The sequence below is a fragment of the Pinus tabuliformis genome, chromosome 7, assembly GCF_031772625.1.
Source record: "Pinus tabuliformis cultivar Carrire ecotype Pingquan chromosome 7, CPIR1, whole genome shotgun sequence".
NCBI lineage: Eukaryota > Viridiplantae > Streptophyta > Pinopsida > Pinales > Pinaceae > Pinus > Pinus tabuliformis.
Genome location: NC_142293.1, coordinates 1174391557 through 1174463645, shown reverse-complemented (window position 1 = coordinate 1174463645; position 72089 = coordinate 1174391557).

The window sequence follows — 72089 nt, the reverse complement described above, 5'->3', positions numbered from 1 at the left end:
TTACATTTGTAATAGTTACTTATACCCCCTTCAATGCACCTTGTTTGGAAGTCAGGTTTAATTCATTAAGTATTCTTATATTACCTTCCTTGAAATTGCTGCAACAACATTTATTTGATTTTCCTTATACTATTATGACATTTAGAACAAAGAATGAAATTATGTCTTATATTATTTTACTTTAGTCACCTTAGCTGCAAGATCAAGATGGTCGAGAGACGTTGTCTCTCTTCTATAGAAAGTTTGTATATGGATTAACATTATTGTTACGTTATTGAGTTTGTAGTACTTGACACTAAAGATAAAACATCTGTCTATAATATTTTGACAAGATTACTATACTAATGCATCTCCCATCTACTATATAATGGCATTATATTATTTTTAGATATGAACAAGCATATATAATAGTGCTTTTATTTCCTATTTTCTTCATATAATTCAAGATTAAAACTAGATATGTTGACCCTTTTGGTATATCTATCACCAGCACATGCCTTATCTAGTAATCTCATCCCATTTATTTAAATCTACTCAATTAAACAATATATTTATCGTTTAATATTTTATCAATTTACTTTCCTTATTTCATCTCATCCTATTAAGTGTATTTTAGAATATATACAATTGAACTCTTAATACAATTTGTTTTGAAGGGTGAGACCTAAAATTTCCTAATAATACAACTCTCACCTCCTAGTTCTAGAGATAACAGGTATCTAAATATTGATATCTCTCTTCCTCAATTTATTCAATAATTGTCTTACTACTCATTAATTCTAGTTTTTGAGTCTTTTACACACTCCAACAATTACATTGTAGAAGATGGCACTTCATCTTCTATGCACACATATGTTTTATCTACTTGATTCGCATTCATATCTTACAAATTTGGCTTGGAACATAGGCTCAATATTTAACCTACAACTTTGATACCATTTTTAACATAACTAATTTCCATAGTTAGTATTTTTTTCCTCATTTTATATTTAACACAATAGGAACATTTCTAATATTAATCATGTTTTTGTAAGTTTGCATATACCTTCAATAGTTGAATCAAGCTTGTATCTAGATTGGTATCCATATGTATATAGATATATATATATATATATATATATATATATATATATATATATATATATATATATATATATATATATATATATATATATATATATACATATACATATACATATACATATACATATACATATACATATACATATACATATACATATACATATATATATATATAAAATCAAAATATCCATATATAAGTTAATTAAGTTACCCCTATCGACATTGGATAACCCATATTATGCATATGAAAAAACACTCTACCATAGTCTCGACGTGCATACCGTATAATCATTATGGTCTCACTCTCCTATTCTTTTGAAATTTTATCCCTTTGATTATTCATGGTTCCTTTATAATTTGAACTCTTTAATTATGGCGTGCATGTGGGATACTTTGACCCACCATTGGTGTTGGCATGCGATGAACACTTAGAAACTCTAGCTTGGTCCACACAGTCCCTGGCTATGTGATTATCAAATGACATTTGTACTTGTTGGTTTCATCAATGGAGATCAAGCTAAGGTCATCAAAGGGCTAAGATTTTGTTGGAAGCAAACCCAAACCTATACCATAACCCTCCCTTGTTCATTCAACTTTCCTTTGTTTTTCACATTTGAAAAAGTGTCGTTGTGAGGGTTTTCGCAATATCAATACTTTTGGTAGATTTTGATGGTCATTTTGGCCCTCCTTCAACATATGAATTACTTACCAAGATTATCGTCATCACTATGAGGAACTTCATAGGATCGCACATCTATAATATCTAGTGGTGTTCGTAAATATTATATAATGCATGTCCTTTATTGGTTATCATTTTCCACCACTCTTAACTAATTTGTGTTACTTGGAAGTTTGAGAAACGCTAATATTTCCATGATGTATTTGGCATAAGATTTGTCAGATTTGGGAGAGGAAGGGCTTGAATTCATGTTTTATTTTCTTTCTTTACATAATTCGATAGAGGTGATTTTCTAAAACCTTTGTGACAATACTAGTTAAACATTTTGATTTTGTATCATCAGTTGAAACTTTAACTGGGTTCTCACAAACCCTTGTCTCAATTTCAGATTTTTGAGATCTCTATTTTGAATTATGGTTTCCATAAGAGCACAGCTAGATTCCCATTTGATAACTCATTTTTTTCATCAAACCACTTAAGTTGTTGTACATAAAGAGACAATTTTGTGAAATTTCCATTTTATCTATCCACAAATTTTGTTTGTTCCAATGTTCTATGATGGAGAACTTGGGTATTTATTGATTATGAATTTCTATTGAGGGTTTATTCACATTTGGCTATGACTGCTATACTAAGATCATTTTTATTTTTCTCTTACGTTTGGACTTTGAGTTGGCACTTTGGTTTCTAACGAAACCCAGGCTAAATATATTTAACTAGATTCTAGATTTTCTTCCAGTTTATTTGTCTATATTGACTACAATAACCCTCATGTGTTCCGTTGTCAAGAGTGTTGGAGTGATGACTATGCTTGGCTTGTGGTAAGTATCATATAGTTCTTTTCCATTATTTTCATACCATAAATTTCCCTTTCCTTCATGCATAATTGAGAATTTCTAACTCCATTGAATCACTTTTAGTTGCAGGTATGGTTATGGGTGCAAAGGATAAAATTTCTCATTGGATTTTAACTTCTTTTTCAAAACCTTCACTTTCACGTCATTGGGTTATAATTTGACTTCTTACTAGTTCTCATCCTCTAGATGCATAAGCTACAATATAGGGATTTTGAATAGTATTTTTGAAACCCTAACTATTGTTTCATAAGTTTTAGATAGTTTTATCATTCTTACCCTAAGAGGGTTCTAATTCCAGTTACGATGCTGCTATTTTTTAATTATTATTCAGTTTGTTTCTCGGGCCTCATTTATACTGTAATAAACTCTAATTTGTATTTTAATTGATATATACATAATCTGTAATTCATTTCATTGTCTCTACATATGCTTCTTGTTAGGTCCCTATACTACTAGTATAACATCTTATTGTTATTAGTGAAACCCCTTATTATAATTTTGTGCCCATGTAGTGCCCATATTGTTATTATTGTGCCCCATAGAAGCCCACTATTGTTATTGTTGTTCCCTTACATTATTATTGTTATGTTAGCTCTGATTACATTATGACCCCTTAGACTCCTATATATAGAAAGGAGGTCTTGTCATTTGTATCATCCAAGAATTTTTCATTTGTGTAATGTAAAGGAGGTCTCCCCCTAGAAGAGGCTGATTTCTAAGGTGTTGATCTATCTTTTCTATCTTTTTATGAGTTGGTTTCATAACATTTGGTATGAGAGATTTGGATTCTAGGGTTTCGCTGCTCCGAACAAGTCATCATGGAATTCTCCCTATAACGTTTTCACTATGAAGTTTCAGAAGCTAAAGAAAAAGAACCCATTTGAGAAGAAATCGGCTTGCACATCTGATTTGAATTTTAGATCTTTTCTCGATATAATTTCGGAGATATGATCTAAGGAAATTAGGGTTTTTGCAAGCTCCATAATTTCATCTCAAATAGTTCATCATGGAATTTTCACTATAATTGTTTTTCTAGGAAGGTTTAGACTCTGAAATTATAATCCATTTGAGCCAAAATCTTGGAGAAGCTTAGGTCTGAATTTCAGATCTTTTATCACTATATTTTGGATATCTAAACTGAGGAATTTAGGGTTTCTGTAGGCCCCTGAATTACATCCCAAATAGGTGACCTTGGGAAAATCGTCATAATTCCCTCTCTGAGCATTTGATTTAAATTTTGTAAATGCGGAAGAAAGGAGAGATACTGTATTTTATCAGATATTAGTTTCAGAACTTAAGGTGGAAACAATGACATGTGGCACGTCTTACAAGTTTACTCTACTGAGCCCATCTATAATTAGGTCAACGTGAGATATTGGGAATAACTCTTTCTTAAGGAATCCAATTGTGATCATACCTGTGGGGTTAATAGGACAACTCAGAGGCATATCACAGGTTGAAATTTTAGAACTTAAAGATCCTAAATTACAAAGTTACAGTCATTCCATGATCGAACTCCTAAAATCAAGAAAAAGCAATATGAGGAAGCTTGATGGCAAAGATCCCATAAATTGGATACTATTGATGGAGCCATATTTTGATCTACATGAGGTGAAATTGTTACAAAAGGTACGTATTTTATCTTCATATTTAGAACCAAATCAATTTTTATGGTATAAATGGATTTTTTCTCGTAATCCACTTGTCATGTGGTCAATTTTCATGGAGGAAATGATAGCACATTATGAGGATACAAAGAGAAACACCTTCTTTAGCCAATTGATAAATCTCAAACAAAAGGGTTCAATGGTAGAGCACGTTGAGGAGTTTCAAAAATTGAATATAAGGGAAAATGATATTCTAGATAAGTAGATGGTTGATGTCTTCATAGGGACTTTAAAAGATAACAACCAACATGAGGTTCGCCTTTGGGAACCTAATCCATTGGAGAATGCATACATGTCAACAAGGAAAGTTGAAAACAAAATTATGGCAACAAGGAAGTCTACCCCTCACAACTATAAATATGGAAGTGTTGTTTCTCCTATCCTTCCACGACCTACAAGGTTGGCAGCACAACAATTGGAAGAAAAAGGAGAAAAAGGTCTTCATTATAATTGTGATAGAAAATACATTAGAGGTCATAAATGTGATGAGAAGAAATTATTTTACATAGATTTTGAAGACGAAGAAGAAAAGGATCAATTAACATCAAAAGAAGAGGATATACATCGGGAACCAACCCTAGAGAAAGAAAAATTTAATCCGAACATATCTTGTACTACATTGGCAGGAACTACCACTCATAAAACTGTCAATATAGAAGGACATATAAAGAAGACAAAGGTTCAAGTGGTGAAATATGAGGAAGAAAAGGATCAAGAAATGTCAAAAGAAAATGATACTCACATGGAACCAAACCCATAGAATGAAGAAATAAATTCGACCATATCTTGTAATACCTTGGCCAGAATTACCACTCCTCAAATTATAAAGATGGAAGGAAATATCAGGAAGAAAAAGGTAATAGTCTTGATTGATTTGGGTAGTACCTAATTTTATTCATTGTAAGATAGCCAAGGAATTGAATTTCTTCCTCTATCCAACACCATAGTGTCAAGTGATGGTTGCAAGTGGTCAAATCATAAATTTCTTCGGAAGGTGCCATAATATCAAGCTATCCATTGGAGAATATGTTTTGAATAGTCCACTGCTTTCCATTCTAATGGGTGGTGCTAATGTTGTACTAGCAGTCCAATGGATACAATCTTTTGGAAAATTGGAAAAGATAATAAGCTCTAACAACATGACAGAGCTTCTAAAGGAATAACAACATGTTGTAATTGCACAATTATGTTCGCTAGAGGTTCCCATGTCGAAATAATCTATTTCTCCATATCTCCAAAAAGTCTTGGGAAATCATTCAAAGGTATTTGAGACTCCCAGAGGCCTCCCACCTATTTGTGATCATGATCATGCTATTCATTTTCAAGGAAATGTTCCTCCAAACATAAAGGCTTATAGATATCCCTTTGCACAAAAGAGTGAAATTGAACATATGGTTGCAGAAATGCTAGAGGTTGGTATAATTCAAAATACTCAAATTTCTTTCTCTACTCCAGTAGTATTGGCACACAATAAGGATGGATCATGGTGCATGTGTCTAGATTATTGAGAGATCAACAAGCTCACTATTAAAGAAAAATTTCCCATTCCTCTCATTATTGAATTATTGGATGAATTGCATAGAGAAATTTACTTCACCAAGTTGGACCTTCATGAAGGATATCATCAAATTAGAATGAAGACTGAATACATTCCAAAAACAACATTTAGAGCTCATTAGGGTCATTATGAATTTTTCATCGTGCATTTTTTCCTTACCAATGCACCTTCTACATTCCAATGTTTCATGAATTCAATTTTCAAAGCCTTCGCTAAAAAATTTGTGTTATATTTTTTGATGATATAATAATCTACAACAAGTCCTAGAAGGATCATGTTCAACATGTTGATAGAGTGCTTAGGTTGTTGGACGAGAAACAATTATATGCAAATACCTCCAAATGTTTCTTTGGCATACAAGAGGTGGAATACTTGGCTCATATTGTATGCCATGAAGGTGCTAATTTAGACCCTCAACAAAAACAAGTTCTCCAATTGTTAAAGGATAAACTCACGTTGGCATAGAATCGAATGAAATAATAAGCATATCAACATCGCAGCGAAAGATTTTTTGATATAGATGACTAGGTATTTTCACGAATACAGCCATACAAAGAAAATATCCCTCAAGCAAGCTAAGAAGGATAATAGATTATCACCAAAGTACTATGGTCCTTACAAGGTGTTGTAAAATATGGGTACTATGGCATACAAATTGGAGATTCCTGCATCTTCCTGAGTGCCCCCAGTTATCCATGTTTCACACTTAAATAAGTTTATAAGCTACAAGCTCCCAGTTCAAACAATATTGTTGCAACTTGAAGAGGAAGGAAAAATCATATTGGAACCCGAAGTAGTCATAGAAACAAGAACCCGAAAGCTACGAAATCGACGAATTTCAGTGTATCTCATCAAGTGAAAGAACTTACTCTTTGAAGATTGCACATGAGAGGATGAGAATTTTATACATAAGCATTAAGAACTACTCAAGCATTGAGGACAACACTTTTTGAAGGAGAGGGGCATGATACATCCCTATACGACTAGTGTAACCCCTTATTTTTATTAGTGATGCCCCCTAATTATATTGTTGTTCCCATGTAGTCCCCATATTGTTATTATTGTGCCCCATAGAAGCCGACTATTTATTGTGCACTTACATTATTATTGTTATGTCAGCTCTGATTACATTATGACACCTTAGACTCATATATATATATATATATATATATATATATATATATATATATATATATATATATAGATATATATATATATATATATATATATATATATATATATATATATATATATATATATATATATATATAAAGAAGGTATTGTGATTTGTATCATCCAAGAATTGCTCATTTGTGTAATATAAAGGAGGTTTCCCCCTCGAAGAGGTTGATTTCTAAGGCACTCATCTATCTTTTCTATCTTTTTCTGAGTTGGTTTCATAACACTTCCAGTGTATATACTCTTTTGGATCATCTCATAAAGAGGATCATTATTATCATTTGATATACTTCTTGTTAGCATTAAAGGATAGTTATAGAGAATTATTGTAGATGCCTCCTATACCTTCTTATTTCAACATAATTTATTTATAAATTTGTTGTGAACTAGTTTCCTATCTTACAAGGTATTTGTCGTTGGAGTTGCATTTTGTTCTATAGAGATTAGGAATGTCGATGATTGATAATCCTTACTAAAATGTTCATTAGTTTATCTCCTTGGTTTGGTGTTTGTCTATATATATGTATTATCCCTAGCATATGTTTATGGATTCAAGTAATAATATTATTGTTGTTTGTTATTCATACAATACATAGTTCCTCTAGAACTATGAGCTCCACCTTTATTATTTTAGTAATAATTGATTACCCTTTTCTTTATATTCACTAAAGAATGTCTTACTTTCACTAAGAGTTCATTTCTCTCTTATTCTTGATATCACTCTTCCCTTATTACTAACTTACAATTTGTTTTCAATATATTATTCTTGCACAATAACGTTTGTCACTCTTTTTCACCTTGCATACATATTATAAGTTCAATGGATAATATTAAATATTACATGGAGATTAGACATCAATTTGATTCTTCAAGGTATCTTCATAACTAGAACAACATATTTTGGTTCTACAATTTCATGCATGTAAAAATTTATCATGGTTAATCAAACCCTTAGTTAGAATTACAAACAAAAGATTATAATTCTTTTATGGATATAAATCATTTAACATCTCTCATATTTTTTCTAAAAGGTATTAGTTGCTATATGTATCTACATCTTTTACTCATAAATATTGAATATACTTCTAGTATTGTTAAATCACACTTAGTTTTTACCTAAGTTGGAATAACATAATCTGGAGCTGCATTCTCATACAGATAATGTATTTATTTCTTTAGTTATGGATTATTTCATTGAAACGTAATAAATGTATCAAATTTCATAAGTAAAAACACTTTTCCTCTAAATATCATCTTCCATTTAATGCATACAATTATTTATACCATAAAAGCATCATTTTTCTTTTCTTTTGGATCAAACTATATAAACATATAACCTTTACTATCTCAATTGGTTTATATCTAAGAGTATTCATTAGGATATGAGGCCAACAAGCATGCAATAAGAATAAATAGTCAAACATGAAATTGGAACAAATGATAAATATATATGCTATATATTAGTGCCACAACCAAATTTTTTATAAGCTCCAATTAGTATATTCAGAGACTGAGACTTTCATGCATATATTGATTTTACAAATCATTAAATTTACACAACATATACTTATTGTTCCTTGGTTAATAAATTCATATTTTATTTGTACGAATGTTACCTTATTAAAAACCAATACTTATAGAGGAACAACTAAATATATCTGCAAAACTTATTAGAAAACTAGGATGCATGCAGACAACCATTTTAATATTATCAAAAATTTGCATATATGTTCGCAATATGTTCTACATGCAAGATTCAACAATGTTTTCATTCAGTCAATTGATAAAGATAAATAACTTAGTCTTAGCCAGAGTGTAGGAGCATAACTTCGTCTAACCATAAGCCAAATGTTTGGGAAATATTCTAGAACAAATCACATTCCACCCAACCATCAACTATCACCAATAGTTTCCCTCAAGCTAAGAGTTTCCTACGTTCAGAATCAACTACTTCTTGGATTCCTAAGTGGTTTATTTTATATTTTTCTTCCCAAGATATTTTTAGTGGCATCTCACTTTAAGGTTAGCTAACGTTTTTCCTAAGCCCTTTTGTTTTATTTTCTTATTTTCAAGAATATTCTTTTAGTTTTGTTTACAACACACCATTCTCTCCCTCTATGCTGTATTCAACTTCTTACCCCACTTAGTATTTTTTTCCAACTGAGTGATAAACATAATCATTCTCTCGCATTACTTTAATATTTCTAATTATTTTCTCCTATGGATTTTAGGTGACTTTTAGGGAAGCTCCAAGATGTGGACATTAACCAATTTTCAAAGTTTTCCTAAGTTGGCAAGATGTGTTTAATACACTAGTTCTAATTATTTAATACTCACAAGAAATATCATTTATTAATTTATTAAAATAAAATATAATTACATCATCAACTTGTTGCCAACTTGACTTCCATAGTGATTAAGTCCACAATAATTTAAAAATCTAAGAACAATCATGCCTAAACGAATTAAGGCATAGGGTGTTACATTAAGAAATAAGTGATTTCTATAATAAATAATATATGATGATGGATTAATCATCAAGAAGGAAAATGAAATTTCTGTTCTCCAAAGAATGGGAAGTGTATGGTTTATGGCATGAATAAAAAACCTCTTAGAGGAGACATGCTCAGGAACACGAAATATCCATTGGTTATAAAAAGACATACATTAAACCCTATTCTCACCATGTATATAGTAAATATTGGTTAGATTGTTATGAAAAAATCATTTTTTAGAGCGTAAATTGAGGTATGTCACAAGAAGTTAGTATCGAAACTGGGTATATGATCATAGATAAATTAAATAGGAATATGATAAAGTATATAATAGAACACACTATTAAGAATAATAATTGGAAAAATTACAAATTTTATTTTTATTTGTTGGGTTGTGTTATATCCTTTCCATGACTAGCCCACGTAATTAACTGAGGGGTTAGAGGGGGGGGTGGGGGGGGGGGGGGCCTTCTTTGCGCCAATTGCGTAGTGGGAGGATCACAGGGGGTTTGAGGGGTGCAGGTAACCCCCCTCTCTGGGGTCCAGAAAATTTGTTTTTGGACACTATATTAGGTTGGGTGGACCTACCTATGTTTTTGTGCATGATTTTTCACACGTGATTTTGGACGTGATGGCTTTCGGTCAATGGTTCTCTATGTGATGGCTTTTGGTCCATGGTATTGGATGCTTCAACATGTATGAATATGTATTGTAACCTTGAAAGGAACATAATAAAAAATCAAGCTGGTAGTCCCAGTTTTGGGATCCAGGGGAAAATATCTATGTATATGTGTTTTATTTGTTATGTTTATTTTATGTGTTTTAGAATTGGTATGCACACAATTTCTATACAGGGTGAAAGCCTACATTTGGCATCAGAGTTGTTTTGGCTTCAACGGGACACCCTTTTTGCTGAGGGGTTTCGCTCGAGCCTATGGTAGACCCTGTTCAGTGGGAGATATGTGGGATTGATTCTAGTGGTGAAAGAGGATCGCGAGTAGTGGAAAGATAGAGAACAAGAAATTTAATGGTCAGATTTTTTTGTTGTGGAAAATCAAGATGGAGGATCTTCTAGTGGATAGAGATCAGTGGATCGCGGTAGATCCAGGTACTAAACCAACAGGAGTGTCAGATGAAGAATGGAATAAGTTGGATCGGAAAGCAAAGAGCACAATACGATTGTGTGTCTTAGATTCAGTATTGTTGAATGTATCACGGGAAGCTACGACAAAGGCTTTGTGGGAGAAATTAGGGACTTTGTACCAATCTAAGTCTCTGGTGAATAAACTGTTCCTACGGAAAAAGTTGTATAACCTGAGGATGAAAGATGGAGACTCGATGATAGGGCATCTGAATGCATTTAATAATGTGGTAAGTCAGTTATTATATGTTGATATTAAAATTTTAGATGAATATAAGTGCATCATTTTGTTGTGTTCTCTACGAGATTTCTGGGATAGTATAGTTATTGCAATAGGTAGCAATACAAATGCCTTGCAGTTTGATGAAATATTCTCATCTTTGCTGACGGAGGAGATGAGACAAAAAAATATGGAGAGCGAGAATGGTGATGCGTTGTCTATACATAGATGGTCTTAAAACATAAACAAAAATAAGTCATCGAGTGGGAGCTCTAAATCTAGAGGGAGATCTAAATCTCCAGGAAAACCTATAAAGGTAGTGTGCTGGAAATGCATAAAGGAAGGGCACTACAAAAGGGACTGTAAATCTAAAGCTCTTGATAAAGGAAAGAGATATGATGATGCTCCTTTTTCACAGGCGAAAACCACCTCAGATAAAGGTGGGGATGTGTACTTGGCTTCTCCAAGTACACATGTAGATCATGAGGCATGGTTGATTGACTCAGGTGCATCCTTTCACTTCACTACACATAGAGAGTGGTTCTCTGAGTATGAGAAATATGATGGTGGTGATGTCTTCTTGGGGGATGACAGGAAGGATAGAATCCTTGGTCGCAAAAAAGTAAACTTGAGGTTGCAAGGTGGAAGGGTTAGAACACTTCCAAGTGTTCTACATATTCCTGCATTGGCCAAAAATATGATTTGTGTAAGAAAGCTGGATGATGGAGGTGTAAAAACAATGTTCAAGAAGGATAGCTGCCAGATGGTTTGGGGGGCACTGGTATTGATGGGAGGAGTTCGAATGTGAACTTTTTACAACATGCAAGGTAGCACTGTTATTGGTGGGTGCAACAGTTCTGTGGTTCCTGAAAGTGGAGTAGAAAATCTAGTGGTCTTTGGAGAGAAGACCATCTTATGGCATCAAAGGCTTGGACATATTGGAGAGAAGGGCCTTCAAATACTTCATGGTAAAGGTATGGTAGAAGGTATGAGTAATAGCTCTCTGGATTTTCATTTCTGTGAAAATGGTGTACATGGGAAGCAGAATCAGGTGAGTTTCTCCTCTGGTAGTAAGAGGGCGAAACAAATATTAGAGCTTATGCACAGTGATGTGTTTGTACTTGTGAAGGTTCTATCACTGGGTAGGTGTGTGTACTATGTATCATTTATAGACGACTTCTCAAGGAATACATGGATATATTTCCTTAAGAAGAAATCTAAATTCTTTGATAGGTTTGAAGAATTTAAGGCTCTAGTGGAAAAGCAGACAACGAAGAAGATAAAGGTGTCGAGGGCAGATAACAGTGGAGACTTTTTCAGTAAGGAATTTGAATAATTCTACAAGAAGTGTGGTATAGCATGGAAGAAGACTACTCCATACACACCTGAGCAATATGGAGTTGTAGAAAGAATGAACAAGACATTGATGGAAAGGGCAAGAAGCATGCTCAGTGGTGTCAAGTTAGGATAGGAATTCTGGGCAGAGGCGGTGGAGACATCATGTTACCTGGTCAACAGATCAGCTTCATCAAGTTTGGAAAATAAGACTCTACAAGAGGTATGGACTGGTAAGAAACCCTCTCTTTCACATCTGAAGGTATTTGTATGTGATGCATATGTACATGTTCCAAAGGATAAAAGAACCAAGCTGGATAGTAAGTCTGAAAAGTGCATTTTTATTGGGTATAAGGATGGCTTAAAGGGTTATAAGGTTTGGAACCTAGTAACAAGGATGGTTGTGTACAGCCGAGATCTGGTGTTCAGATAGGTGAAAGATGTTATTAAACATGAAGTCCAACCAAAGGAACCTGAGAAGATAGAGTTTGAGCTTAAGGAGGAAGAATCAGACTCTACATGAAAGGAGGAATCAGAATATGAAGAGTAACAAACTCCAGGTGTGAGAAGATCAGTTCGAGAAAGAAGGCACCCGGAAAGGTATAGTCCATCTACTTTTTGTTCAAATTTCTCTTTATTTGTTACTGATGATGATCCCAGAACTATGAAGGAAGCAATAGATTCAAAGGATGGAAAACTCTAGAAAGAAGCCATGGTTGATGAAATGACATATTTGCACATAAATTAGGCTTGGGATCTGGTGGAGTTGATAGATGGAAGGAAACCCATTGGCAGCAAATGGGTATTCAAAAATTAGACAAATGCAAAAGGAAAGGTGGAGAAATACAAAGCTCGGTTGGTAGCAAAAGGTTATTCCCAAGTGTGGGGAATTGGTTTTGGTGATATTTTTTCTCCTGTAGCCAAGGTAGCTTCTATTAGATTACTCTTATCTGTTGCAGTTGTTTTTGATTTTGAGGTAGAACAGATGGATGTGAAGACAAGGTTTCTTCATGGGGATATCGAAGAGGAGATCTACATGAAGCAACCTGAAGGTTTTGTGGTGAAGGGTAAGAAAGAAATAATATGCAAGTTAAAGAAGTCTTTGTATGGGTTAAAACAGTCACCAAGGATGTGGTATTAGAAATTTGATACATTTACATGGGGACTTGGCTTCACTAGAAGCAAAGAAGATCATTGTGTGTATTTTAAATTAATTGGTGACTGTGTTATTTATCTGTTCTTTTATATGGATGATATGTTTCTAGTTGGAAATGGGAAAGAAATTATCCAGGATTTGAAGACCCAATTATCCTACAAATTCAACATGAAAGATCCTGGTACTGCAACCCATATTTTGGGCATGGAATTTAAAAGAGACCCGCAAAAGAGGAAGCTCTGGTTAAACTAGAGGAAGTATGTCGAGACAATACTTCAGAGGTTTAATATTCAAGACAGTAAATCGGTGAAGGTTCCTATTCCTATACGTGTGAGGTTATCTATTGAACAGTGTCCCAAGAAATATGAAGAGGAAGAGGACATGTCTCATGTTCCATATGCAAGTGCAATCGGTAGCCTGATGTATGCAATGGTTTGTACTAGACCAAACATTGCACATGTAGTGGGAGTATTGAGCAAGTTTATATCAAAACCAGCGAAGGAGCACTGGACAACAGTGAAGCGGGTTTTCAGGTACTTGCTTGGCATTGGTGATTATGGTTTGTGCTACGAAGGAAGACCACGATTGAAAAGAGTGTTGGATGTTTGTGGCTTTGTTGATGCAGACTGGGCTAGAGATCTAGATCAGAGAAGATCTACAAGTGGGTATGTGTTTAACCTATTTGGAGTTGCAGTTAGTTGGATGAGTAAGAAACAATCTGTAGTGGCACTATCAACTACAGAGGGTGAATACATGACAACCGCTCATGCAAGCAAGGAAGTATTTTGGTTGGAGAGATTATGTTCAAGTATGAGGTTAGTATAGGGATTTATAAGGATAGACTATGACAACCAAAGTGCAATTTTCTTTGCAAAGAACCCTACATATCATTCAAAGAAAAAGCACATTGATGTTTAGTATCACTTTGTGAGGGACATGATATAAGACAAATAGGTGTTGCTGGTAAGGGTGGACACTTTGAAGAATATTGCAGATGCATTGACAAAATTTGTGAGCTCTGAGAAGATCTCTTGGTGTAGAGAAACAATGGGTGTTGCAAGGCTAGATAATAGACTAAGCTCTCTTGTGGCTCCCTATGGAAAGAAAACAACAAGTGGGGGAATGTTGGGTTGTGTTTTATTATTTCCATGACTAGTCCATGTAGTTAACCAAGGGATTAGACGGGGTGTTGAAGCCCCCCCTTCATTGCATTGATTTCATAGCGAGAGGGTCACAGGGGGTTTGAGTGGTGCAGGTAGCCCCCCTCTTTCGGGTCGGGGGCAGCGTCCCAGAAAATTTTGTCTTTGGACCCTATATTAGGTTGGGTGGACCTACCTATATCTTTGTTCATGATTTTTCACACATGGTTTTGGATGCGATGGTTTTTGGTCAATGGTTTTGGATGTGATGGTTTTCGGTCCATGGTATTGGATGCTTCGGCATGTATAAATATGCATTGTTTATTTTCTTTGCTTTAGACTTCGTATGCAGGTAATTTCTGTACAGGGCTAAAATGATCCAAGTGGATATTGGTAGCCACCTTCCAAGTCTACTTGGACCCCCACTATTGTTTCTTTCAACTTTTCAGTTTCCTTAATTGTAGGATATTTTACTAGTTTTAGAAGTTTTTCAAGTCCTAAACTTCTAGAGCCTTTTTGAAGCCCTAAACAACATTTTTTTGGGAAAACTGGGAGCAACATTGGTCCGTGGTTCGATGTTGTTGTTCCCAAAGTTGCATTTCTCGAATAGATATTTCTAATGAGATACTGTGCGCATTAAATGGAGATCGTATGCCAAAGTTACGACCCGAGGAAGTTGATGTACCAATTTACCCAAAAGGGGCCCACAATTTGGTGTTTCATCTTCTAGGGTTAGGTTTTTGGATGTTTAGGGTTTTCCATTGTTTCTCAACAACACTTAGTCCTTCAAGCCTCACTGTAACACAGTTTAGAGGCATGTAGCCACCAAATCTCTTCTCAGAGATAAGATACCATCGCCCTCGTTGGTTTATTTCCATTGTCATTTGTAAGAATATTTCAGCATTTTACATTAAAGAAATGGAGTATTACTTCCACTGCATCTCTGTGTTTATGGTTATCTCTATAATTTGTTGCATTCCTACTTAAATTCAGATTACTGGTATCATAGCGGTTTGCTTTTTTCTCTATTTTTCTTTGTATGTCCCCAACGATGTCGAGATATAAGGAATTAGGGCTTGAAGCAGTCGAACCTTTGTAAGACCAACCCCACAAATCCTGATGGCTTGCCATGGTAGATGAAAAGAAAGACGACGACGAAGGAGATCCTATCAAAATCTTCCTTGCAGAAGCCCTCGAGTGATAAAGGAACGCGATGATGGACATCTTTGCCCAGATCCTTCAGCGACTACCTAGGGGTGACGCGTTGGCTTCCAACAGCTACTCTGGAAACGCTACACTGTTTAAGGTAAAGTTAATTTTGAAATCCCCATATTTTAGGGTGAACTAGACGTAGATGCCGTCGATAAATGGTTAAATCTGCTAAAGGGTTATTTTTCTGTTCATGATTTTTCTAGTCGGGAAAATATTATTTTCACTCTTCTCAAAGCATCCCCCCACGTCAGGGACTGGTGGGAAACTTACTGCGAGCAGAAGGATGAAAGTACAGGCTCACTATTTTCAGCCGTACCCACTTGCGATTCATTCTGGGATGCCATCAAGGAGCAGCACTACCCTATCGGAAGCTATGAGGATCAGTACATAAAGTGGACCACGTTGCGGCAGGGAAGGGACCAAGACGTGCTGGAGTTTACAAATATTTTCCATACCCTTCACACAAAGTTGGGTATCAAGGATTCAGAGCATCATTTGGTACTCAAATACCATAGCTGCCTGCACAAATACATCCAGGAAGAAATAGAATTCCTGAACATCCCCTCACTCGGCACAGCATACCGATATGCCGTCAAGGTCAAGCAAAAGTTTATGTTTTTTCTTAGGATTACAACTAAATTATTTATAAACTCCAATTAGTATAGTCAGAGCTTGATAATTTCATGAATCTATTGATTTTACAAATCATTGAACTTGCACATCATCTATTTACTATTCCTTGCTTAATAATTTCATATTTTTACAAAAATGTAACTTATGGAGGAATAACTAGTTATAACTACAAAACTTAATATAAATCTAGAATATCTTGATTCATGCATAAGAACATTTTAATATCATAAAAGAGTTGCATAGAAGTTCATAGTAAATTCTTCATAAAATCTTAAACAATATTTCTACTGAATCAATCCATAACAATAAATACCTCAGTATTATCCATAGAGTAGGAAAAGAAATTAATCTAATTGTAAGCCAAACAAGTGAGGAATATTTGGGAATATATCATGTTCCAGCCAACCATGAAATATATCTAATAGGCCTCTCTAGGCTAAGTCATGCTTCCCCTTAGGAGTCAACCACCTCATTTATTCCTAAGTGATTTATTTTGTATATTAATTCCCATCATATTTTTAGTGCTATCCTTATTTAATGTTTGCCAACCTTTTTCCTTGGCGTTTTCGTTTTAGTTTTTTTATTTCAAAAAATATTCTTTTTATTATCTTTAAAGCATGCTTTTCCCTCTAGCTTTGGTTTATTCCACCTTTTACTCCACCTAATATTTCTCTCCCATTAAGTGATTAACATAATTTTTCTCTGTCATTATGTTAATATTTTTAATTATTTTGTCATATGGAATTTTAGGAGAGTTTTATGGAAGGTCCAACATGTGGACTTTAACAAATTTGTTAGATGATCCAAAAATAAACATTATCATAGGTTATTAAGTTAGAATAGAATAATTATTAATTTAATATATTAAATTAATAATTATTAATCTACAATATTTAATTATTTAATGGAGACATTCATAATTAGTATATTGTTGTAAAAGATATGACTCTATAAATGTGTCATATCTTAGGCTCTAATTTAGGAGAATTGTTAGTAAGTTATTTGAATAGCTTTTATTTTAAGTTGACTCTTGGTATTTCATAAATGGTCCATAACTAGAGGTAATTAGGACATTGAGCTTATAAATAGCTCATTACAAGAGTGTTCGGTTGTTCAGGTGTAAACTCTTGCCAAGAAGAATATGTAATTTCTTTTTATGATTAATAAAATTATGTGTATGAGGACAATTCTACTATTATTGTGGTATCAGAGCTTCAATAATGAAGCTGATGTGAGGAGGATATTCCATCTCAACAAATTCTTGGAAAACTCCATTCAATTGACCAGCAAATGATTGTCACTCCTTATACCAAGTCGAGCTTGTTTGTATTCTTTGCATGATTAAATGAATCCAATTTTGTGACATCATAGAAAACTATAGTTGTTGCTGCACCACGGTAATACATGGGATCCAAGCTATGATATCTTTCCTGCCCTGCAGTCTCCTATATCTCAAACTTGATTATAGTCTCATTCGAAACTAAAGTCTGAGAGAAAAATGTTCCTCCTATGGTGGATTCTTGATATTAAAAGAATTGGCCTCTGACAAACCACAAAATGATGCTAGAATTACCAGCTCCCATATCACCAAGAAGAACCAGCTTCCCATGAATCAATCCCCGATCACCGCTGAAATAACTCCCTAAGAAATTCTTCTCATGAATCAATCCCCAATCGCTGAAACTTGTAGAATCAGACACAAAAATTTTTGATAAAAGTATTATCTGTGCAAGGCGCATTAAGACACTAGGGTTCTCTGACTGCGTGGTCGTGATATTTAATTGTTAATGATATGTTGATCTATCTGGTTATGATTAAAAGATCTATTTGAAAATTTTGATTTCCATTGATGCTGCTAAACGCAGAAGACTAGAATCAGATATTGTTGTTGAGAAAGATCTATATCTACTAGAAGACACTGCAAACTCACCTATGTGTAGCTCTAAGAGTTGACTTACAGAGAATGAAGTAGATGCCAAGGATTATCTTCATCTCTCCAATGCTTTTTCTAGTTCTCTTGATCAGGCTGAAGCGGTCAACAAGCACCTGGATTTATTGCAATCCATATTGCCCAAGACACCAATTTGCAAGAAAGAAACGTTTGGCATAACAACGGAATATATAAGCGCAATGGAGCAAAGAATTAAGGAATATGAAGGCAAGGATAATAGAAAAGGTAGTGTGAAGCCAGTAAAAGCCAACCTAAGGTAGTAAGAAGCCAGCTTGAGCTACCCAGCAGCCAGTGTGGAGGACACCCTGAAACAAAAAAAGAAATCAGCCTCTTTAAGAGTTTTTTATTTGGAATTTTAAAGTTGAATAAAAGACGTGAAGAAGTCTTTGCTAGAGAGAAGGACTTTCCTAATGTTTGTAATTTGGAGAGATAAGAAATTGTCTATTGTTTGTAAACTAATATTTTTGGAGTAACAAGGAGATTCTATTTGCAATTTTTTATTTTGGAGAGATAAGAATGAGATTGTAACTCGAAGTAATTTTTTACTTTGAGGGGGGGTAACAGTTTTTTTACTAGGATTTGCAAGAGCATTGTAAAAGTCAAATTTCGAAAGTTACCTTGTAAATATTTGAGAAATTGACTAGAGCCAAGTGCAAATCTCAGTCATTTTTCTCCAGTTTCAATGACTATATGAGGGTCAAGGGTAAGCCCCGATAGATCATTTATTTTTTTTTCCCGTGGTGTGTTGCATGTTGTGTTGCCCATCTTGATATTTTTGCTGAGCCTGATTCTTGGTGTGAAGCTTCAACACTACAATGTCAAAGTTGATTAATTTGTTTTCTGATTCCGACAAACTTGAAGGCACAAAATCTTACAAAACATGGCAACGCCTCATCGAAATCACTCTCACTTATAATGAATTGTGGCATGATATATGTGATGGTGATAATAAGCCAAATAAACCCACAGATGCAGCTTCACTAGAAAAATGGGAAGTTAAGAATGCCAAAGCGTTAGCTCTCATTAAATATTTTTTTAATGATGAAATATATGTCCATATAGCAAATGATACAGATGCATGGTCTGCTTTGAGATCTTTTAAGGAATTCTTTGATACTCAACCCAAATCAAAGAAAGTTGATATACAATTAAAATTGTTACAAAATAAATTGACTTAAGGAGGTGATGTTCTTGAATATATCTCCAGACTTAAGAATATTAAGAAAGAAATCATTAATGTTGGTTTTCAAGTAGTAGATGATAGTTTTAGGGTCACAATTTTAATTGCTGGACTTCCTTCTTCCTACACGCATCTTTTGGAAACTCTACAATTAGCTCGAAAGTTAGAGAAGCTAAATTTTGATGAGCTCGGTGAAATGTTGACCCAACATTATAGAACCTTTGGGAAAAAAAAGAAAGTTGGTGAAGATATATTTTTCATAGAGGCCAGCACCAGTAAATCATCAACTAATAGTTCTAGAAATAGAGATAGAGGGGATTTCAATCAGAATCAATTAGCACATAATGTAAAAAGTAGATGTTGAAGCCAATGTAGAGGAAATAACTTTAGTATTGGCAACAGTTTAGGCTGGAGTAATTTTCAAGGAAGAGGAAATAGTCAAGGAAGAGGCTATTTTCAAGGAAGAGGTTTTTTTCAGGGAATAGGAGATAATAATCAAGGTAGATGACAACCTCAAAATAGAAGTCAAAATAGAGGCAGAGGACACTCTCGAAGAAGAGGAAGAGACTTAAGTCACAATGTTCGACATTATGTTGAAGATTAACAAACTTCTATTGAAAAAATCCCCAAGTTTCATTAGCACTCAGCACAATTTGCAAATGATCAAGATGATGATAGTTCAGAATATGTCTTTACTTCTTCGTCGGGAGTACAACTTTCATCCCATATTAAAAGTGATTGTGAAGATGCTTGGATCTTGAATTCTGGGGCAACTCAGCACACGACTTGTCGACATGACTTCTTTTGGAATTTTCAAGATTTCCAACTTAATTCCATTTTTCTTGCAGATTGTTATGAAACTAGCTCAAGAAAAGATAGAAAAGATAGATCAATGCCTTAGAATTTAGCCTCTTCGAGGGGGCAACCTCCTTTACATTACATAAATGAACAATTCTTGGATGATACAAATGACAAAACCTCCTTTCTAAGGAGTCACAATATAATCCAGCCGACCTAACAATAATAATATAAAGCCACAAAAATAACAATAGAGGGATTCTATGGGGCACAGAAATAACAATATGGGGGTAATAGGGGCACAACAATATAAGTAAGGGGTATAACTACAATAGTAATGGGGTAATCACTAGTATTATAGGGACCCAACATGCCCCTCTCCTTCAAAAAAGTGTTGTCCTCAACGCTTGAGTAGTTATGGATACTTCTGCATAAAATTCTCATCGTCCCATGTGGAATCTTCAGCGGATAAGTTCTTCCACTTGATAAGATACTCTGAAATTGATCGATTTCGTAGCTGTCGAGTTCTTGTTTCTGTGACTGCTTCCGGTTCCAATATAATTTTTCCTTCCTCTTCAAGTTCTGGCAATATTGATTGAATTGGGAGCTTGTCACCTATAACCTTCTTTAAACATGAAACATGGAAAATTGGGTGCAATCGAGAAGCTGCAGGAAGCTCCAATTTGTATGCCATAGTACCAATCTTTTGCAACACCTTGTACAGACCATAATACTTTGGTGATAATTTATTATCCTTCTTAGCTTGCTTTAGGGACATTTGCTTATATGGTTGTAGCCATAGGAATACCCAATCACCTACATCAAAACTTCTTTCACTGCGATCTTGATTTGCCTGTTGTTTCATTCTATTTTGTGCCAACACGAGGTTATCCTTTAAGAGTTGGAGGACTTGTTGTTGATGTTTGATGTGATGTTCCACTGCCTGAACCTTAGAATTTTCTCTTAAATATGATGTGATGGATGGTGGTTGATACCCATAAAGTGCCATAAATGGGGTCATTTTTGTTGCTATATGGAAGGAAGTGTTATACCACCATTCAGCCAGAGGCAACCATTTGACCCATTGTGTCTGTTTATCAGACACAAAGCAACGAAGATATCCTTACAAACATTTGTTTACTATCTCAGTTTTCCCATCAGATTGAGGATGATAAGATGAGCTATGAGCTAACTGAGTACCAAGACAAGAAAATAATTCTGTCCAAAAATTTCCAGTGAAAATGGGATCTTTGTCACTTACAAAAATCTTTGGGTTTCCATGTAGCTTTTGAACTGTTTCCATAAATGCAGTAGAAACTGTACTGGCTTTAAATGGATGTGATAATGCACAAAAGTGTACATACTTGGTAATTCTGTCAACTACCACCATGATGACACTCTTTCCCTCAGACTTGGGTAAACCTGTGATAAAATCCATTGAAACCTCTGTTAACACCCAGGTTGTTCCCTATGACTCCCAAGGGAATACGGCCGGCGTAACCACTAACCAGTCTTTGGATTACAGCCTCTAGCCAAGCTGTAATCAGAGAGGGCTCTCTCTTTAAAGTTTAGCTCTATTTTGATAGTATTTTAGGCTAGCTATGATGTTCAAGGTTTTGTTTTTGAAATATGTTTGGTGATGATTCCAGTTAATATATATTGGTACTTACTAGCATGTCTTAGTCCATTGGGCATGGGGTCAGTGGTCCTTTAGTTTGCCTGATACTGTGTGATACCTTAGTGATGCTGCAGAGCCAGATTTGTGTCTGAGAAAAAATGTTCATAATAGTTATTAAATGAGGTGTATCCAGTTTATGTAAGGCACTTAAGAATCTCACAGAAAACTGCTAAAGAAAAGACGGTAAGAATATCAATCTAGAAGCAATGAAGAATTTCTAGTTAACATTGACACATATAGAATTAATAGACACATGAGAAGTTAAGAATTCATGTACATCATTAATCCTGAAGACAAACATTCACAGCAGTAAAAATTGAGCACAAGGTGTAATGAAACAAATCCTGTACTATTCTTTTTCTTTACTGGTAGCTTAGTACAACATGAGTATGGTTTGATAAACATAAGAAGACAAGAAACAGAGATTGAGGAAAACTTGTTATTTCATCAGACAACACAGGAATTCTGCATCAGCACATCTAGCACCATCCAGACATCAAATACTTCAGGAAATCACTGAGTTGGTCGAGCCCTCTGTATTAGATAAAACTGAAAGTATACAATAGATTCTCCTTGGAGTCAAAAATCACCAACCCCTTATGCGTTACTAAGGGGAGTTTTTATACAAAATTTACATGTAAAAATATCAAGAAAAGGAGTTAATGGCTCATAAATGTTATGCCAACTCCTGGACCTTGGTAGCTGAAAAGTAAAAGCTGTAGTAACTTTTTATTGCTTTAGCTGTCAAAAATAGTCAGAAATTGATGACTTGGTGGGTGTCGAAGTCGGCTGAGGGTAAGCTGTCCAAATATGCGCATTTGCTTATCCTTTAGGCCAGATGTCATTGTTCTTGTGCTGAGTCATCTTTTCAGCTGCCTTTATTTCTGACTTTGTCATGCTGCTTGTCTTGTAGTGATCTGGAGCTGGCAGTGGCCGAACAACTGAGGCTACCATGGCAAAATCTGAAGCATCGCTTGCCACCAATCCTCCTTAGGCATTTGATGTCTCCGAATTTTAATCAAGGTCTCATCTGCCTCTGTATACCTATAAAAGTTAGGAGGAGTTTCAAACATATGATTTACCTCATTTTCAATGAAGAACAGGCCTTCAAGTTTTTCATACAAGCGCTGTCCTGTGGGGGGCCCTGTTTGCTCAGATGTACTGCCAGATGCAATAATCTGATTTTCAATAGTGGTTGCCATTCTGTTTGCAAATTGATATCGAGAGATCAATCTTCATGCACCACTTAGGAGGCTGGGCAGTCCCTTTGGTTGCAGCACTGCCATCTTGACTTTATATTCCTCCACCTCAGCTTGTATCTCATAGCACTTCCTCTCCACAGTTTGTACATAGTTCCTGAGAGTTAGTACCTTCTTAGCAATCAGGACAGCCTCGGTTCTGTTGGCAATGCCTATTGCTGCCAGTTCCTCCTTTTCTTGCCTGTTCAGGAAGTCTATCATCCTGTTGGCCTGTTCTGGCTTGTCTCCCAGTGTTGTCTTGGCCTTATGGATTTCTGCTTGTGCTTGGCCCATTAAGTCCATCTGTTCATGTATTGTTTTGATTGACCTCCATTGTTGATTGATGGAATGGCCAATTTTGGCCCATAGAATCCTCTTTATGTCGGCCATGGCAGTTTCTAGATTCAGTTCCTTCTCTAAGGCCTTGATCTTGTCTTTTAGGGCCTTTATTTCTCTGCCCTGCTCCGCTACAGTTACTTTTGACTTGTCATATTTGGCATCCAGTTCTGCCAATTTTTCCTTGGCCTTCTTCATTTCATTTGCCTGGAGCTCCATTTCCTTGATGGCTTTAGTCAATTCTTCTACACTTGTGCTGGCATCTGGAGCTGCTCTTCTGTTTGCTGCCCCTGTTGGGGCTCTTGATGCTGCTCATTTGCAGGGGCAGGCTTTTCTTTCACTGTTTCCTCCTCTGCACCCATTATCCCTTTGCCTTTGTCTGCAGCTGGTGCTGCTGTGGAAGGTGCTTGTGTGACTGGTGCAGTCCTTGAGGCTGAGGTCCCTTCTCCTGTTGAATAAGGCCGCTTGAAAGGTACCTGCTGCACAGAGTCTAGGTCAATGATTTTTTCAAGCTCCTTCATATTCTTTAGCATTATCTCTTCTTCAGTTAGCTTTTCAACTAGAGTACCCTGTTATCATTCTTGCTAGTTGGCATATCTTTCAATGTGTGGGTATTGACAATGCCTATAACCTAGAAGCCTGTATTTGTTTCTTCTGGCAGTAATGAAGCCCTTAGGGTCATAAGGGACCCACCGAAAACTATATGATAGTTTATATTTGTCCTTGATGATGAGGTCAGCATCTTCCCATCGTTCTTTTTTATTCATGATGAAGGGGCCCAACTGGTGTTTGAACTTGAGGTGGGCCTTCTTTCTGGAGCTATGGAAATGGGTGAGGTCAGACTGAATCAACTACCTATAATATTCCAAGGAAAATATCCTCATGGGCACATACTTTGGGAGTCTGTAAGGACAGAGCTCACAGCCATAGACTCTGATGAGTGTGTGATCCTCATATAGGTACCAATCACATATTTTACATTTTTTGGAAAGCTGCAGAGCCTTCTGTATCTCAGTTGACATTCTGGGAGGAGGGGACCTCATCAATAGGCAAGAGACTGGATACACAAATTGGTCAACAAACTCACAATAGGAATAGGGTGAGTTTGTGACTTTGTGGTAGACAAAGGTCCAGAAGATGACAGATCTTCTTTCCCCTCTATAATCCAGCTTTTTGATATAGCATGGAAAAGCCTCAGACTGATAGTACATAAAGAGGTGATAGATATAGGCCGAGTACTTGAAGACCCTCTGCCTATCCACTGCACCCAACTGATCATGGATTTTGTTAGCAATGAACTTGGCAAACTTATATTTGCGGGCAGGGGGTTGGCCTGGGCTGTAAACAGCTAGTAATACTAGCATTGTCTCATCCACATGTTCGCTGGTTCTGTATCCCAGCACATAGGAAATCATGTCCAGGAGTAATCTGCCTACTTCAGTGAAGTGGACATCTAAATAAGGAGGTGGTCCTGCAGGCTGGCACTCAGGTCTCATGAATGTCCTGGTGACCTTTTGAATTTCCTCACTGGTCATCTTGGCACCAGTGTCCAGCAGATAGTTCATGGAGAATGGGATTAGCAGCTCTGTCTGATCAAAATGTAGCATTTTTTTGATGGACTCCGGATTAATGTAGAAGAGGATCCTCCCAGATGGGTTGTTGATGGCTCTGTGCTGCACATCATAGTTTTCAGTACATAGGCGAATGATTTCAGGAAACACATTTACAGATGGGAGACAATAGTATGGCAGGTTGGACTCCCATATGCCATATGTATCAAGACCATTCAGGTAGTCCTCTCTCAACTGCCTGAAGGTCTGCAGAAAGTCCCTGTTTCCCACATAGTCTTCAATAAGGTAGTCCTGGTCAGCAAGAGGCAAGGACTGCAGGTCTTTATTGGGTGGATTTAATGGAGCAACACTGAGAGCTCTGGGTGCAGGGGCAACCATTGTATGATTTGATTTTGAATAAGATGAATGCAATGGTTTGCAAACCTCTTAAGAGCTCAAATGATAGGCCAACTGTAGACAATGTCTGAAATGTTCTTCACAGTGGAAAAGGCAGGCTTGGCAAGCTTGCTTCTGCAGTTTTTAGTAGATTCACAGGGATTGTGAATTGCTAGGGGTAAATTGCAGAGGGTATGTGAGGTCTACTTAGGAAAGCAGCTGTAGCTAGTTTACACCCGGTAAAAGGGAACAATGTCGGGCCCCTCGAGGACAAATTTAGAATTTTGGTCCGCGTTTTAACTGTTTTAGTGTTGAATTATGGTTCCGGGGTAATGCAAGTTACCTTTGCTCACTTTTAGGTAGTAGACAGAGCTTGTACGGAATTTTGACAAGTGCTTTAATGGTGAATTTTACAAAGAAATGGTATGCATGGGCCAAATGGAAGAATTACAGTGAATACCTGGATAAAACGCTTGAAAAGCCTGCGGGCCGAACTGTGGAGGCACAAGGTAGCTGAGTTGATAAGCTCGGGCGGCACAAATTCGAATTTTGGAGGTTCAGGAACAATCTGGCGCGGAAGCAGCAACAAGAGCTCTGTGTATTTTCGCTCGAAAATGACACAAAACGGCTATTTCGGGCGTTAATAACGGTAATTTTGGCAAAAATGGGTTATTGGCGCTTTTCCGCCAATGACGTCAGCATGACGTCACGGCGGGCCCGGGTACGGAGGTGACGTGGACGGTGAGGTGGCGTCCAGAGTGGCAGATGCGGTGGCCGACCGATGCGGTGGCCGACCACGTGGAGGGCCACGGGCGTGGGGGCGGGAGGTAGTCCGACGTCATGATGACGTGTAGGTGACGCAGGAGGGAAGGCGGAAACAGGGATGGTGGTTAGCGGTTTCCCAACACCACCTTTGGGCAAAGGCGGTATCGGGGAGGGGGGCTCCGAACAACCCCGCCGCCTGCCACGCATCCCTTGTACAGGGCGGAAAACCACCATTCCCCGGACGCTAAAGGTCGGCAGATCCGACACTGAAAATGCCCGCCCATCGTTGGATCGGGGGTGGCAGATGATGGACGGCTGGTGGGCCTTCCGAAGGATCGTGCATATTGGGGAGGGACCCACCAGCATATTAAAATATTTGATTTAATATTTGGGCGGAGAACTTTAGGTTTAGTGCTTTTTGTGGGTTTTTTCGGGGCAAGGTCAATCCAAGGGGGGAAAAAAGGTTTAAAAGTGGGTTTTGAGCAGAGGGAAGGGGTTCTTGTGGAATTTATTGGAGAGAGGTGAGGTGATGGCTTAGAGGGAGGTTGTCACTCCGATCTGAGGTGAGAGCAATCCCATGACAGGGTTGACCATAGTCCCTGGTGGACTAATGTCTCCCTTAACAAACTTATTTAGCTATAGTGCTAAAGGGAGGATATTTATACAATGCTGGGATTTATACACCATAGTGTTATTATAGTAGGGAAAGGGGGACATAGGGGATTTAGATAGTAAAGTTAAGGGTTAATATGGATAAAAGAGGCGAATGAGGAGTGAAATCACTAAGTTTATTTGAAAACCACTTAGTTTTAGGGAGTAGATCAAAATGAAAAGAATTTTAGACAAGAAATGTGGCTTTTAAAGGAATAAGCACCAGCATAAAACCTCAAGTTCTCTTATGAACACAACTGATGAAGGGATGTTAGTTATGAATGGGAAAAGGGAAAATGGAATGTTAGACATGCTCCTTTGCTTTGCTGCCACCTGATGGAGAAGAAGAGCTTCTCAATCCATTGATGCTCCTTGGTGAATAGGTTAGCACATTTTCAATTGTAAGTAATGATATTTCTGCAACCCCATCTGCTTACCCATCTATTTGCCTAGCATTTTTTGTTTCTTCGTGGAGGGTGCACTTAGACTTGCAGACCCTTATTTGCCTTTTCTTTTCTCTTGGCCTTTTCTTTTGATTTCCTATCTAGAACTACCCTTATACTTCCAATGTCCCAGATTAAGCAGTTGGGAACCTTAATTCTCTACCTAAGCTACTGGCCTGCCAAGATTAAACAGTTTGGACAGACTTCTTTCTCTATTCTACAACAAAAAATTGAAACATGGCATGGTCCAGATTAGGCTTTTGGACCATCCATCAAAATTGAGTCAACATAAAGCTATATACACACAGTGTGTTCTCTTGGAAATATGGGATCTTTGCATCATCAAAGCAGAGCATATTTGGAACTTTCTTTGCCAATCATGAAATATGAAACCTATTGGTATAGGTAGCTAACAGTGGCTCCACATGGGGATGGTTTTTCCATTTGAAAGACCAAGAACAGCAGGTCAGAATTCCTTGGCCCTTGACTGCTTTTACCAAAGCTTGAAGTATGCTGCTTTGAAATGCCAAAATTGTGCTCTTCCCATCATGGTAAATGTCTAAACTTATTTGCCTTTTGTTGATACCTTATAATACTTGAGAAACTGCATTTTTACATATTTTTAAAGACAGCAATATATACACCTGGATATGTACAATGGAAACACAACTGCCTTCATGGATAGTAGTCAAAATAGTGCTTCAACATCCTGCCATTTATAGGACCTTCATTCAAATCAGTTTCATCAAGACTTTTGAGGAAATAAGTATTGTTTCCTTGCACTGCTTGAAGAGCAAATGGTCTTGTCCACAGGGAATCGAGTTTTCCATGTTTTCCCCTATCCTCTCTTCTTGAGTCCCACTTGAGGACTTTGTATCCAACATTAAAGTCTTCTACCTTAGTTCTTTTGTCAAAAGCTTTCTTTAGATTTTCTTGTAAAACTTGAACTCTGCTGTACACTTGATCTCTAGTTTGCTGTAAACATATTATTTGATTTATCCTTCTCTGCATATCATTTGGTTCAGCTTGACTTTCTTGAAGAAGTTTCATGACAGGAATCCCTAGTGATGAAGGGAATTTAGCTTCTAATCCATAGACTAACTCATATGGGCTGGTCCCAATTGATCTCTTGGTTGTTAGTCTATCTGCCCATAAGGCATTCACAAGCTTCTTATGCCAATTCTTTTTGTTTTCTTCTAGCACTTTCTTTATGATGTTTACCAGGCTTTTATTTGATGATTCAGCAAGGCCATTTCCTTGGGGATAGTATGCAGTAGAATGACCCAAGGTAATGTGAAATTTGTGGCAGTAATTCACCATCTTCTTAGATCTGAAAGCAGCAGCATTGTCTGTTATTATCTTGTAAGGACAACCAAATCTAGCCAATATGTTATTCTCCAAAAACTGAATGATTGTTGAATCATTTGCTTGTCTGCATGGAACAGCTTCAATCCACTTAGTGAAGTAGTCTGTAGCTGTTAGAATCCATCTGTGTTGGCCTGAAGATGAAGGGTGAATTTCCCCAATGAAATCCAAGCCCCATTGTTGAAAAGGTCTCTCTGTTGCAATAGGCCTCAAAGGGAGTGGCAGTAATTTTCTCTTTCCCTCAAACACTTGACATTTATGACATGAGGTGGTGAATTTCTTGACATCAGAGAACATGGTGGGCCAGTAGTAACCAGCTCTCAATATTTTATCCACAGTGGACTTCCAATACAAATGTCCACCACAATTGCCTGCATGAAATTCTTCCATGATTTTGTTAGTCTCATTGTCAATTAAGCAGTTTAACAATATACCCTCATGGTTTTTCCAAAGCAAATTTCCATTCATAACACAAAACTTTGAAGCTTTCATTTTTAGGAACCTACATTTAGTTCTGGACAGCCCTGGGGGAGCACACAGGTTTTGTAACACATAACAGATATCCGAATACCAGGGGGATTGTTCCGGTTCACTGTCCAGTTGGTTGATGTCCAAGGCTTGGAAATTTGTTTCAGAAATTAATTTAGCCAGACCTTGTCCTTTTATCAGTTTGGTAGGTTTTATTTCAATGTCAAATTCTAAAATATTTGCAATCCATTTTCCTCTTCTGCCCTCTAAATTCTCTTCAGTAAGTATGTCTTTGACAGTTGGGCTTGGTACATAGGCTATAACATGGGAGTATAGGATGTAGATCCTAAAGTCTTTAATAGCTTTGACCAAGGCATATGCTTGCTTTTCCATAATCTGGTATTTCAGGGGTGCATCTCTAAGAGCTTTACTAAAGAAAGCAATGGGTTTCTCATTTCCTTGGTCATCTTTCTGTAATAAGACAGCAGCAATTGTGTGCTGGGAAGCAAAGGAAAATATGATAAATTCCCTATCAAATTGTGGATTTGTTAGGACTGGAGTTTGGGTGAGGGCCAATTTTATTCCTTCAAAGGCTTGACTTGCCTCTGTCGTCCATTTTACTTTTGAATCCTTTTTTAACATGTTATTCAGTAACCTGCTCAATTCGGCCAGATTTGGGATAAATCTCCTCAGGAAGTTGATTTTACCCAAAAAGGCTTGTAATTCCTTTATATTTCTTGGGTGAGGCATTTGTAAGATGGCCTGGATTCTATCTGGGTCAATTCTTATGCCATCCTTTGAAATGATGTGTCCTAACAGCTTACCTTCTTCCAAACCAAACAGGGATTTCTTGGGATTCAAGGAAATTCCATATTTCCTGCATGTTAAGAAGATCTGCCTTAGATGTTTCAAATGTTCTTGATCTGATTTTGAGAAAGGTGTGAGGTCATCCAAGTAAATGACTAAAAAGTCATGAATCTCCTTGGCAAAAGCAATGTCCATTGCTCTTTGAAATGTTGCCCCTGCATTTTTCAATCCAAAAGGCATTTTTACATATTTGAAAGTTCCCCATGGGGTTGTAAATGCAGTTTTGTCTTGATCATCAGGGTGTACTAAGATTTGATTAAAACCTGAGAATCCATCAAGTAATGAGATCCTTGAGGCACCTACCACTCTTTGGAGGATGTGATCCATCTTAGGTAAGGGATAGTTATCTTTGAGGGATACTTGATTCGAGTTCCTAAGATCCACACAAAGCCTTATTTCACCAGTTTTCTTTCTTGTGGGTACCAAATTTGAAATCCAATCAGAAAACCTGATTGGTGCTATGATGCCAGCTTTGAACATCTTTTGCAGTTCCTTTTCAATTGAAGGGAGAAGCATGGGATTGATCCTTCTCAATTTCTGTTTGAATGGCTTTTGATTGGGCTTGAGAGGGATAGTATGATGGATAATAGAGGTGTCATAGGATTTTAAATCCTCATAACCCCATGCAAAGACATCTTGAAACTCTTTGAAGAGGTCAGTGTATTTAGGCTTTGGGTCAAGAGGTAAGGATGTAGACAATTTTATTATTTTGGGTTGTTCAGCAGTCCCAATGTTACATTCTTCTATGGCAGTGTTGAGGGGCTGCATTTTTGGTTTGTTGGGAACATCATTGGAGTCGAAAATGTCTTCTAAAGGAGCTAAGCCTGTTGGAAGAAAATTTTCCTTCAATTGTATCACTTCAGCCTCATCTTCGGTTGTCTCCTCATAGCTAATTTTTTGAATTTCTTGTATGTTCTCCTTGTTGAAAATGGTTGGATTTAGCATTTGTTTTGCTGTTTTGGGTGATATTGGGTGGTTAGTTTGTTCAAACTGTATTTGTGATTGACTTGCTCTTTCAAGTATTTGTGATTGACTCGCTCTTTCAGTGTCAATATTTAGTCCTGTAAATTCTTGTTGCAAAGTCAAGAAGTTGTTTATTTGTGCATCATCTTCAAATACCTTCCAGTCTTTGACACTGTTTGGGACAGAAGGTTTGTGCTTTACCTCAGCTGTAAAGCAATGATGGGGTTCAAAAGGCAGCTTGCAGGTACTTGCAAATGTGGCTAAACTATGAGCGTGAAGATTATGGGTCCTAGAAATTTTGGTGATTTGGAATTCAGAGAAGAAGCTTAGTATTTTAGCCACAATAGACCTATAAGACCTCAGTCTCTTGTCATTGGTGACAAAATTTTCCTTTACTTGTTGGATGACTAAATCTGAATCCCCCATAATTGAGACTTTTGTGGCTTGTAAGAACTTTACTAGCTTGAGGCCTAGTAAAAGAGCTTCATATTCTGCCATATTATTAGTACACTTGAAATTCAGTCTATAGGCTCAGTCTTCTACATGACTGTCTTGCTTATTGTGTATCCAAACTCCAGCTCCTGCCCCTAATTTGTTGACTGACCCATCAAATTCAAGGAACCATAGGATCTCTTGTTCCAGGGAGAACTTAATGACCTCCTTGTGTGCTGGAATTGTAAGTTGAAGCTCTGGTTTGCCATCTTGTTTGTTTTCTAGGGCAGTCTCCTCACTTGATGGAACCTGTTCACTTTCTTGAGCAGCAGCTGTGTTTAATGTTTGCTTAATCATTGTTTCTTGGGTAGCAGTTTTCTCATTAGTGTCTTCCTCTTGTATGAGTGTCTTGGGTTCAACCTCATTATCTGAGAGAGTTGTATTATCATTGAAGAGAATGTATGCGTCTATGTCTGAATGGACAGCATATATGGGAAAGTTTTGACGCTTTTCTTCACTGCTAACCATGTATTTCATTAATTTTTCTCTGTATAATCTCTTTGGTTGCCCAAAAACAATGATGGTGGCATATGACATATCTAACTGCAGGGAACCTTGAAGTTTAGCCCCCCATGACCTTGATAACAACATCTCATACTTGGGTGGGATGTCAGCAACTACAACATCCATTAGAATTGTTTTGTTTGGGTACTGAACAAGAGACACACATAGATCTTTTATTAGGCCTAAGCACTTGACTTGGCTGGAATCAAAGGAGAACAGGTCCTTGTATGGTCTTGTAATATCCAGGTTTAGTCTTTCCATGACTGATTTGGGCATCAGGTTGTGAGAGGCACCCGAGTCAAACATTGCATTGTGTAATATCTTGTCATGAACATGTAGGCTGACATAGAAAGGTAAAATGCCTACACCTGCTATCTTTCCATCCACCTCTGGGCCGAAAAGTAGCTCTGGGGTATCATCCAACACATTAACATCATCTTTGTTGCTAGTAAGTTGGAGGGATTTCCTGATTTGTTGTTTGTAGATGCTGTGTTTGGCCAATTCCGAGAGAGGAATTGCTATCTTTAATTTCCCAATTTCAGCCTCTAAGTCAAAAGGTTTATCAGGTTGAGTCTTTGTGTTGTGGATGACAGGCTTTTCCTTGTTCACTAGGTCTTCTTCTTGATTGTTGTCTTGATCTTGAGCTTGAGACCTATCCTTGTTGCTTATCTCTTGGGGAATAATACTTGGGTTAGGCTGCAAGGATGAGGGATCTACTGGCTGCTGTTTTGAGGAAAAGGTTTCAGCTATTTCCTCAACAGTTACCTCATCTGTATTTGGACTAGTTTTGTTACTTGGTTCTGCGACAATGGCTCTTTTGGGCTGCTGGCTGTCCTTTGTCTTTTCAGGCTGAGTTACATTTAGAGTTCTACTCCTTAGCTTGTATTATTTATGGACTTCATAAACAGTTGTGGCATAGCCCTGCTTAAAGTCAAATGACTCACCTGATTTGGTTTGGAACAGCTTGATTTCATCATTCTCATGATCTTCTTGTGTTAAAAAAACTTGACTTTCACCATCCAAACCCATTAGATTAATGTGGGGATCTTCATTGGGTTCACTTACTGTGGAAGTCTCAGCATAATTCTCTTGGAAAGGGGGTCTTATGTCTGGGTCAGAATTGGCCTTGCCAATGTTTGGATTTTGAGTTCTCCTGAAATTTGGATTCCTAGGAGGGTTGTTTTGTGGTGCTTCCCATGATGACTTTCTCTCAACTGATTCCACTCTATCTCCCAATCTCTTCATACTAGTGAGTATTGCATCCAGTTTTTGATCAAAGGCTGAGGGTTCTTCTTTGCAGGTGGTTCTCTTTTCCAACCTTGCTCTGTTTCGTTTGGCAATCAGGTTAGCTTCCACTGTGACAGCAACCTTTTGGGCATCTGCAAGGGTTTCAGGAGCTCTCTCCTTCAACTGGTAGGCCATATCAGGATCAAAACCATCAGGAAATTTGTATAAGGCCAAATCAGGGGAAGGTCTTAAATTTTGTGGGATTGCGTTATATACATTGTTGAATCTTGCACAATACTCCAAAACAGTCTCTTGGGGACCTCTTTTGATAGTGTCATATTCGCCAAGTATGTGCAGACGATCTTTCTTTTTCTCCCATCTTTTAGTAAAGGCTTGATACAGCTCATCAGGAGTTGTGATGGAATTTGCATTCAGGGATCTGAACCAAGTTCTTACATCCCCAGTCAGACTTTGAACAAACATCCTCATTCTCACACTGTCATCATCTATTTCATAGGTCTCAAAATGGTCTTGCATCCCTTTGGCATGCTGAATAGCTGTAAAAGAGCCAGTGGAGTCAAAATATGAGATTTTAGTTTGGTAGTCTTGGGGTAGAGCTGCAACATTAGCCGGTAACTACAAGGGTGCATATCTGTTAGCCATATTAACAAGGTTTGGGGGATTCACAGGAGCAACTGGGATAAAAGGAACGATGTGTACCACTGGGGTAACAGGTGTAGCAGCAGCTAGAGTGTTGGTCAAGGGGATTTGTGCAGTGGGTGAAGATGTGAAAGGAGGGCTTTGAGATGTTGATGGTGAACTGGGGGAGACAGGAGTTGACCGAAACAGAACCTTGATAGGAGTTGGAATTGGTTCAGGGTGAGCTGTCTCAGGACTCAAATCACTAGGATTTTCCTGCCTTTGCTACTTCCTAATTCTTTTGGGAATTGTATTTGGATTGTCAAAAACTGCTGGTGGATTTGGGTCAGGGTTTGACCTAGTGTGCCTGGTTTCCCTTTTAGGAACCAGCTTCTGAACTTCTTTTGGGTATTTTTAAGATATTTTTTCGGACTGTTTTAAGGAACTGCTCAAGCTTTTAAAACCACTGTCTTGGCAGACAACGGTTGAAAAACAATATGCTCAGTTCCCCAGTGGAGTCGCCATTTATGTTAACACCCAGGTTGTTCCCTATGACTCCCAAGGGAATACGGCCGGGGTAACCACTAACCAGTCTTTGGACTGCAGCCTCTAGGCAAGCTGTAATTAGAGAGGGCTCTCTCTTTAAAGTTTAGCTATGTTTTGATAGTATTTTAGGCTAGCTATGATGTTCAAGGTTTTGTTTTTGAAATATGTTTGGTGATGATTCCAGTTAATATATATTGGTACTTACTAGCATGTCTTAGTCCATTGGGCATGGGGTTAGTGGTCCTTTAGTTTGCCTGATACTGTGTGATACCTTAGTGATGCTGCAGAGCCAGATTTGTGTCTGAGAAAAAACGTTCATAATAGTTATTAAATGGGTGTATCCAGTTTATGTAAGGCACTTAAGAATCTCACAGAAAACTGCTAAATAAAAGACGGTAAGAATATCAATCTAGAAGCAATGAAGAATTTCTAGTTAACATTGACACATATAGAATTAATAGACACATGAGCAGTTAATAATTCATGTACATCGTTAATCCTGAAGACAAACATTCACAGCAGTAAAAATTGAGCACAAGGTGTAATGAAACAAATCCTGTACTATTATTTTTCTTTACTGCTAGCTTAGTACAACATGAGTATGGTTTGATAAACATAAGAAGACAAGAAACAGAGATTGAGGAAAACTTGTTATTTCATCAGACAGCACAGGAATTCTGCATCAGCACATCTAGCACCATCCAGACATCAAATACTTCAGGAAATCACTGAGCTGGTCCAGCCCTCTGTATTAGATAAAACTGAAAGTATACAATAGATTCTCCTTGGAGTCAAAAAACACCAACCCCTTATGCGTTACTAAGGGGAGTTTTTATACAAAATTTACATGTAAAAATATCAAGAAAAGGAGTTAATGGCTCATAAATGTTATGCCAACTCCTGGAGCTTGGTAGCTGAAAAGTAAAAGCTGTAGTAACTTTTTATTGCTTTAGCTGTCAAAAATAGTCAGAAATTGATGACTTGGTGGGTGTCGAAGTCGGCTGAGGGTAAGTTGTCCAAATATGCGCATTTTCTTATCCTTTAGGCCAGATGTCATTGTTCTTGTGTTGAGTCATCTTTTCAGCTGCCTTTATTTCTGACTTTGTCATGCTGTTTGTCTTGTAGTGATCTGGAGCTGGCAGTGGCCGAACAACTGAGGCTACCGTGGCAAAATCTGAAGCATCGCTTGCCACCAATCCTCCTTAGGCATTTGATGTCTCCGAATTTTAATCAAGGTCTCATCTGCCTCTGTATACCTATAAAAGTTAGGAGGAGTTTCAAACAGATGATTTACCTCATTTTCAATGAAGAACAGGCCTTCAAGTTTTTCATACAAGCTCTGTCCTGTGGGGGGCCCTGTTTGCTCAGATGTACTGCCAGATGCAATAATCTAATTTTCAATAGTGGTTGCCATTCTGTTGGCAAATTGATCTCGAGAGATCAGTCTTCCTGCACCACTTAGGAGCCTGGGCAGTCCCTTTGATTGCAGCACTGCCATCTTGACATTATATTCCTCCACCTCAGCTTGTATCTCATAGCACTTCCTCTCCACAGTTTGTACATAGTTCCTGAGAGTTAGTACCTTCTTAGCAGTGAGGACAGCTTCGGTTCTGTTTGCAATGCCTATTGCTGCCAGTTCCTCCTTTTCTTGCCTGTTCAGGAAGTCTATCATCCTGTTGGCCTGTTCTGGCTTGTCTCCCAGTGTTGTCTTGGCCTTATGGATTTCTTCTTGTGCTTGGCCCATTAAGTCCATCTGTTCATGTATTTTTTTGATTGACCTCCATTGTTGATTGATGGAATGGCCAATTTTGGCCCATAGAATCCTCTTTATGTCGGCCATGGCAGTTTCTAGATTCAGTTCCTTCTCTAAGGCCTTGATCTTGTCTTTTAGGGCCTTTATTTCTTTGCCCTGCTCCGCTACAGTTACTTTTGACTTGTCATATTTGGCATCCAGTTCTGCCAATTTTTCCTTCGCCTTCTTTATTTCATTTGCCTGGAGCTCCATTTCCTTGATGGCTTTAGTCAATTCTTCTACACTTGTGCTGGCATCTGGAGCTGTTGTTCTGTTTGCTGCCCCTGTTGGGGCTCTTGATGTTTCTCATTTGCAGGGGCAGGCTTTTCTTTCACTGTTTCCTCCTCTGCACCCATAATCCCTTTGCCTTTGTCTGCAGCTGGTGCTGCTGTGGAAGGTGCTTTTGTGACTGGTGCAGTCCTTGAGGCCGAGGTCCCTTCTCCTGTTGAATAAGGCCGCTTGAAAGGTACCTGCTGCATAGAGTCTAGGTCAATGGTTTTTTCAAGCTCCTTCATATTCTTTAGCATTATCTCTTCTTCAGTTAGCTTTTCAACTAGAGTACCCTGCTGCCATTCTTGCTGGTTGGTATATCTTTCAATGTGTGGGTATTGACAATTCCTATAACCTAGAAGCCTGTATTTGTTTCTTCTGGCAGTAATGAAGCCCTCAAGGTCATAAGGGACCCACCGAAAACTATATGATAGTTTATATTTGTCCTTGAGGATGAGGTCAGCATCTTCCCATCCTTCTTTTTTATTCATGATGAAGGGGCCCAACTGGTGTTTGAACTTGAGGTGGGCCTGCTTTCTGGAGCTGTGGAAATGGGTGAGGTCAGGCTGAATCAACTGCCTATAATATTCCAAGGCAAATATCCTCATGGGCACATACTTTGGGAGTCTGTAAGGACAGAGCTCACAGCCATAGACTTTGATGACTGTGTGATCCTCATATAGGTACCAATCACCTATTTTACATTTTTTGGAAAGCTGCAGAGCCTTCTGTATCTCAGTTGACATTCTGGGAGGAGGGGACCTCATCAATAGGTAAGAGACCGGATACACAAATTGGTCAACAAACTCACAATAGGAATAGGGTGAGTTTGTGACTTTGTGGTAGACAGAGGTCCAGAAGATGACAGATCTTCTTTCCCCTCTATAATCCTGCTTTTTGATATAGCATGGAAAAGCCTCAGACTGATAGTACATAAAGAGGTGATAGATATAGGCCGAGTACTTGAAGACCCCCTGCCTATCCACTGCACCCAACTGATCATGGATTTTGTTAGCAATGAACTTGGCAAAGTTATATTTGCGGGCAGGGGGTTGGCCTGGGCTGTAAACAGCTAGTAATACTAGCATTGTCTCATCCACATGTTCGCTGGTTCTGTATCCTAGCACATAAGCAATCATGTCCAGGAGTAATCTGCCTACTGCAGTGAAGTGGACATCTAAATAAGGAGGTGGTCCTGCAGGCTGGCACTCAGGTCTCATGAATGTCCTGGTGACCTTTTGAATTTCCTCACTGGTCATCTTGGCACCAGTGTCCAGCAGATAGTTCATGGAGAATGGGATTAGCAGCTCTGTCTGATCAAAATGTAGCATTTTGTTGATGGACTCTGGATTAATGTAGAAGAGGATCCTCCCAGATGGGGTGCTGATGGCTCTGTGCTGCACATCATAGTTTTCAGCACATAGGCGAATGATTTCAGGAAACACATTTACAAAGGGGAGACAATAGTATGGCAGGTTGGACTCCCATATGCCATATGTATCAAGACCATTCAGGTAGTCCTCTCTCAACTTCCTGAAGGTCTGCAGAAAGTCCCTGTTTCCCACATAGTCTTCAATAAGGTAGTCCTGGTCAGCAAGAGGCAAGGACTGCAGGTCTTTATTGGGTGGATTTAATGGAGCAACACTGAGAGCTGTGGGTGCAGGGGCAACCATTGTATGATTTGATTTTGAATAAGATGAATGCAATGGTTTGCAAACCTCTTAAGAGCTCAAATGATAGGCCAACTGTAGACAATGTCTGAAATGTTCTTCACAGTGGAAAAGGCAGGCTTGGCAAGCTTGCTTCTGCAGTTTTTAGTAGATTCACAGGGATCGTGAATTGGTAGGGGTAAATTGCAGAGGGTATGTGAGGTCTACTTAGGAAAGCAGCTGCAGCTGGTTTACACCCGGCAAAAGGGAACAATGCCGGGCCCCTCGAGGACAAATTTAGAATTTTGGTCCGCGTTTTAACTGTTTTAGTGTTGAATTATGGTTCCGGGGTAATGCAGGTTACCTTAGCTCACTTTTAGGTAGTAGACAGAGCTTGTACGGAATTTTGACAAGTGCTTTAATCGTGAATTTTACAGAGAAATGGTATGCATGGGCCAAATGGAAGAATTACGGTGAATACCTGGATAAAACGCTTGAAAAGCCTATGGGCCAAACTGTGGAGGCACAAGGTAGCTAAGTTGATAAGCTCGGGCGGCGCAAATTCAAATTTTGGAGGTTCAGGAACAATCTGGCGTGGAAGCAGCAATAAGAGCTCTGTGTATTTTCGCTCGAAAATGACACAAAACGGCTATTTCGGGCATTAATAACGGCAATTTTGGCAAAAATGGGTTATTGGCGCTTTTCCGCCAATGACGTCAGCATGACGTCACGGCGGGCCCGGGTACAGAGGTGACGTGGACGGTGAGGTGGCGGCCAGAGTGGCAGATGCGGTGGCTGACCGATGCGGTGGCCGACCACGTGGAGGGCCACGGGCGCGGGGGCGGGAGGTAGTCCGACGTCATGATGATGTGTAGGTGACGCAGGAGGGAAGGCGGAAACAGGGATGGTGGTAAGCGGTTTCCCCGCACCACCTTTGGGCAAAGGCGATATCGGGGAGGGGGGCTCCGAACAACCCCGCTGCCTGCCACGCGTCCCTTGTATGGGGCGGAAAACCACTGTTCCCCTGACGCTAAAGGTCGGCAGATCCGACACTGAAAATGCCCGCCCATCGTTGGATCGGGGGTGGCAGATGATGGACGGCTGGCGGGCCTTCCGACGGATGGTGCATGTTGGGGAGGGACCCGCCAGCATATTAAAATATTTGATTTAATATTTGGGTGGAGAACTTTAGGTTTAGTGCTTTTTGTGGGTTTTTTCAGGGCAAGGTCAATCCAAGGGGGGAAAAAAGGTTTAAAAGTGGGTTTTGAGCAGAGGGAAGGGGTTCTTGTGGAATTTATTGGACAGAGGTGAGGTGATGGCTTAGGGGGAGGCTGTCACTCCGACCTGAGGTCAGAGCAATCCCATGACAGGGCTGACCATAGTCCCTGGTGGACTAATGTCTCCCTTAACAAACTTATTTAGCTATAGTGCTAAAGGGAGGATATTTATACAATGCTGGGATTTATACACCATAGTGTTATTATAGTAGGGAAAGGTGGACATAGGGGATTTAGATAGTAAAGTTAAGGGTTAATATGGATAAAAGAGGCGAATGAGGAGTGAAATCACTAAGTTTATTTGAAAACCACTTAGTTTTAGGGAGTAGATCAAAATGAAAAGAATTTTAGACAAGAAATGTGGCTTTTAAAGGAATAAGCACCAGCATAAAACCTCAAGTTCTCTTATGAACACAACTGATGAAGGGATGTTAGTTATGAATGGGAAAAGGGAAAATGGAATGTTAGACATGCTCCTTTGCTTTGCTGCCACCTGATGGAGAAGAAGAGCTTCTCAATCCATTGATGCTCCTTGGTGAATAGGTTAGCACATTTTCAATTGTAAGTAATGATATTTCTGCAACCCCATCTGCTTACCCATCTATTTGCCTAGCATTTTTTGTTTCTTCATGGAGGGTGCACTTAGACTTGCAGACCCTTATTTGCCTTTTCTTTTCTCTTGGCCTTTTCTTTTGATTTCCTATCTAGAACTACCCTTATTACTTCCAAGGTCCCAGATTAAGCAGTTGGGAACCTTAATTCTCTACCTAAGCTACTGGCCTGCCAAGATTAAACAGTTTGGACAGACTTCTTTCTCTATTCTACAACAAAAAATTGAAACATGGCATGGTCCAGATTAGGCTTTTGGACCATCCATCAAAATTGAGTCAACATAAAGCTATATACACACAGTGTGTTCTCTTGGAAATATGGGATCTTTGCATCATCAAAGCAGAGCATATTTGGAACTTTCTTTGCCAATCATGAAATATGAAACCTATTGGTATACGTAGCTAACAACCTCCTCCCAATGTTGGCTTGGAATGGATAAAGGTTGTAATAGACCCGGTGTCTTAATTGTTTCAACTTTATTTTGCTGGCAAACCAAACATTCCGCCACAAAATTTTGAATATCTGATTTAAGGCCATCCCAAAAAAATTCCTTCTTAACCCTGTGGTAAGTTTTTAAAAATCCTGAGTGCCCTTCTAAGGGAGCAGTGTGCAATTCCATAAGAATATTTTGTTTTAGCTGGGAATTCTTACAGAGGTATAAGCGATCTTTGTACCATAACGAATCATTTTTCCAGCTAAATGTATCAGAAGTACTGGAATCTTGTTGTAGCTTTCGAATAAGTGCCCACACTTCTTCATCGTTCTTCCATTCCTCCGTTTCTTCGTTTATCCAATCTGGTTGGATAATAGAAATGGCACACAACAATGCTTCCACATCCTCATCCTTTCTTGAGAGTGCATCTGCCACCACATTTTGCTTCCCTTTTTTGTAGATGATTTCAAAGTCATAACCCAACATCTTTGTGACCCACTTTTGTTGCTCTTCAGAGGATAATCTTTGTTGTAAAAAGTATTTAAGGCTATCATGATCCTTTTTTACCTTGAAGTGTCTTCCCATTAGGTACGGTCGCCATTTCTTAAGTGCATGGAGTATTGCCAACATTTCCTTCTCATAAATAGATTTGCTTAAAAACTTTCCCTTGATTGGACGACTTTCAAAAGCAATGGGTCTTTCATCTTGCATTAGAACAACACCAATTCCATTTCCTGAAGCATCACATTCCACAATAAAGGTTTTTGTGAAGTCCGGGGTAGCTAAGACTGGTACTTGGCACATTGCCTCTTTAAGATGTTCAAAGGCCTTTGTTGCTTCCGAAGTCCATGAAAATGAATCTTTCTTCAACAATGTTGTTAGAGGTGCTGCTATTCTCCCATAATTCTTAACAAACTTGTGATAATACCCTGTCAACCCAAGAAATCCTCGCAGATGCTTTATGGATGTGAGGATTTTCCATTCCTTAATGGCTTTAATTTTGCTAGGGTCTACCTTAACTCCTTCATGAGATACAATATGACCCAAATATTCCACCTCCTGTACTTTAAAGAAACATTTGGATCTTTTTGCATATAATTGTTTCTCCTCCAATAGTTGTAGCACGCTGTCAATATTTTCAACATGATCCTTCCAAGACTTTTTGTAGATTAGTATATCATCAAAAAATACTAACACAAATTTTCTAAGGAATGGTTTGAAAATTGAATTCATCAAACCTTGAAATGTTGAAGGTGCATTGGTAAGGCCAAAAGGCATGACCAAAAATTCATAATGACCCTCATGAGTTCTAAATGTCGTTTTCGGAATGTCTTCAATCTTCATTTTGATTTGATGATATCCCGAGCGAAGATCCAACTTGGTGAAGTAAATTGATCCATGCAATTCATCCAATAATTCATCAGTAACAGGAATGGGGAACTTATCTTTAATAGTGAGCTTGTTGAGCTCCCTATAATCCGGAAACATGCACCATGATCCATCCTTCTTGTGCACCAATACTACTGGAGCTGAGAAAGAACTTTGACTTGGTTGAATTATACCAGCCTCTAGCATTTCTGCAACCATACGTTCAATTTCACTTTTTTGGGCATAGGGATATCTGTACGGCCTGATGTTTGGAGGAACACTTCCTGGAATCAGATGAATAGCATGATCATGATCATGCATAGGTGGCAGACCTTTGGGATTCTCAAATACCTTGGAATGATTGTCCAGGACATTTTGGAGATCTGGAGAAATAGATGATTCCAATGTGGAAACATCTAGCGAACATAATTGTGCAATTACACCTCTTTGCTCCTTTTTAAGAAGCTTAGTCATGCCATTAGAGCTGATTATCTTTCCTGGTTTCCCTGCAATACCCCTTAATTCAACTTCCTTTCCTTCCGTAGAAAATTTAATGAAAAGTTCTTGAAAATTAAAAGCTATTGTACCCAAGGATTGTAGCCATTGGACTCCTAGTACAACATCAGCACCTCCCATTGGAATGGAAAGCATTGGGCTAGTCAATACATATTCTCCCATGGATAGCTTGATATTATGGCACTTTCCAGAGCAATTTATTGTTCCTCCATTTGCAATCATCACTTGACACTCTGGTGCTTGATATAGGAAGCAAATCAATTCTTTTGCTACCCTACAATGAATAAAATTGTGGGTGCTTCCTGAATCAATCAACACTATTACCTTTTTCTTCTTGATTTGTCCTTCTATCTTGATGGTTTGAGGAGTGGCAATTCCTGCCAATGCATTACAAGATATGGTCGGATTTATTTTTTCTTCATCTAGGCTTTGTTCCTGGAGTATATCTTCTTCTTTTGACCTTGCTTTCTCCTTTTCTTCTTCCTCTTCACAACCTATGTAGAATAATTTCTTCTCAGGACACTTATGACCTTTAGTGTATTTGCTATGACAACTGTAACAAAGCCCTTTTGCTCTTTTTTCTTCCAATTGTTGTGGTGTCAACCTTATAGGTTGTGGAAGACTAGGGGCAACAACACTTCCGTCTTTATACTTGTGAGTGGTATGCTTCCTGGTTGCCATAATTTTGCTTTCAATTTTTCTTGCTAACCCGAATGCCTTCTCTAATGAATCAGGTTCCCAAAGGCGAACATCATGTTGGATATTATCCTTTAAAGACCCTATGAACGCATCAATCCTATGCTCCTCTGGAATATCTTTTACCCTTATGTTCAATTTTTGGAACTCCTCAATGTGCTCCATTACTGAACCCTTTTGTTTGAGACTTATCAATTGGCTAAAAAAAGTGTTGCTTTTTGTATCTTCATAATGTGCTATCAATTCTTCCGTAAAAATTGCCCAAGTGATAAATTGTTCACGAGAGCAAAGCCATTGATACCATACAAACTGATTTGGTTCCAAATATACAGTTGCCATACGTACCTTTTGTGCGTTTTGTACATTATTGAGATCGAAGAATTGCTCCATCTGTAATATCCATGTGGCGGGATCCTTACCATAAAACTTCCTCATATCGATTTTTGGAATATGGTGATTCTTCGATCAAACATTAGCATCTATGGAATCATGATTAACATTTCTTTTGTTCTCATCATGAGTTTCCTTTACTACCTTTTCACCATTAGTGACCCTTTCTTGTAGCAACTTCTTCAATTCTTCCCTGTCTGTCTACAAATCTATCTTCAAATTAGCCATCGAATCCTCCATCCTATCTTCCATGCCCTTTATCTTAGATTCCACGCCATTTATCTTAGATTCCACACCACTTATCTTAGCATCTGTTAGCTTTTGTGAGCGTGACATTTGTTGCACTTGTTCTTGTAATTTTGATATATCATGTAGCATTTCTTCCTCTTCTTCATGAGTCATGCTAGAGCTTTCGGGTTCCTTACTAGGTGTTTGCATTTTCTTTCCTCGGGGCATCAGTTACCGATAATAATGCTTTACTATGCCCTTTGAATTCCGTTAAACCAAGCTTACACAAAAATTTTAAAAAAAACTACACACCTTTTTTTACTTTATAGAAGCCTGATATTGAATCTGATGTATCTCTGTAATTTCGAATCATCCAGTTCTGAAATTGCTACTTGTATTAGCCTTCTGCGTCCTCTTTCCAATGCCACAAGTCTGAGCCAAATTGGATTCTCCAAGGAAGAGTTATGTGAAATCTCCCACAGTGACTTGCTTTTAGACTGGTTCAGTAGAGCGAACTTGTACGACATGCCACGAGTCACTGTTTCAACCTATGAATCTGAAATACCCGCACAAGAAACTGCAGTCCGTCCTCTTTCTGTATTTTCTTACAAAATTTCAATCTGATCCCCAGAGAGAAAGTTATGACGACTTTCCCCGGGTCACTTATTTTGAATGTAATTCAGGAGTCTGCAAAAAGACCAACTTCCTCAGATCATATCTCCACAAATATCGCACGAAAAGATCTGAAATTCCGAACCAAGTTTTAGCGTGATCTCTTCTCAAATGGGTTCTTTTTGTGACATCTGAAACGTCATAGAAAAAAAGTTATAGTGAAAATGCCACAATGACCTGTTTGGAGCAGCGAAACCCTAGAATCCAAAGCTATGATACCAAATGTTATGAAACCGGTTCAAGAAAAGATAGAAAAGATAGATCAACGCCTTAGAATTTAGCCTCTTCGAGGGGGAAACCTCCTTTACATTACATAAATGAACAATTCTTGGATGATACAAATGACAAAACCTCCTTTCCAAGGAGTCACAATACAATCCAGCCGACCTAACAATAATAATATAAAGCCACAAAAATAACAATAGAGGGATTCTATGGGGCATAGAAATAACAATATGAGGGTAATAGGGGCACAACAATATAAATAAGGGGTATAACTACAATAGTAATGAAGTAATAACTAGTATTATAGGGACCCAACACAGATGATACAAAACATACTCCTTATGGAAAAGGTGCAGTTAAAGTTTCGCTCCCTCGCATTGGAGAGAAAATGATTTCAAATGTATGGTATGTACCAACCTTTAAGAAAAAATTATTATCTTTAGTCACGATTCGACAAGTAAGAAATCAGGTAATTATGGAAGATGGCCTAGTTAAGATTAATTCAGTCAAATAGAGCTTGCAAACAGTGATGACAGGTTATGAAGATGGAAAATTGTTAAGGATGAAAGGGACAGTTATTCCAAGGCATTCTGAGTTTACAGGGGCAGTGACTACAGGGATTTCACCTATAAGATTATGGCATGTAAGATATGGACATTTAAATTTTGATAGTCTTTATCAATTGTAGAAACAAGGGATGGTTAAGGGAATTCCAACTTTCAAAAGGGAAAATGCAAAATGTGAATCTTGCATTTATGGAAAACAAAGTCAAGAAAGCTTTCCAGCAACTTCATGGCATGCAAACCGGCTACTACTACTAGTTCACAATGATGTTTGTGGACCACTACAAACTTCATTTGGTGGTTGCAAGAACCTAAAGTCTGCAAATTGATCAAGGCTTTATAATGATTAAAGCAAGCTCCCTGGGCTTGTTATGGAAAAATAGATGAATACCTTATGAAAGTAGGTTGTCAATGAAGTGAATCTGATGATACTTTCTATGTGAAACAACAGCGTAAATATCTGGTGATTCTTGTTATATATATAGATGATTTGATCATTACTGGAACAATGATGATCAAATTGCACAAGTGAAAATAGAGGTACATACAGGCCTTAAGATGATAGATTTGGGATTACTTCACTACTATATTGGCATTAAAGTCTTCCAACGTCCACATCATATTTTTATTTCATAGAGTAAGTATGCAATAAAGGTTTTTCAACAATTTGGAATGCAGGATTGCAAGCCCGTTCTTACCCCCATGGAGCAAAACTTGAAACTTTCAAAATTTGAAGGTGGGAAAAGGTGGACAACACTACTTATAGACAAATGATTGGTAGCTTGATTTATTTGACAAACACTAGCCTTGATCTGTCTTATGCCGTCAGTTGTCTTTCAAGTTTTATGTAGGAACCATGAGACAACCACTGGAATGTAGCCAAAAGAGTTCTTCAATATATCAAAGGAACAAAAGATTTTGGTCTTCTTTAATACTTGTACTTGGTGGATTTTCATATGCCGACTTTGCTGGAAGTATTGATTATCGAGCATCAACATCAAGTTATTTAATGAACATGGCGTTAGCAGCACTGTCATGGAGTTGTAAGAAACAAGCTACAATGGCCACTTCTTCTACAGAAGCAGAGTACATTTCAGCATGGGAAGCAACATGTGAAATTGTTTGGTTGTGTAGAATTTTGCAAGACTTGGGCATTCTTTAGGCATAAGCTATGCCATTATTCATTGATAGCCAGTCATCCTTCAAGCTTGCCAAGAACCCAATTTTTCATTCCAATACAAAGCATGTGGACACCAAGTATCATCATATCAAATCCCTCATTGCCAAAGATGTCCTCAAGCCAATTTATTATCCTTCAGAAGATCAGATCTCCGACATTTTCACGAAACCTCTTGACAGAATAAAATTTACTAATTTCAAGGATGAACTTGGTATCTGTTGTAATGTATCTTTGGATCAGAGAGGGGAATTTTAGATGATCCATTAATGAATATTATCGTAGGTTATTAAGTTATAATAAAATAATTATTAATTTAAGATATTAAATTAATAATTATTAATCTAGAATATTTAATTGTTTAATGGAGACATTTAGAATTAGTATATTGTTTTAAAAGATATGGCTCTACAAATGTGTCATATCATAGGCTATAATTTAGGAGAATTGTTACTAAGTTGCTTGAATAGATTTTATTGTACGTGGACACTTGTTATTTCATAAGTGATCAATAATTAGAGGTAGTTAGGACATTGAGCTTATAAATACCTCATTGCAAGAGTGTTTTGTTGTTCGGGAGTAAACGCTTTCGAAAAAGAATATGTAATTTTTTTTCTGATTAATAAAATTACGTGTCTGAGGACACTTCTGCTATTACACTTTTCAACTTTTCCCATAAGCTTTCAAGACGTATTTAATACTCTAGTTGTATTTCCTGAATATTCACAAGAAATATTATTTATTAATTTCATAAAATATAATATATTTACATCATCACCTAGTTTCCAAACTTTACATAGTCATTGAGTCCACAAAAATTTAAAAGTATAAAAATAGTCATATCTAAAAAATAAATACATAGGGGTGTTAAATATTCTCCCCCTTGAAGCAAATGTCGCAATTAATGTTTCCTCAATTCCATATTTCGTAAATATGGGAAGGAAATGTATCATGCATTTCTCCTTTTCAGTATATCCTCTTCAGTACTAAAGTGTTTCCATTGTGCTTTATTTTGAGCGACAAATTAGTTCCAGAGTAAAATGTACTCTTATATTCATTTCATGCTCATTATATAGCATGTTTTCATACACACTAAATAGGTTCTTTCAATTTTCATTCATGCATCCATCGAAAGGATCATTAACCCGCATGCAACAAAATTATTAGCATGTACACAACAAAGTCAATAACACCAATATGGCATATCATTAATAATAGTAAATCCCATATTGCCCCCTTACATACTAGGTATTCCAAGTGATATGGTTCACATCCATTGTTTCTTCTGGAAAATTCCCAATTTCCTTTAATGTCATTTGCCTCATGGAAATAAAAGTTAAAGATCCAATTACTTAATTTTCTACTGATTATTTGCCACAACTAGTGACCTATGATATTAGTTAACATTCCATGTTATTTTATCATAATCTGAAATATGAATTCATCATGCATAACTAAAGTGTAGGTAAACCTATTGTCTCTACCACTTTTCATGGTTATTATATTACTACCAATTCCCACTCCAATTAACCTTAGTGAATTCCATCCTAATTGTTTTTCCACTTGTTTCATAGTTCTTAATGGCCACAATCACTAGACCACAAAATTATGAGGAAACATAAAATATAGAATTGATAATACGAACATAGGGTAATAAGAAGTATCTTGTGATATTCAAGTTTCACGGTTAAAACAAAAAAATGTAGCTCCATAGATCTATAACATTCCTCTTGCACTTCCTCCACTATTTTCCTTTAACCCACTCTTTTGAGTTTTCTAGTTTATCCTACATTACTTATTGATGAAGATTTTGTGCATCTTATTTTGCTTTATACCAAGGGGAGCGCCTCCCTAACATTCCTACATATGTTTGCTACTTCAACACACATTATGTTTATATATTTATCTTCATGATTTTAGAGCATCTTCTAACATCTATCTCTATGAACGTGCATATTTTTATTTTAAAAATAAATCAAGTAGAAAAATCTATGTTTAAATATTTCCTTTTTATATTTATAGATGTATTTATGGTTCTTTAACCATAAACTTTTGCGTTATCCCTAGGTTGTCCCATGCCTATTTTATTTTTTTAATTTCTATTGGCATGCTCCAAAGAATCTTTTTAACATCCACATATTTATCCTAACATTTTATTTAATCAATATTTAGTTAATTGTGAGCTCAATCAACCAATTAATTGTTTTGTATATGCATAACACTTATAAAATAACCCAAACGGCCAAATTATCCATACTAATATGTAATTGATACAACTTTTATGTTTGTTACATCCTTGATACCTAACCCATGAAACATTTATTTGGCCATTTCAGGGTGTAATGCCATTTCCTTTCTAAGCAATTGCAAGTTTTAACACTTCATTTTTTCCTTAATCCACTTCACACTTACCCATCTTTGCATATATAGGTCATTTTGTGAATCCTTCATGAATTATTCATGGATTATTACATATTTTTCTTATTTGCTTGAGTAATTAGAATCATTATTATTGTTATTTTTCGATATGATAATCTCTAATTTCTTTACTTGCATTGTTTTTTTTCTTCATAAATACTAATTCTATTAAAAAAGGAAAAAAGATATATACAATGAGGTCAAGACCTCAGAGGAGGCCGAGGCCATTCCTCAACCAGAAACTCAGAGATATTACAATTCAGGCTTTCTGCCAAATTCACAGTGCAGACTTCAAAATTTTGTATTTGGGCCCTGACACACTGAAAGATTTTACCAGGACTAATTCCGTCATGCCCCCCATTGACCAAAAAAGCAAAAAAGTAACCAGCATACCCATAGTTATAACAAAAAACAGAACCCATATTGGCAGTTGCCACATCCTGTAACAAGATCATGAACCAGACAGAGACACATAAACTCAGAAACAACGACACGAAATCAAAATTGCACAGCACATAGGTAAGAAGGCCACCCGGCAGTGAAGAGACAGGTTTAGTCTGCATGTTGCAGCGAGTCCGGCGTGTCCCTCTCCACCTGGCTGGAAGAGGCTACCCAGGTGATGAAGCCCCTTTCATCATGTCCTTCTGCTCCACCTTCAGGAGTGGTCACCAGATTAAGAATGCAACCTGCACGCTGAGACGGCCCACAGGCCAAAATTTCGCTCTGAGTCGGATCGACGGGTTGCTGAGGCACTTCAGAAACAGGGGTGTCCTCCTGCATATTGTCCGCATGGAATACCATCCCTGCCATATCCCCTTGCAGAACACTGTGTTCCTGAGAGTGGGAGGAAGTGGTTGGAGCCGAGCTGACATGATTATTCTCCTCCTCCGCGAGAATGATGGTGATGCTTGCTGTCAATATGGGCCTGTTGAGCCTGCTGTGAAAAGTAAACCTGGAGGTCTGGAAGGAATTATGCGGGAGAGACCCAGCTTGACCCAAGGGCGGAGAAGAAGGGGAGGCTGAGGCTATGGGGACAACATTCTGTGGAGCAGGATGAGAGGGGCGGCCTCTGTTCCCGGTGTGGCTACCTCTGCGCGGGATACCTCGGCATCGAGGCATACTCAGGAGTGCTGATGGACTGAGAGAGGGATTGAGGCAAAGCAAGCCGATTACAATTTGAGCGCAGAAGATTCCAGAGAGATTCCAAACCCAAGCGAGCAACCAAATTCGAAGGACCAAGTAGGAGTGCGGGAGAGGTTCTGCTCCACGATAAATAGAACCAGTAACTAAGACATGAGCAATGAACGGATCCATACAAATAAACCGACATGTTTGCACATAAACCAGGCACGCATTAATGCCTGACTGCAAGACCATCATTCCAGACTGTTCTGAATTAATTTCACCTGCCCTTAAACCAATTTGCCAGCCCGAGGCGCATGTCGTGAGGACCGTCCGCCAGCCATCTGCCAGGCCAGCTGCCTGCATTGTGCGGCTTTCCATTAATGACGTTGAATGCCACCCGCATCCGGGTTTCTTTACTTGCATTGTTATTTTTGTGATTAATTTTCTTTTAATTCATTGGGATATTATATAACATTTTATAGACATATCACTTATTTATTATGTTTCTCACCTATATGAATGCATACCTATTCTGAAGTTACCAACTCCTTGGTTACCAACTCCTTTTCCTAGTAACTGATATATATTTACAAGGGCACCACCAATAACCCATTATCCGAGTAGGTTTGAATCTGAAAATTCCTCTTGAATTTATCATTATGACCTTATGGATTATTTTGTTAGGTAGAAACCTCGCTGAATACTAATTTATTTTTTATGCAGGTCCATCATTCCTTTATTCAACTATTTAAGTTTTTGAGTTTCTTTATGATCAACCTAGAGCAAACTACTAATTCCAGGGTTCAACCTTCTCATCTAGTTGCATGTATTTAATGTGTTTCGAATGATTCTCTAGTGAATATGTGCATAACTTACTTTTGGAATCTATTTGCACAAAAGAATACTCAATATTCTCTATTCATAATTTAATTTTTTTCATTCCTATATTTCTCTCCACACATACAAAACTATATATAACTATCTATATTTACATGGATATTATATTTTCACAGTATCCCAATTTGTAGTAGAGGATTCCTATTGTTATACACATAATTTCATTTCGACTACACTTTATATGTAACAATTTGTTATAAGGTTCTTGTACCACTTTAATATAGCTTATTAGCCTACAATACTTACCTGAGCCATTTTGATGAGATGGTCTAATGAGTTAACCTTCCACTATATCTCGTCTCGAATAGAACAATCACACACTACATCATTACCGAAAATTGTGTATCTTACTTTCATATAACTATAAATATGTGTTTATTTCTTTAGCTTCTTTTCGACATTATTTCACTAATATGTTCTTAATTCTACCCTTAAGCAATTAAACACATTTTATAATTTACTAATTTTGATGATCATAGAACTATATTTCTCATTCGATATGATTAAATAGTAGTTACTCCATGTAGTTTGTAACAACTAGTTCTTCAATATTTATTCTATTCTTACTCTTATGATATTGCATTTTCCTTTCCATACTACATAATTTAAGGTTCGCCACCAAGTAAAGAATGAAACATTTTATCTTTACACTTTCCATATTATATATAGTAGGTACATCTTCTATGTAGGCTATTCATCTTATACAATATTCTTTGTTACCGAACTCATGTCACAATTTAATTCAATTACACAAGTATTATGTAGAAAATTTATGGTGTAACATCCTTGTAGGACTTTTTAACACTTGCAAATAAAATTCTTAATAACAACTCGATGTTATAAAAATATATACATCTATTTTATTTGTTCCGACAACTTGTACCTCACATCATTTCCTGTGTAATATTTACTACAAATTTGTTTTGTGTTTCTTCCCTCACCTCCTTTTAATATCCCAACTACTTTGTCGTTAACATTATTTATTTTTATAGCCCTTGGATTTAAAATAAAAGAGATCATTTTTGAAAGATGAGTTCCTTAACTATAAGCCATTTGAACCTTATATAATGATAATAACTTTCCAAAGCCCATAAAATATTTTATATAACAAAGTAGTTGGGAGATAAATTATCATTGTATCTGTACCTCCCTTTCATTTAGATAGATAAACCTACAACAATAACAATTTATATATGATAGTAGGCATTAAATCATATCCAACTTATATACTAATATATACTTTAGTTTGTAACAAACTTATTTTATTCCCCTTAACGTTTGTTTGGTACTATTCCTTTTCTCATTCGTAATATTGCATATGTAATAGTTACTTATACCCCCTTCAATGGACCTTGTTTGGAAATTAGGTTTAATTGATTAAGTATTCTTATATTACCTTCCTTGAAATTCTTGGAACAACATTTATTTGATTTTTCCTTATACTATTATTACATTTAGAATGAAGAATGGAATTACGTCTTCTATTATTATACTTTAGTCACCTCAGCTGCAAGCTCAAGATGGTCAAAAGAGGTTATCCCTGTTCTATAGCAGGTTTGTATATGGATTAACATTATTGTTACGTTGTTTGTATATTTTGACAAGATTACTTTACTAATCCATCTCTCATCTACTATATAATGGCATTATATTATTTTTAGATATGAACAAGTGTATATAATAGTTCTTTGCTTTCCTATTTTCTTCATACAATTTCAAGATTAAAACTAGATAGGTTGATCCTTTTGGTATATCTATCAAGAACACATGACTTATCAAGTAGTCTCATTCCATTTATTTAAATCTACTGAATTAAACAATGTATTTATTGTTTCATATTTTATCAATTTACTTTCCTTATTGCATCTCATCCTATTAAGGGTATTTTAGAATATATACACTTGAACTCTTAATACAATTTGTTTTAAATGGTAAGACCTAATATTTACTAATAATAAAACTCTAACCTCCTAGTTCTAGAGAGAACATGTACCTAAATATTGATACCTCTCTTCCTCAACTTATTCATGAATTGTTTTACTACTCGTTAATTCTAGTTTTCGAGTCTTTTACACAGTCCAACAATTACGTTGTAGAAGATGACACTTCATCTTATATGCACACCTATGTTTTATCTACTTGATTCGCATTCATATCTTACAAATTTGGCTTGGAACATAGGCTCAATATTTAGCCTACAACTTTGATACCATTTTTAACGTAACTAATTTCCATAATTAATATTTTCTTCCTCATCTTATATTTAATGCAATAGGAACATTTCTAATCTTAATCGTGTTTTTTTAAGTTTCCATATAGCTTCAATAGTTGAATCAAACTTGTATCTAGATTGGTATCCATCTATAATATATAGGGATATTTTGATAATATATATATATATATATATATATATATATATATTCTCAAAATAACCCTATATAAGTTAATCAAACTACCCCTATCCACATTTATAACCCACATTATGCATATGAAAAACAACTCTACCATAGTCTCCACATGCACACCATATAATCATTATGGTCTCACTCTCCTATTCTTTTGAAATCTTATCCTTTTGATTATTCATGGTTACTTTATAATTTGAACTCTTTAACTATGGTGTGCATGTGAGATACTTTGAGCCACCATTCGTGTTGGCATGGGATGAACACTTAGAAACTCTAGCTTGGTCCATGCAATCCCTTGCCATTTGATTATCAAATGATATTTGTAGCTGTTGGTTTCAACAATGGAGATCAACGTAAGGTCATTAAAGGGCTAAGATTTTGTTCGAAGAAAACCCAACCCTATACCATAACCCTCCCTCGACCATTCAACTTTCCTTTGTTTTTCACATTTGAAAAAGTGTCATTGTGAGGGTTTTCACAATATCAATACTTTTTTTAGATTTTGATGGTCATTTTGGCCCTCCTTAAACATATGACTTACTTACCAAGATTATTGTCACCTCTATGAGGAACTTCATAGGATCACACAACTATAATGTCCAGTGCTGTTCGTAAATATTATATATTGCATGACCTTTATCAATTATCATTTTCCACTACTCTTAACTAATTTATGTTACTTGCAAGCTTGAGAAACGCTAATATTTCCATGATGGATTTGGGATAATATTTGTCAGTATTTGGCAGAGGAAGGGCTTGAATTCAAGTTTTATTTTCTCGCTTTATATAATTCCATAGAGGTAGTTTTCTAAAACCTTTGTGACACTGCCAGTTAAACATTTTGATTTTGTATCATTAGTTGAAACTTTATTTGGGTTCTCACAAACCCTTGTCCCAATTTCATATTTTTGAGATCTCTATTTTGAATTATGGCTTCGGTGAGAGCACAGCTAAATTTCCATTTCATAACTCGTTTTTTTCGTCAATCCACTTAATTTTTTGTACATAAAGAGGCATTTTTGTGAAATTTCCATTTTATCTATCGACAACTTTTGTCTATTCTAATTTACTATGACGGAGAACTTGGGTATTTATTGATTATGAATTTCTATTGAGGGTTTATACGCATTTGGCTATGACTGCTCTACTAAGATCATTTTTATTTTTCCCTTATGTTTGGACATTGAGTTGGCACTTTGGTTTCTACCTAAGCCCAAGCTAAATATATTTAACTAGATTCTAGAATTTCTTCCAATTTATTTGTCTATATTGACTACAATAACCCTCATGTGTTCTATTGTGAAGAGTGTCCTAGTGAAGACTGTGCTTGTCTTGTGGAAAGTATTATATAGTTCTTTTCCATTATTTTCATACCATGAATTTCCCTTTCTTTCTTTTATAATTGAGCCTTTCTAACTCGAATTGATTACTTTTGGTTGCAGGTATGGTTATGGGTGAAAAGGATAAAATTTCTCATTGGATTTTAACGTCTTTTTCAAAACCTTGAATTTCACGTCGTTGGGTTATAGTTTGAATTCTTACTATTTCTCATCCTCTAGATGCCTAAGCTATAATTTAGGGATTTTGAATAGTATTTTTGAAACCCTAACCAGTACTTCAAAAGTTTTAGATAGTTTTTATCATTCTTACCCTAAGAGGGTTGTAATTGCAGTTACAACGCTGCTATTTTTTAATTATTATTCAATTTGTTTCTTGGGGCCTCATTTATGCTGTAATAAACTCTAATTTTTATTTTAATTGGTATATACATAATGTGTAATTAATTTCATTGTCTCTACATATGCTTCCTATTACATCCCTATACTACTAGTGTAAACCCTTATTGTTATTAGTGAAACCCTGTATTATATTGTTGTGTCCCATGTAGTCCCCATATTATTATTATTGTGCCCCATAGAAGCCCACTATTGTTATTGTTGTGCCCTTACATTATTATTGTTATGTCTGCTTTGATTACATTATGACCCCTTAGACTCCTATATATAGAAAGGAGATCTTGTCATTTGTATCATCCAAGAATTGTTCATTTGTGCAATGTAAACGAGGTTTCCCCCTAGAAGAGGCTAATTTCTAAGGTGTTGATCTATATTTTCTATCATTTTGTGAGATGGATTCATAACATTTGTTATGAGAGCTTTGGATTCTAGGGTTTTGTTGCTCCAAATAGGTCATCATGGAATTCTCACTATAAAGTTTTTGCTATGAAGTTTTAGAAGATAAAAAAAGAACCCATTTGAGAAGAAATCATCTTGCACATCGGGTTTGAATTTTAGATCTTCTCTCGATACAATTTTGAAGATATGATTTGAGGAAATTAGGGTTTTTGCAAGCTCCATAATTTCATCTCAAATAGGTCATCATGGAATTTTAGCTATAATTGTTTTTCTATGAAGGTTCAAACTTTGAAATTATAACGCATTTGAGCCAAAATCTTGGTGAAGCTTAGGTCCGAATTTTAGATCTTTTATCGCTATATTTCGGATATATAGATTGAGGAATTTAGGGTTTCTGTAGGCCCCTGAATTATATCCCAAACATGTGACCTTGGGAAAATCGTCATAATTACCTCTTTGAGCATCTGATTTAAGTTTCATAAGATGCATAAGAAAGGAGACGAACTTTAGTTTGTTGGGTATTAGTTTCAGAACTTAAGGTGGAAACAATGACATGTGACACATCTTACAAGTTCACTCTACTAGGCCTGTCTATAATTAGGTCATCACAAGATATTGGGAATAACTCTTTCTTCAAGAATCCAATTGTGATCAGACCTATGGGGTTAACAAGATATCTCAGAGGCATATCATAGGCTGAAATTTCAGAACTTAAAGATCCTAAATTACAGAGTTATAGTCGTTCCATGATCGAGGTCCTAAAATCAAGAAAAAATGATATGAGGAAGTTTGATGGCAAAGATCCTGTAAATTGGATACAATATATGGAGAAATATTTTTATCTACACGAGGTGAAACCGTTACAAAAGGTATGTATTGCATCTTAATATTTAGAACCAAATCAATTTTTATGGTATCAATGGATTTGTTCTCGTAAACCACTTGTCACATGGTCAATTCTCACGGAGGAAATGATAGCACATTAGGATGATACAAAGACAAACACCTTCTTTAGCCAATTGATCAATCTCAAAAAAAAGGGTTTAATGGCAGAGCACATTGAGGAGTTTCATAAATTGAATATAAGGGTAAATGATATTCTAGAGAAGCAGGGGATTGATGTCTTCGTAGGGACATTAAAAGATAACATCCAACATGAGGTTCACATTTTGGAACCTAATTCATTGGAGAATGAATATAGGTCGGCAAGAAAAGTTGAAAGAAAAATTATGGCAACAAGGAAGTCTACCCCTCACAACTATAAATATGGAAGTGTTGTTTCTCCTATCCTTCCACAACCTACAAGGTTGACAACACAACAATTGGAAGAAAAAGGAGAAAAAGGTCTTTGTTATTATTGTGATAGAAAGTACATTAGAGGTCATAAGTGTGATGAGAAGAAATTATTTTACATAGATTGTGAAGAGGAGGAAGAAATGGATGAATAAACATCAAAAGAAGAGGATATACACTGAGAACCAACCTTAGAGAAAGAAAAGAATCCGAACATATCTTGTACTACATTGGCAGGAATTACCACTCATCAAACTGTCAAGATAAAAGGAAATATAAAGAAGAAGAAGGTTCAAGCGGTGAAATATCAGGAAGAAAATAGTCAAGAAATGTCAAAAGAAAAGGATACTCGCCAGGAACCAAACCCATAGAATGAAGAAATGAATCCGACCATATCTTGTAATACCTTGGCCAGAATTACCACTCCTAAAACTATAAAGATAGAAGGACATATCAGGAACAAAAAGGTAATAGTGTTGATTGATTCAGGTAGTACCCATAATTTTATTCATTGTAAGATAGCCAAGGAATTGAATTGCTTCCTCTATCCCACACCATAGTGTCAAGTGATGTTTGCAAGTGGAAAAATCATAAATTTATTTGGAAAGTGCCATAATATCAAGCTATCCATGGGAGAATATGTTTTGAATAGTCCAATTCTTTACATTAGAATGGGTGGTGCCAATGTTGTACTAGCATTCCAATGAATACAATATTTTAGGAAACTAGGAAAGATAATCGACTCTAACAGCATGACAGAGATTCTAAAGGAATAACAACATGTTGTAATTGCATAATTATGTTCGCTAGAGGTTCCCATGTTGAAATAATCTATTTCTCCAGATCTCCAAAACGTCTTGGGAAATCATTCAAAGGTATTTGAGACTCCCAGAGGCCTCCCACCTATTTGTGATCCTCATCATGCTATTCATTTTCTAGGAAGTGTTCCTCGAAACATCAGGCCTTATAGATATCCCTTCGCAAAAAAGAGTGAAATTGAACATATGGTTGCAGAAATGCTAGAGGCAAGTATAATTCAACCTATTCAAATTTCTTTCTCTGCTCCAGTAGTATTGGCGCACAAGAAGGATGGATCATGGTGCATGTGTCTGGATTATAAAGACATCAACAAGCTCACTATTAAAGACAAATTTCCCATTCCTCTCATTGATGAATTATTGGATGAATTGCATGGAGAAATTTACTTCACCAAGTTGGACCTTCATGCAGGATATCATCAAACTAGAATGAAGACTGAATCCATTCCAAAAAAACATTTAGAACTCATTAGGGTCATTATGAATTTTTCGTCATGCCTTTTGGCCTTACCAATGGACCTTCTACATTCTAATGTTTGATGAATTCCATTTTCAAAGCCTTCGCTAAAAAATTTGTGTTAGTATTTTTTGATGATATAATAATCTACAACAAGCCCTGGAAGGATCATGTTCAACATGTTGATAGAGTTCTCAAACTGTTGGATGAGAAACAATTATATACAAAAACCTCCAAATGTTTATTTGGCATACAAGAGGTGGAATACTTGGTTCATATTGTATGTCATGAAGGTGCTAATTTAGACCCTCAAAAAAAAAAAGTTCTCCAATAGTTAAAGGATAACCTCACATTGGCACAGAATCAAATGAAATAATAAGCAGATCAACATCACAGTGAAAGAATTTTAGATATAGAGAACTGGATATTTTCACAAATACAACCATACAAAAGAATATCCATCAAGCAAGCTAAGAAGAATAATAAATTATCAAAAAAGTACTATGGTCCTTACAAGGTGCTGCAAAATATGGGTACAATGGCATAGAAATTGGAGCTTCTTGCATCTTCCCGAGTGCCCCCAGTTTTCCATATTTCATGCTTAAAGAAGTTTATAAGTTACAAGCTCCCAGTTCAAACAATATTCTTGGAATTTGACGAGGAAGGAAAAATCATATTGGAACCCAAAGCAATCATAGAAACAAAAACCAAAAAGCTACGAAATCGATGAATTTCAAAGTATCTCATTTGGAAGAACTTACCCGCCAAAGATTCCACATGGGAGGATGAGAATTTTATACACAAGCATCCAAAACTACTCAAGCCTTGACGACAACACTTTTTGAAGGAGAGGGGCATGTTAGGTCCCTATACTTCTAGTGTAACCCCTTATTTTTATTAGTGATACCCCCTTATTATATTGTTGTGCCCATGTAGTCCCCATATTGTTATTATTGTGCCCCATAGAAGCCGACTATTTTTTGTGCCCTTACATTATTATTGTTATGTCGGCTCTGATTACATTATGAAAGCTTAGACTCCTATATATATAAAGGAGGTATTTTCATTTGTATCATCTAGGAATTGTTCATTTGTGTAATGTAAAGGAGGTTTCCCCCTCGAAGAGGTTGATTTCTAAGGCATTGATCTATCTTTTCTATCTTTTAGTGAGGTGGTTTCATAACACTTCCAGTGTATATACTCTTCAAGATTATCTCATCAAGAGGATGATTATTATCATTTGATATACTTCTTGTTAGCCTTAAAAGGTAGTTATAGAGAATTATTGTATATGCCTCCTATACCTTTTTATTTCAACATAATGTATTTATAAATTTATTATGAACTAGTTTCTTGTCTTACAAGGTATTTGTCATTGGAGTTGCATTTTGTTGTATAGAGATTAGGAATGTCAATGATTGATAATCCTTACTAGAATGTTTATTAGTTTATCTCCTCGGTTCGCTATTTGACTATATATATCTATTATTCCTAACATATGTTTGTGGATTCAAGTAATAATATTATTGTTGTTTGTTATTCATACAATACACAGTTCGTCTAGAACTACGAGCTCCACCTTTATTATTTTAGTAATAATTGACTACCCTTTTCCTTATATTTACTAAGGAATGTATTACTTTCACTAAGAGTTCATTTCTCTCTTATTCTTGATATCACTCTTCCCTTATTACTTACTTACAATTTGTTTACAGTATATTATTCTTGCACAATAATTGTTGTCACTCTTTTTCACCTTGCATACATATTATAAGTTCAATGGATGATATTCAATATTATAGGGAGATTAGACTTCAATTTGATTCTTCAAGGTATCTTCATAACCATAACCACATATTTTGGTTCTATAATTTCATGCAGGTAAAAATATATCATGGTTAATCAAACCCTTAGTTATAATTACAAACAAAAGATTATAATTCTTTTATGGATATAAACCATTTAACATATCTCAGTTTTTTTACAAAAGGTCTTAGTTGCTATACGTATCTACATCTTTTACTCATAAATCTTGAATATACTTCTAGTATTCTCAAAATCACACTTAGTTTTTAACTAAGTTGAAATAACATAATTTGGAGATGCATTCTAATACAGATAATGTATTTATTTTTTTAGTTATGGACTATTTCATTAAAAAATAATAAATGTATCAAATTTCATAAGTAAAACACTTTTCCACTAAATATGATCTTCCATTTAATGCATACAATTATTTATACCACACAAACATCATTTTTCTTTTCTTTTGGATCGAGCTATATAGACATATAACCTTTACTATCTCAATTAGTTTATATCTAAGAGTATTCATTAGGATATGAGGCCAACAAGCATGCAATAAGAATAAATAGTCAAACATGAAATTGAAGAAATGATAAATATATATGCTATATATTTGTACCACAACTAAATTTTTTATAAGCTCCAATTAGTATATTCAGAAACTGAGACTTTCATGCATCTATTGAATTTACAAATCATTAAATTTATACATCATATACTTATTGTTCCTTGGTTAATAAATTCATATTTTATTTGTATCAATGTTACCTTATTCAAAACCAATACTTATAGAGGAACAACTAAATATATCAGCAAAACTTATTATAAAACTAGGATGCATGCACACAACCATTTTAATATTATCAAAAATTTGCATATATGTTCACAATATGTTCCACATGCAATATTCAATAATGTTTTCATTCAGTCAATTGATAAAAATAAATAACTTAGTCTTATCCATAGCATAGAAGCATAATTTCATCTAACCATAAGCCAAATGTTTGGGAAATATTCAAGAACAATTCACGTTCCACCAAACCATGAACTATCACCAATAGTTTCCGTCAAGCTAAGAGTTTCCTGCCTTCAGAATCAACTACTTCTTGCATTCCTAAGTGGTTTATTTTATATCTGTCTTCCTAATAGATTTTTAGCAGCTCCCACTTTAAGGTTAGCTAACATTTTTCCTAGGCCCTTTTGTTTTATTGTTTTATTTTCAAAAATATTCTTTTACTTTTGTTTACAACACACCACTCTCTCCCTCTATGTTGTATTCAACTTCTTACCCCACTTAGTATTTTTTTTCCAACTAAGCGATTAACATAATCGTTCTCTCCCATTACTTTAATATTTCTAATTACTTTCTCCTATGGATTTTAGGTCACTTTTAGGGAAGGTCCAAGATGTAGACTTTAACCAGTTTTCAACATTTTCCTAAGTTGGCAAGAAGTGTTTAATACACTAGTTCTAATTATTTAATATTCACAAGAAATATCGTTTATTAATTTATTAAAATAAAATATAATTACATCATCACCTTGTTGCCAGCCTGACTTCCATAGTGATTAAGTCCAGAATAATTTTAAAATCTAAAAGCAATCATTTCTAAAAAATTAAGGCATAGGTGTATTACATTAAGAAATAAGTGATGTCTATAATAAATAATATATGTTGATGGATTAATCATCAAGAAGGAAAATGAAATTTATGTTCTCTAGAGAATAGGAGGTGTGTGGTTTATGGCATGAATCAAAAACCTCTTAGAGGAGACATGCTCAGGAACATGAAATATCCATTGGTTATAAAAATATATAGATTAAACCCTATTCTCACCATGTATACGGTAAATATTGGTTACATTGTTATGAAAAAATATTTTTTTAGAGCATAAATTGAGGTATGTTACAAGAAGTTAGTACCGAAATTGGGTATATGATCATAGATAAATTAGATAGGAATATGATAAGGTATATAATAAAACACACTATTAAGAATAATAATTGAAAAAATCACAATTTTTTTTTTTTTAGGTTGTGTTATATTGTTTCCATGACTAGCCCACGTAATTAACTAAGGGGTTAGAGGAGGGGGCAGACCACCCCCCCTTCTTTGCGCTGATTGTGTAGTGGGAGGATCATAGGGGGTTTAAGGGCTGTAGGTAACACCCCCTCTATGGGGCGCTGAGAATTTTGTTTCTTGACCCTATGTTAGGTTGGGTGGACCTACCCATGGTTTTGTGCATGATTTTTCGCACATGGTTTTGGACGCATTATGTTTCGCACATGGTTTTCGATGTGGTGGCTTTTGGTCCATGGTTTTGGAGGTGATGCTTTTTGGTCCATGGTATTGGATGCTTCAGCATGTATAAATATGTATTGCAACATTGAAAGGAACATAATGAAAGATCAAGTTCTTAGTCCCGGTTTGGGATCTAGGGGAAAATCTCTCTGGATATGTGCTTTATGTGTTAGGCTCTCACATTGTTTATTTTCTGCATTTTAGAATTCATATGCATGCAATTTCTATACAGGGTTAAAACTAACGTTTGGTATCGAAGTTGCTTTGGCTTCAAGGGGACACCTTTATTACTGAGCGGTTTCGCTTGGGCCTATGGTAGACCCTGTTCAGTGGGAGATATGTGGGATTGATTCTGGTGGTAAAAGAAGATCGCAAGTAGTGGAAAGATAGAGATCAAGAAATTTAATGGTCAAAGTTTTCAGTTGTGGAAACTCAAGATGGAGGATTTGTTGGTGGGTAGACATCAGTGGATCATGGTAGATCTGGGTACTGAACCAACGGGAGTGTCTGATGAAGAATGGAAGAAGTTGGATCGAAAGGAAAAGAGCACAGTACGGTTATGTGTCTTAGATTCAGTATTGTTGAACGTATCAGGGGAAGCTACGAAGAAGGCTTTGTGGGACAAGTTATTGACTTTGTAGCAATCTATGTCTCTGGTGAATAAACTGTTCCTACGGAAAAAGTTGTATAACCTAAGGATGAAAGATGGAGACTCGATGATAGAGCATCTGAATGCATTTAATAATGTGGTAAGTCAGTTATTATTTGTTAATATTAAAATTTTAGATGAAGATAAGTGCATCATTTTTTGTGTTCTCTACCAGATTCGTGGATAGTCTAGTTATTGCAATAGGTAGCAATACAACCAACTTGCATTTTGATGAAATATTCTCATCCTTGTTGACGGAGGAGATGAGACGGAAAAATATGGAGAGCAAGAATCGTGATGCCTTATCTGTACGCAGGTGGTCGTAGAACATAAACAAAAATGGTTCATCGAGTGGGAGATCTAAATCTAGAGGGAGATCTAAATCTCTAGGAAAGCCTGTAAAGGTGGTGTGTTGGAAATGCATAAAGGAAGGGCACTAGAAAAGGGACTGTAAATCTAAAGCTCCTGATAAAGGAAAGGGATATGATGATGCTCCTTCTGTAGAGGTGAAAACCACCTTAGATGAAGGTGGGGTTGTGTACTTGGCTTCTTCAAGTACACATGTAGACCATGAGGCATGGTTGATTGGCTCAGGTGCATCCTTTCACTTCACTCCCCATAGAGAGTGGTTCTACGAGTATGAGAAATATGATGGTGGTGATGTCTTCTTGGGGGATGATAGGAAGGATAGAATCATTGGTCGCAGAAAAATAAAGTTGAGGTTGCAAGGTGGAAGGGTTAGGACACTTCCAAGTGTTCTGCATATTCCTGCATTGGCCAGAAATCTAATTTCTGTCAGAAGTTGGATGATGGACGTTTAAAAACAATGTTCGGGAAGGATACCTGCAAGATGGTTAGCGGGGCACTGGTATTGATGCAGAGAGTTCAAATTTGAACTTTGTACAAGATACAAAGGTAGCATTATTATTGATGGGTGAAACAATTCTGTGGTTCCTGAAAGTGGAGCAGAAAATCTAGTGGTTTTTGGAGAGAAGACCATCCTATAGCATCAAAGGCTTGGACATATTGGAGAGAAGGGTCTTCGAATACTTCATGGTAAAGGTATGGTAGAAGGTATGAGTAATATCTCTCTAGATTTTGATTTATGTGAAAATGGTGCACATGGGGAGCAGAATCAAGTGAGTTTCCCCTCTAGTGGTAAGAGGGTGAAACAGATATTAGAGCTTGTGCACAGTGATGTGTTTGGACCTATGAAGGTTCCATCACTACGTAAGTGTGTGTACTATGTATCATTTATAGATGACTTCTCAAGGAATACATGGATATATTTCCTTAAGAGGAAATCTGAAGTCTTTGATAGGTTTAAAGAATTTAAGGTTGTAGTGGAAAAGCAGACATAGAAGAAGATAATCGTGTTGAGGACAGATAACGGTGGAGAGTTTTGCAGTAAGGAATTTGAAGAATTCTTTAAGAAGTGCGGTATAGCATGGAAGAAGACTACTCCATACACACCCGAGAAAAATGGAGTTGCAAAAAGAATGAACAACACGTTGATGGAAAGGGCAAGAAGCATGTTCAGTGGTCCCAAGATAGGATAGGAATTCTAGGCAGAGGCGGTGGAGACATCATGTTACTTGGTCAACAAATCACCTTCATCAACTTTGGAGGATAAGACTCAACAAGAGGTATGGACTGGTAAGAAAGTCTCTCTTCCACATCTGAGGGTATTTGGATGTGATGCATATGTACATGTTGCAAAGGAGAAAAGAACCAAGTTGGATAGTAAGTCTAAAAGGTGCATATTTATTGGGTATAAGGATGGTTTAAAGGGTTATAAGCTTTAGAACCTTGTAACAAGGAAGATTGTGTATAGCTAAGATCTGGTGTTTAGAGAGGTGAAAGATGTTGTTAAACATCAAGTGCAACCAAAGGAACCTGACAAGATAGAGTTTGAGCTTAAGGAGGAAGAATCAGACTCTATAGGAGAGGAGGAATTAGAATATGAAGAGCCACAAACTTCGGGTGTGAGAAGATTAGTTCGAGAAAGAAGGCAGCTAGAAAGGTATAGTCCATCTACTTTCTGTTCAAATTTCTCTTTATCTGTTATTAACGATGATCCCAAAACTATGAAGGAAGCAATAGATTCAAAGGATGGAAAACTCTAGAAAGAAGACATGGTTGATGAAATGGCATCTTTGCACATAAATTAGGCTTGGGATCTGGTGGAGTTGTTGGATGGAAGGAAACCCATTGGCAGCAAGTGGGTGTTCAAAAAGAAGATAAATGCAGAAGGAAAGGTGGAGAAATACAAAGATTCGTTGGTAGCAAAAGGTTATTCCCAAGTGTGAGGAATTGATTTTGGTGATATTTTTTCTCCTGTTGCCAAGGTAGCTTCTATTCGATTACTCTTATTTGTTGTTGCTACTTTTGATTTTGAGGAAGAACATATGGATGTGAAGACAACATTTCTTCACGAGGATCTGGAAGAGGAAATCTACATGAAGCAACTTGAAGGTTCTGCGATGAAGGGTAAGAAAGAAATGGTATGCAGGTTAAAGAATTCTTTGTATGGGTTGAAATAATCACCAAGGATGTGGTATCAGAAAATTGATACATTTATTCAGGGACTTGGCTTCATTAGAAGAAAAGAAGATCTAAGTATGGGGGATTTACGCAGTGCATTATATTAGATATCATTTTTGGGATTCAACTGCGTTAAGTAAGTCATTCAAACGTATGACCATTTCCATGAGAGGTAGTCGTAACTGACTAATTTCTCATGATTTTTGAATAGTTCACTTAGCACTCATTGCATCGGGTGATGCTCACAGGGGTGAAGAAGTGGGATTGAAACTAGTGAAATGTGGACAACGAATCACATAGCATCAATCATCACTTCCGGGGCTTGCACCCGGTAACCAGGACTTCCCAGGAGGTCACCCATCCCAGAACTCCTCTGGCTCAAGCGCGCTTAACTGTGGAGTTTTTCCCCACAATCAAGCCCACTTAGCTTGCTACCCCATTTGCAAAACCTTAGCAAGTATTGTGCCTCATGAACCATTCAAGTAGAGATCCCTTGACTCTTTTTGAATTTAAGTATGGGGGATTTACGCAGTGCATTATATTAGATATCATTTTTGGGATTCAACTGCGTTAAGTAAGTCATTCAAACGTATGACCATTTCCATGAGAGGTAGTCGTAACTGACTAATTTCTCATGATTTTTGAATAGTTCACTTAGCACTCATTGCATCGGGTGATGCTCACAGGGGTGAAGAAGTGGGATTGAAACTAGTGAAATGTGGAGAACGAATCACATAGCATCAATCATCACTTCCGGGGCTTGCACCCAGTAACCAGGACTTCCCAGGAGGTCACCCATCCCAGAACTCCTCTGGCTCAAGCGCGCTTAACTGTGGAGTTTTTCCCCACAATCAAGCCCACTTAGCTTGCTACCCCATTTGCAAAAACTTAGCAAGTATTGTGCCTCATGAACCATTCAAGTAGAGATCCCTTGACTCTTTTTGAATTTAAGTATGGGGGATTTACGCAGTGCATTATATTAGATATCATTTTTGGGATTCAACTGCGTTAAGTAAGTCATTCAAACGTATGACCATTTCCATGAGAGGTAGTCGTAACTGACTAATTTCTCATGATTTTTGAATAGTTCACTTAGCACTCATTGCATCGGGTGATGCTCACAGGGGTGAAGAAGTGGGATTGAAACTAGTGAAATGTGGAGAACGAATCACATAGCATCAATCATCACTTCCGGGGCTTGCACCCGGTAACCAGGACTTCCCAGGAGGTCACCCATCCCATAACTCCTCGGGCTCAAGCGCGCTTAACTGTGGAGTTTTTCCCCACAATCAAGCCCACTTAGCTTGCTACCCCATTTGCAAAACCTTAGCAAGTATTGTGCCTCATGAACCATTCAAGTAGAGATCCCTTGACTCTTTTTGAATTTAAATATGGGGGATTTACGCAGTGCATTATATTAGATATCATTTTTGGGATTCAACTGCGTTAAGTAAGTCATTCAAACGTATGACCATTTCCATGAGAGGTAGTCGTAACTGACTAATTTCTCATGATTTTTGAATAGTTCACTTAGCACTCATTGCATCGGGTGATGCTCACAGGGGTGAAGAAGTGGGATTGAAACTAGTGAAATGTGGAGAACGAATCACATAGCATCAATCATCACTTCCGGGGCTTGCACCCGGTAACCAGGACTTCCCAGGAGGTCACCCATCCCAGAACTCCTCTGGCTCAAGCGCGCTTAACTGTGGAGTTTTTCCCCACAATCAAGCCCACTTAGCTTGCTACCCCATTTGCAAAACCTTAGCAAGTATTGTGCCTCATGAACCATTCAAGTAGAGATCCCTTGACTCTTTTTGAATTTAAGTATGGGGGATTTACGCAGTGCATTATATTAGATATCATTTTTGGGATTCAACTGCGTTAAGTAAGTCATTCAAACGTATGACCATTTCCATGAGAGGTAGTCGTAACTGACTAATTTCTCATGATTTTTGAATAGTTCACTTAGCACTCATTGCATCGGGTGATGCTCACAGGGGTGAAGAAGTGGGATTGAAACTAGTGAAATGTGGAGAACAAATCACATAGCATCAATCATCACTTCCGAGGCTTGCACCCGGTAACCTGGACTTCCCAGGAGGTCACCCATCCCAGAACTCCTCTGGCTCAAGCGCGCTTAACTGTGGAGTTTTTCCCCACAATCAAGCCCACTTAGCTTGCTACCCCATTTGCAAAACCTTAGCAAGTATTGTGCCTCATGAACCATTCAAGTAGAGATCCCTTGACTCTTTTTGAATTTAAGTATGGGGGATTTACGCAGTGCATTATATTAGATATCATTTTTGGGATTCAACTGCGTTAAGTAAGTCATTCAAACATATGACCATTTCCATGAGAGGTAGTCGTAACTGACTAATTTCTCATGATTTTTGAATAGTTCACTTAGCACTCATTGCATCGGGTGATGCTCACAGGGGTGAAGAAGTGGGATTGAAACTAGTGAAATGTGGAGAACGAATCACATAGCATCAATCATCACTTCTGGGGCTTGCACCCGATAACCAGGACTTCCCAGGAGGTCACCCATCCCAGAACTCCTCTGGCTCAAGCGCGTTTAACTGTGGAGTTTTTCCCCACAATCAAGCCCACTTAGCTTGCTACCCCATTTGCAAAACCTTAGCAAGTATTGTGCCTCATGAACCATTCAAGTAGAGATCCCTTGACTCTTTTTGAATTTAAGTATGGGGGATTTACGCAGTGCATTATATTAGATATCATTTTTGAGATTCAACTGCGTTAAGTAAGTCATTCAAACGTATGACCATTTCCATGAGAGGTAGTCGTAACTGACTAATTTCTCATGATTTTTGAATAGTTCACTTAGCACTCATTGCATCGGGTGATGCACACAGGGGTGAAGAAGTGGGATTGAAACTAGTGAAATGTGGAGAACGAATCACATAGCATCAATCATCACTTCCCCATATTTTGAAAAGCAGATCACTGTGTGTATTTCAAATTAATTGGTGACGAGAGGAGGTATGTCGAGACAATACTGCAGAGGTTTAATATGCAATATAGTAAACCTGTGAAGGTTTCTATTCCTGTATGTGTGAGGTTATATATTGAACAGTGTCCCAAGACACAAAAAGAGGAAGAGGACATGTCCCATGTTCCATATGAAAATGCAGTCAGTAGCTTAATGTATGCAATGGTCTGTACTAGACTAGACATTGCACATGCAGTGGGAGTATTGAGCAAGTTTATGTCAAAACTAGGGAAGGAGCACTGGACAATAGTGAAGATGGTTTTCAGGTATTTGCGTGGCACTAGTGATTATGGTTTTTCCTACCAACGAAGACCAAGCTTGGACAGATTGATGGATATTCATGGCTTTGTTGATGCGGACTGGGCTGGAGATCTGGAGTAGATAAGATCTACAAGCGGGTATGTGTTTAACCTATTTGGATGTGAAGATAGTTGGATGAGTAAGAAACAATTTGTAGTGGCACTATCAACTATAGAGGGAGAATGCATGACATCCACTCATGCAAGCAAGGAAGCAGTTGTGGGGAAAACTCCACAGTTAAGCGCGCTTGAGCCAGAGGAGTTCTGGGATGGGTGACCTCCTGGGAAGTCCTGGTTACCGGGTGCAAGCCCCGGAAGTGATGATTGATGCTATGTGATTCGTTCTCCACATTTCACTAGTTTCAATCCCACTTCTTCACCCCTGTGAGCATCACCCGATGCAATGAGTGCTAAGTGAACTATTCAAAAAATCATGAGAAATTAGTCAGTTACGACTACCTCTCATGGAAATGGTCATACGTTTGAATGACTTACTTAACGCAGTTGAATCCCAAAAATGATATCTAATATAATGCACTGCGTAAATCCCCCATACTTAAAAATCAAGGAAGCAGTTTGGTTGCAGAGATTGTTTTCAAGTATGAGGTTAGTACAGGGATCTATAAGGATAGACTGTGACAGCCAAAGTGCAATTTTCTTGGCAAAGAACCCTACATATCATTCGAAGAAAAATCACATTGATGTTGAGTATCACTTTGTGAGGGATATGATAGAAGACAAAAAGGTGTTTCTGGTAAAGGTGGACACTTTGAAGAATACTGCATATGCATTGACGAAATCTGTGAGCTCTGAGAAGTTCTCTTCGTGTAGAGAAACAATTGGCATTGCAGGGCTAGATAAATGACTAAGCTCTCTTGTGGCTACTTGTGGAAAGAAAACAGCCAGTGGGGGAATTTTGGGTTGTGTTATATTATTTCCACGACTAGCCCAAATAGTTAATTGAGGGGTTAGAGGTGGGGGGTGGGCGGAGCCCCTCCTTCATTGTGCCGATTGTATATCGGGAGGGTCATAAGGGGTTTGAGGGGTGTAGGTAACCCCACTCTATAGTGTCCAGGGCAGCACCCTAGAAAATTTTGTTTTTGGACCCTATATTAGGTTGGGTCGACCTATCGACGGTTTTTTGCATGGTTTTGGATGTGATGGTTTTCAGTCAATGGTTTAGGACGTGATGGTTTTTGGTCCATGGTATTGGATAGTTCGACATGTATAAATATGCATTGTTTATTTTCTTTGTTTTAGAATTTGTATGCAGGTAATTTCTATACAGGGTTAAAATGATCCAGGTGGATATTGGTGGCCACCTGCCAAGTCCACTTAGACCCCCACCATTGTTTCTTTCAACTTTTCAATTTCCTTAATTGTAGCATAGTTGAGTATTTTTATTAGTTTTTCAGGTCCTGACCTTCTAGAGCCATTTTGAAGCCCTAAACAACGTTTTTTTGGGAAAACTGGGAGAAACATCGGTCCATCGGTGGACCGATGTTTCTCTTCCCAAAGTTGTAACCCTCGGATAGTTCTTTCTAACAAGATATTGTGCATGTCAAACAGAGATCGTATGTCAAAGTTATGGCCCCAGGAAGTTGATGTACCAATTTACCCAGACGGGGCCCACAATTTGGCATTTCATCTTCTAAGGTTAGGTTTTTGGATGTTTAGGGTTTTCCATTGTTTCTCAACAATAATTAGGCCTTAGAGCCTCATTGTAACATAGTCCAGGGGCATGTATCCGCCACATCTCTTCTCAGAGATAAGCTACCATACCGCTAGCTGGTTTATTTCGATTGTTGTTGAAGAATATTTCAGTATTTTACATTAATGAAATGAAGTATTATTTCCACTGCATCTCTATGTTCATGGTTATCTTTGTAATTTGTTGCATTCCTGTTTAAATCCAGATCATTGGTATCAGAGCAGTCTGCCTTTTTCTCTATTTTTCTTTTCATGTCCCCAATGAAGTAGGGATATAAGGAGTTAGGGCATGAACTGGTCGAAACGTTGCAAGACCATCCTCGCAAATCCTGAAGGCCTCCCATGGAAAATGAAAAGGAAGATGGGGCGAAAGAAGATCCTATCAAAATCTTCCTTAAAGAAGCCCTCGAGTTACAAAGGAATGCGATTATGGACATGCTTTCCCAGATCCTTTAGCAGCTACCCAGGGGCGATGCATCAGCTTCCAACAGCTACTCTGGAAACACCACACCATTTAAGGTAAAGTTAATTTTGAAATCCCCATATTCGAGGGTTAGATAGACATAGATTTCATCGATAAATGGTTAAATCTGCTAGAGGGTTATTTTTCCATTCATGACCTTTCCAGACGGGAAAAGATTATTTTTTCTCTTCTCAAAGTAGCCCCCCACGTCAAGGACTGGTGGGAAACCTACTGCGAGCAGAAGGATGAAAGTATAGGCTCATTATTTTCAGCCGCACCCACTTGGGATTCATTCGGGGATGCCATCAAGGAGCAACACTACCCTGTCGGAAGCTAGGAGGATAAATACATAAAGTGGACCATGCTGCGGTAGGGAAGGGACCAAGACGTGCCAAAGTTTACCAATATTTTCCATACCCTTCGCACAAAGTTGGGTATCAATGATTCAAAGCAGCATTTGGTACTCAAATACATAGTTGCCTACACAAATACATCCAGGAAGAAATAGAATTCTTGAACATCCCTCACTTGGCACAACATACCGATATGCCATCAAGGTCAAGCAAAAGTTTAAACAGAAGAAATAAGACTTTGGATCTGCAAATCCAAAGCAAGGGAAAGGTGCCTCAAAACTGCAAAAAAAGGACAAATCCAAGGTGGGGCGACCCAAGACAACCCACCAAAGCTGCAAGCAAAGAATAGCATCGTGAAGCTGAAAAAGTACACAGGAAAGTTGTGAGAGTTCCATAAGAGTTCCACTCACAACACAAGTGAGTGTCGAGCCAAGCAGTCATTGGTGGTCGAGCTAAAGGTTTCAGAATCTAATGTATGTTCTGACTCTTACTCAGAACCTAACAAGGGGAATGACAAAGGGAAGTAGACTATTAATGTGGAGCCCAATGCCACCATTGCCACCACGAAGATCCAGAAGGAGGAACCCGAATATCCAGAGGAGGAGGAGTGTCTCTTCCCCTCCCAGATGTGGGTAAATGGTTCCCCGCTACATTTCATTATCGACAGCAGGAGCCAAAAGAACCTCCCTTTGGTAGAGCTCATGAAGTGACTGGGCTTACCAACCACAACACATCCACAACCATACACCATCAGGTGGCATCACCAATGACGGGATCTTCGCGTGGGCTAGCAGTGTCACCTTCCATACAACATCAAGCCCTTCATGGATGACGTATTGTGTGACATTACTCCCCTTGAAGTTTGTGATGTATTATTAGGACAACCATACTTGTGGAAGTGACATGTTGTGTATGAATCAAGGCCCCGTGCTGTTATTGTTACTTTGGGAAATAAGTTGTACAAGATACCAGAGGTAGCACAGCCTACCGCCATCTCTTTGATTATTGCGAAACAATGCAGTAAGCTCATTTCCAAAATTGGGAAAAAAAATTTCTTGATGATATGCCCTCAAGGAAAGAAGAAGATGGCGGCCATGACCTATAGATAGGACCCCTCCACA